The following is a 72,089-nucleotide window of genomic DNA, read 5'->3' as shown; positions in this document are numbered from 1 at the left end:
TCAGATGTCCGCATGATTTTTACGGATGCACTGATAGATGGATCGGATCCGCAAAACGCATCCGGACGTCTGAATGAAGCCTTACACGGGCGTGATCAATGACTGTGGTTATCACCCCATATAGACTCCCTGATCACCCCCCTGTCATTGATCACCCCCCTGTCATTGATCACCCCCCTGTCATTGATCACCCCCCTGTCATTGATCACCCCCCTGTCATTGATCACCCCCCTGTCATTGATCACCCCTCTGTAAGGCTCCATTCAGATATTTTTTTGGCCCAAGTTAGCGGAATTTATTTATTTTTTTCTTACAAAGTCTCATATTCCACTAACTTGTGTCAAAAAATAAAATCTCACATGAACTCACCATACCCCTCACGGAATCCAAATGCGTAAAATTTTTTAGACATTTATATTCCAGACTTCTTCTCACGCTTTAGGGCCCCTAGAATGCCAGGGCAGTATAAATACCCCACATGTGACCCCATTTCGGAAAGAAGACACCCCCAGGTATTCCGTGAGGGGCATATTGAGTCCATGAAAGATTGAAATTTTTGTCCCAAGTTAGCGGAACGGGAGACTTTGTGAGAAAAAAATTAAAAATATCAATTTCCGCTAACTTGTGCCAAAAAAAAAAAAATTCTATGAACTCGCCATGCCCCTCATTGAATACCTTGGGGTGTCTTCTTTCCAAAATGGGGTCACATGTGGGGTATTTATACTGCCCTGGCATTCTAGGGGCCCCAAAGCGTGAGAAGAAGTCTGGTATCCAAATGTCTAAAAATGCCCTCCTAAAAGGAATTTGGGCCCCTTTGCGCATCTAGGCTGCAAAAAAGTGTCACACATCTGGTATCGCTGTACTCAGGAGAAGTTGGGGAATGTGTTTTGGGGTGTCATTTTACATATACCCATGCTGGGTGAGAGAAATATCTTGGTCAAATGCCAACTTTGTATAAAAAAATGGGAAAAGTTGTCTTTTGCCAAGATATTTCTCTCACCCAGCATGGGTATATGTAAAATGACACCCCAAAACACATTCCCCAACTTCTCCTGAATACGGCGATACCACATGTGTGACACTTTTTTGCAGCCTAGGTGGGCAAAGGGGCCCATATTCCAAAGAGCACCTTTAGGATTTCACAGGTCATTTACCTACTTACCACACATTAGGGCCCCTGGAAAATGCCAGGGCAGTATAACTACCCCACAAGTGACCCCATTTTGGAAAGAAGACACCCCAAGGTATTCCGTGAGGGGCATGGCGAGTTCCTAGAATTTTTTATTTTTTGTCACAAGTTAGTGGAAAATGCTTATTTTTTTTTTTTTTTTTTTTTCATACAAAGTCTCATATTCCACTAACTTGTGAAAAAAAATAAAAACTTCCATGAACTCACTATGCCCATCAGCGAATACCTTGGGGTCTCTTCTTTCCAAAATGGGGTCACTTGTGGGGTAGTTATACTGCCCTGGCATTCTAGGGGCCCAAATGTGTGGTAAGGAGTTTGAAATCAAATTCTGTAAAAAATGACCTGTGAAATCCGAAAGGTGCTCTTTTGAATATGGGCCCCTTTGCCCACCTCGGCTGCAAAAAAGTGTCACACATCTGGTATCTCCGTAATCGGGAGAAGTTGGGGAATGTGTTTTGGGGTGTCATTTTACATATACCCATGCTGGGTGAGAGAAATATCTTGGCAAAAGACAACTTTTCCCATTTTTTTATACAAAGTTGGCATTTGACCAAGATATTTATCTCACCCAGCATGGGTATATGTAAAAAGACACCCCAAAACACATTCCTCAACTTCTCCTGAATACAGAGATACCAGATGTGTGACACTTTTTTGCAGCCTAGGTGGGCAAAGGGGCCCACATTCCAAAGAGCACCTTTCGGATTTCACAGGTCATTTACCTACTTACCACACATTTGGGCCCCTAGAATGCCAGGGCAGTATAACTACCCCACAAGTGACCCCATTTTGGAAAGAAGAGACCCCAAGGTATTCGCTGATGGGCATAGTGAGTTCATGGAAGTTTTATTTTTTGTCACAAGTTTGTGGAATATGAGACTTTGTATGAAAAAAAAAAAAAAAATCATCATTTTCCACTAACTTGTGACAAAAAATAAAAAATTCTAGGAACTCGCCATGCCCCTCACGGAATACCTTGGGGTGTCTTCTTTCCAAAATGGGGTCACTTGTGGGGTAGTTATACTGCCCTGGTATTCTAGGGGCCCAAATGTGTGGTAAGGAGTTTGAAATCAAATTCAGGAAAAAATGAGGAGTGAAATTCGAAAGGTGCTCTTTGGAATATGGGCCCCTTTGCCCACCTAGGCTGCAAAAAAGTGTCACACATCTGGTATCCCCGTACTCAGGAGAAGTTGAGGAATGTGTTTTGGGGTGTCTTTTTACATATACCCATGCTGGGTGAGATAAATATCTTGGTCAAATGACAACTTTGTATAAAAAAATGGGAAAAGTTGTCTTTTGCCAAGATATTTCTCTCACCCAGCATGGGTATATATAAAATGACACCCCAAAACACATTCCCCACCTTCTCCTGAGTACGGAGATACCAGATGTGTGACACTTTTTTGCAGCCTAGGTGGGCAAAGGGGCCCATATTCCAAAGAGCACCTTTCGGATTTCACAGGTCATTTTTTACAGAATTTGATTTCAAACTCCTTACCACACATTTGGGCCCCTAGAATGCCAGGGCAGTATAACTACCCCACAAGTGACCCCATTTTGGAAAGAAGAGACCCCAAGGTATTCGCTGATGGGCATAGTGAGTTCATAGAACTTTTTATTTTTTGTCACAAGTTAGTGGAATATGAGACTTTGTAAGAAAAAAAAAAAAAAAAAATCATCATTTTCCGCTAACTTGTGACAAAAAATAAAAAGTTCTATGAACTCACTATGCCCATCAGCGAATACCTTAGGGTGTGTACTTTCAGAAATGGGGTCATTTGTGGGGTGTTTGTACTGTCTGGGCATTGTAGAACCTCAGGAAACATGACAGGTGCTCAGAAAGTCAGAGCTGCTTCAAAAAGCGGAAATTCACATTTTTGTACCATAGTTTGTAAACGCTATAACTTTTACCCAAACCATTTTTTTTTTACCCAAACATTTTTTTTTTATCAAAGACATGTAGAACTATAAATTTAGAGCAAAATTTCTATATGGATGTCGTTTTTTTTGCAAAATTTTACAACTGAAAGTGAAAAATGTCATTTTTTTTCAAAAAAATCGTTAAATTTCGATTAATAACAAAAAAAGTAAAAATGTCAGCAGCAATGAAATACCACCAAATGAAAGCTCTATTAGTGAGAAGAAAAGGAGGTAAAATTCATTTGGGTGGTAAGTTGCATGACCGAGCAATAAACGGTGAAAGTAGTGTAGGTCAGAAGTGTAAAAAGTGGCCTGGTCTTTCAGGGTGTTTAAGCACTGGGGGCTGAGGTGGTTAAATAAAAAAAAAATCCCCTCACTGGAATACTTTCAGTCTTTTGACTGTATGGATTACAGATGGAATGACTGTTATATGTGAGTACCGCTTTCTTTGACAGATTCTAGTATGGGTACATATATGTTTTCCCAACCCCAGCACATTAGTTTGCTAATTCCAGATGTATGAAACGCAGGCCTAACTGTATCTAGTATATTGAACGCCAGATAAACTAACTTGGCCTTTTTTAAATAAAAAAAAAATTCCCTCACTGGAATACTTTCAGTCTTTTGACTGTATGGATTACAGATGGAATGACTGTTATATGTGAGTACCGCTTTCTTTGACAGATTCTAGTATGGGTACATATATGTTTTCCCAACCCCAGCACATTAGTTTGCTAATTCCAGATGTATGAAACGCAGGCCTAACTGTATCTAGTATATTGAACGCCAGATAAACTAACTTGGCCTTTTTTAAATAAAAAAAAAATTCCCTCACTGGAATACTTTCAGTCTTTTGACTGTATGGATTACAGATGGAATGACTGTTATATGTGAGTACCGCTTTCTTTGACAGATTCTAGTATGGGTACATATATGTTTTCCCAACCCCAGCACATTAGTTTGCTAATTCCAGATGTATGAAACGCAGGCCTAACTGTATCTAGTATATTGAACGCCAGATAAACTAACTTGGCCTTTTTTAAATAAAAAAAAAATTCCCTCACTGGAATACTTTCAGTCTTTTGACTGTATGGATTACAGATGGAATGACTGTTATATGTGAGTACCGCTTTCTTTGACAGATTCTAGTATGGGTACATATATGTTTTCCCAACCCCAGCACATTAGTTTGCTAATTCCAGATGTATGAAACGCAGGCCTAACTGTATCTAGTATATTGAACGCCAGATAAACTAACTTGGCCTTTTTTAAATAAAAAAAATTCCCTCACTGGAATACTTTCAGTCTTTTGACTGTATGGATTACAGATGGAATGACTGTTATATGTGAGTACCGCTTTCTTTGACAGATTCTAGTATGGGTACATATATGTTTTCCCAACCCCAGCACATTAGTTTGCTAATTCCAGATGTATGAAACGCAGGCCTAACTGTATCTAGTATATTGAACGCCAGATAAACTAACTTGGCCTTTTTTAAATAAAAAAAAAATTCCCTCACTGGAATACTTTCAGTCTTTTGACTGTATGGATTACAGATGGAATGACTGTTATATGTGAGTACCGCTTTCTTTGACAGATTCTAGTATGGGTACATATATGTTTTCCCAACCCCAGCACATTAGTTTGCTAATTCCAGATGTATGAAACGCAGGCCTAACTGTATCTAGTATATTGAACGCCAGATAAACTAACTTGGCCTTTTTTAAATAAAAAAAAAATTCCCTCACTGGAATACTTTCAGTCTTTTGACTGTATGGATTACAGATGGAATGACTGTTATATGTGAGTACCGCTTTCTTTGACAGATTCTAGTATGGGTACATATATGTTTTCCCAACCCCAGCACATTAGTTTGCTAATTCCAGATGTATGAAACGCAGGCCTAACTGTATCTAGTATATTGAACGCCAGATAAACTAACTTGGCCTTTTTTAAATAAAAAAAAAATTCCCTCACTGGAATACTTTCAGTCTTTTGACTGTATGGATTACAGATGGAATGACTGTTATATGTGAGTACCGCTTTCTTTGACAGATTCTAGTATGGGTACATATATGTTTTCCCAACCCCAGCACATTAGTTTGCTAATTCCAGATGTATGAAACGCAGGCCTAACTGTATCTAGTATATTGAACGCCAGATAAACTAACTTGGCCTTTTTTAAATAAAAAAAATTCCCTCACTGGAATACTTTCAGTCTTTTGACTGTATGGATTACAGATGGAATGACTGTTATATGTGAGTACCGCTTTCTTTGACAGATTCTAGTATGGGTACATATATGTTTTCCCAACCCCAGCACATTAGTTTGCTAATTCCAGATGTATGAAACGCAGGCCTAACTGTATCTAGTATATTGAACGCCAGATAAACTAACTTGGCCTTTTTTAAATAAAAAAAATTCCCTCACTGGAATACTTTCAGTCTTTTGACTGTATGGATTACAGATGGAATGACTGTTATATGTGAGTACCGCTTTCTTTGACAGATTCTAGTATGGGTACATATATGTTTTCCCAACCCCAGCACATTAGTTTGCTAATTCCAGATGTATGAAACGCAGGCCTAACTGTATCTAGTATATTGAACGCCAGATAAACTAACTTGGCCTTTTTTAAATAAAAAAAAAATTCCCTCACTGGAATACTTTATGGCTTTTCACTGTATGGATTACAGGTGGACTGGTATTAGTAGGGGTGACACAAGCACACCCAAGTCCCTGATGTAGGATTTCTATGGCACAGACCACTATTACAAGTGATTAATGGACGTTGGGAGAGATTGTGCTGCAGCACTAGTCCCAAGATGGCCGCCGCCTATCAGCCCAGTAACATGTGCCACAAAATGGTCTGCACAACCTTTAAAAAAAATAGCCTTGGACTGTGCTGCTAAATCGCTATTGGTCTGAATCCCAGGTGTAGATGTCTGACTTGTTTGGAGCTTTGGAATGCACACTGTGGCAGCTTCTGCTGCAGCACTACAAGTCGCAAAATGGCGGCCGGCGGTCAGCCCAGGTACATGTGGATGGAAAAATCACTCTGGTCACTCTAAAAATAGCCAATCCCTATAAAAAAAGCAGCTCAGCTGCAGTTGTTCAGATGAATCACAGGTGGAGGAGAGAAATTTGCTTCCAGTTATTCAATTATCCCTGCCTATTCTCGCCCTAGCATCAGCTGCGTCTATCCCTGTTCTATTCACATCGGGAGTGAGCACGTCCCGACGTGCGCACAAGCTTATAAAGAGGCTGAGTCACATGCTGCACTTGGCCAATCACAGCCTTGCCAATAGTACGCATGGCTGCGATGGCATCTTAGGGCAAGTAGTATGATGCATGTTGATTGGCTGCTTTGCAGCCTTTCAAAATGCGCCAAAATACATGCCGAACGACGAACCCGAACCCGAACTTTTACGAAAAAGTTCGGGTTCGGGTCCGTGTCACGAACACCCCAAAATTCGGTACGGACCCGAACTATGCTCGAACTGTTCGCTCAACACTAGTTGCTAGCAAGCAGGTTCTGGAGGGCTCTGCCACCCCCTCTCCAGCAATGGATTGGTCAGGTCTCTCCAGATAATGCGCTGGAGATGTCCAACCTGGTGGAGAGCTATGAGGCTACCCGGAACTTACAGGGGGGTTCTTTTGGGAGAGGGGCACTCAAATCCCGTGTCCCTCTGCCCCGGACCCGGCGACTGGTGCCTACCAAACCTGTCCAGGATGAGGCCCCTGTGGACCCCGCTCCAATGGTCTGCTAGTGGGGTGAGGAGCCTGGCCATATTCGAGCAGACTGTCCACAGCAGGGGGAACCCATGGACACGAACTATGGCTTCCGTCAATCATTGTATGCCAGGAAACTGTGTTCCGTGGGTGCTCTGGAATCTCTAAACCACCTGTGCCAGGTGGAGGTGGGAGACACTCCAGCGGAGGCTCTGTTGGAGTCTGGTGACCCTGGCAAGGGCTTCCCTGGTACGCTCCGCTGAATATACTAGCCGTAAAGTAGGGGTCATGTGTATACATGGGGACTTAAAAGACTACCCAACTGCTATGGTGTCTCTGTCCACGGTTTCCGGCAGGTGGACCCACAAGGTGGCTGTCGCCACCAACCTTCACTATGAACTTATAATAGGGAGAGGCTTCCCGGGCTTCCCGGCACTGTGGCCGGCTACGAGAATGACTGATACCCATGTGACAGGGGTAACCATAAAAGAGTGGCCCGGGCTCAGGGGGAGACCAGAACCCTGGGAATCTGAGTCCGATGGACCAGGGGTAGGGGTGACCACCACTTTGGTGGAAGAGGGGGAAACATCCCCGCTAAGTGTAGGGAGACATGGAGGACTTGTCGCTGGGGCCTGAGCTGGCGGACCTCAATGTCTCCGGAGATAATTTTGGTACTGCACAACACCAGGATCCAATCTTATCCCGAGCATGGGATATGTACTAATAATAGATGCTGAACCACAACAACCAGAGGCAGAGTCGGTGTTCCCCCGTTTTGTGGTTCATCAGGATATGTTGTATTGGGTAAATCAGCTGCGAGGTGAATCCATTGAACAGTTGGTGGTGCCCCAAGCTTATCGCAAACTCGTGTTACAGTTAGCCCACCAGCATGTTAAGCGCTTCGATCGGATTGAGTTCCTCTAGAGCGCTATACAAGGACTTAGTAACATAACATAACATAACATAACATAACATGTTCTCGGGGGTCATCTGGGAATGCAGAAAACACAGGACCGGATACTACAACGGGTTTACTGGCCCAGTGTGTTTAAAGAGGTAGACGAGTTCTGTAAGTCTTGCCCGACCTGTCAGGCAACTAGCCCCCAGCACCTTTTTCGCAGTCCCTTGGTGCCTCTCCCGATCATCGAGGTACCGTTTGAGCAAATCGCTATGGACCTAGTAGGCCCAGTACCGAAGTCCACTAGGGGACATCAATACATCTTGGTTGTCCTTGATTACGCCACTCGGTACCCGGAGGCAGTGCCACTGCGACATACAGTACAGACCAAAAGTTTGGACACACCTTCTCATTCAAAGAGTTTTCTTTATTTTCATGACTATGAAAATTGTAGATTCACACTGAAGGCATCAAAACTATGAATTAACACATGTGGAATTATATACATAACAAACAAGTGTGAAACAACTGAAAATATGTCATATTCTAGGTTCTTCAAGTAGCCACCTTTTGCATTGATTACTGCTTTGCACACTCTTGGCATTCTCTTGATGAGCTTCAAGAGGTAGTCCTCTGAAATGGTTTTCACTTCACAGGTGTGCCCTGTCAGGTTTAATAAGTGGGATTTCTTGCCTTATAAATGGGGTTGGGACCATCAGTTGCGTTGAGGAGAAGTCAGGTGGATACACAGCTGATAGTCCTACTGAATAGACTGTTAGAATTTGTATTATGGCAAGAAAAAAGCAGCTAAGTAAAGAAAAACGAGTGGCCATCGTTACTTTAAGAAATGAAGGTCAGTCAGTCAGCCGAAAAATTGGGAAAACGTTGAAAGTAAGGGCTATTTGACCATGAAGAAGAGTGATGGGGTGCTGTGCCAGATGACCTGGCCTCCACAGTCATCGGACCTAAACCCAATCGAGATGGTTTGGGGTGAGCTGGACCGCAGAGTGAAGGCAAAAGGGCCAACAAGTGCTAAGCATCTCTGGGAACTCCTTCAAGACTGTTGGAAGACCATTTCAGGTGACTACCTTTTGAAGCTTATCAAGAGAATGCCAAAAGTGTGCAAAGCAGTAATCAAAGCAAAAGGTGACTACTTTGAAGAACCTAGAATATGACATATTTTCAGTTGTTTCACACTTGTTTGTTATGTATATAATTCCACATGTGTTAATTCATAGTTTTGATGCCTTCATAGTCATGAAAAGAAAGAAAACTCTTTGAATGAGAAGGTGTGGCCAAACTTTTGGTCTGTACTGTACATCGACGAGACTTATAGCTAAAGAGCTAATGGAAATGTTCTCCCGAGTGGGGTTACCTAAAGAGGTCCTGACTGACCAGGGGACCCCTTTTATGTCCAAGGTCATGAGGGAACTCTGTAAGTTACTGCGTATTAAACAGTTTCGGAGGTCCGTGTACCATCCACAAACGGACGGACTGGTTGAAAGGTTTAACAAAATTTTAAAAACCATGTTAAAAAGGGTGGTGTCCAAAGATGGAAAGGATTGGGACCTTCTTCTGCCCTATCTCATGTTCGCAGTGCGAGAGGTGCCCCAGGCCTCTACTGGGTTCTCACCCTTCGAATTGCTTTATGGCAGACATCCTCCTAGTTTGTTGGACGTAGCCAAAGAGGCGTGGGAACAGCAACCCACTCCGCATAAAAGCGTCCTTGAATATGTTACCAAGATGCAACAGAGGATAGAGACCGTTTTGCCTCTTGTCAGGGAGAATATGGAGGCTGCTCAGCGAGCCCAGAGTCGGATCTATAATCGGCAGGCCCGGGTCCGGATCTTTAACCATGGTGATCGGGTTTTGGTTCTGGTGCCGACCGTGGACAGTAAGTTCGTAGCCAGGTGGCAGGGGCCCTATGAGGTACTTGAAAAAATTGGAGACATAAATTACAAGGTACACCAGTCGGGGAGGCGAAAGCCGGAGCAGGTTTACCATGTTAATTTACTAAAACCTTGGAAAGATAGGGAAACCTGTACGGAAGACAGCTCGCGACTGGGTTTTCTAGGGGAAGAGGTTCCGGCTCCTCTGTCTGATGCGAGGGCAGCAGTTGCCACATATAGAATTGCTGACAGCCTCTGTTCTAAACAGGCTCAGGAGACCAGGGAGTTTGTTAGTCGGAACACGGATGTGTTCTCGGACCTCGCTGGACGCATTTCCGTAATCCAACATGACATTGTCACTGCGCCTCAGGCCAAAGTCCGGTTAAAGCCATACTGGGTGCCCGAGGCTCAGCAAAAAAACATCTCGGAGGAAGTGCAGCTCATGCTGCGGCTAGACGTCATTGAGGAATCTAAAAGTGAGTGGGCCAGTCCTATAGTCTTGATTCTTAAGCCAGATGGCATATCCCATGCCTCAGGTAGATGAACTAATTGAGAAGTTAGGCCAAGCCAGGTATTTTTCTGTTTTGGACCTCACCAATGGGTACTGGCAGGTACCCTTGACGGAGGCTGCCAAAGAGAAAACTGCCTTCATCACACCAGAGGGGCTGTACCAATATAAGGTATAACCCTTTGGCCTGCATGGCGCCCCCGCCACTTTTCAGCGGTTAATGGATATTGTACTACGTCCACATCGGTGGTACGCCTCGGCTTACCTGGACAATATTATTAGTCACAGTACCGACTAGGAAAGTCGCCTGCCCAAAGTACAGGCCGTAGTGGACTCCATTTGAATGGCGGGACTAACAGCTAACCCAAAGAAATGTACGATAGGGTTAAAGGAGACTAAACACCTTGGGTATGTCATTGGGCGCGGAGTCATCCAACCCCAAGTAAACAAAATAGAGGCGATACGGAATTGTCCCCGACCTGCCACCTCTAGACAAGTAAAGTCGTTCCTGGGAATGGTGGGCTATTATATGAGGTTCGTTCCCCATTTTGCCACTTTAGCGGCTCCGTTGACGGGGCTCTTAAAGGGACGGAAGTCCATGATAGTCCGCTGGAATGACCAGGCGGAAGAGGCTTTCTCCGCTTTGAAGTCGGCCCTGTGTGGGTCCCCGGTTTTGGTGACACCCAACTTTAAGAGGGAATTTGTGGTACAGACCGATGCCTCCGAAGTAGGTCTCGGTGCGGTACTGTCTCAGGAAGTCAACGGGGAGGAGCATCCCATTGTCTTCCTCAGCCGTAAGCTCACTCCAGCAGAGACCCGGTATAGTATATTGGAGAGAGAGTGCCTGGCCTTCAAGTGGACACTCGAGTCTCTCCGCTATTATCTGTTAGGGAGGAAGTTCCGTCTGGTGACCGACCACTCCCCTCTCAAGTGGATGAGCCAGGCCAAAGAGAGGAATGCTCGGGTCACCAGGTGGTTCTTGTCTCTTCAAAACTTTAAGTTTACAGTAGAACACAGGGAAGGCCGGTTACAGGGAAACGCGGATGCCCTGTCCCGAGTACACTGTCTGGCGTGTGTTCTCCCCCTCAGGGTTGAACAAAGGGGGGCGGTATGTAGGAAGGCGCAAGGGTCCGTCATTGACGGAAGGTATGTGTCAAGGAAGTTCCTAGCCTCGGTGAGATAAGAACCGGTAATTTTCTGTGTCAGCGGCAGCTAGTGCTCGCTGACACTGTTTTACTTAGTGTGGCTGTAAAGCCAATACGGGCCGGTTCTTATTGGGAGCAGCCAAAGAGCAGGGTGGGTGGCTGTTCCCCACGTCCAGGTCAGGTTTTGGGCTCAGCTGGGTGTGGATTACCCTGCATTTGAAAGTGGAGCTGTGGAAACTCTGTGTTTGATGCACTGGAATTTCAAGAGGGAGATTTATTGGTTTCATTTGATGTAACCAGCCTCTACACCATGAACTGGGGCTGGAGGCAATTAAATGGGCCCTCGATAGGTCGGACTTTGGTTCTGACATAAAAACCTTTTTAATCTCCCTACTTGAAATTTTACTGTATCATAATTATTTTTTGTTTGAAGATGTGTTTTATGAGCAATGTCGGGGCACCGCGATGGGGTCCAACGTGGCCCCGACATATGCAAACATATACATGTCAAACATGGAGGAGACGTCTATATACCCATCCACCTTCTACAGTCATGTGAGGGGGTGGATGCGGTATATAGACGACATTTTCCTAATATGGAATGGTACGGAAGAAAAACTGCATGAATTTCATGAATATATTAATCAGTTGCATGATCAACTGAAATTCACAAAAGTGTACTCAGCGGAATCTTTACAATTCCTAGATACGTTGGTTTATGTAAGGGAAGGTAAATTAGAAACAGACCTCTTCATTAAGCCAACTGACAGGAACAGTATGTTATGCTTTGATAGTGCACACCCTAGGAGGTCAGTGGAATCCTTGCCTTTTAGTCAGTTTTTACGAGCAAGAAGAATAGTGTCAGAGGAGAATTTGGTTGACGACAGATTGAAAAAAATGGGACAAAGATTCAGGGATAGGAAATACCCCAAAAACCTGATAGATAGGCATTTAGAAAAAGCCAGGAATAGTGATCGACAGCAACTATTAACTGCAACAACGAAGAGGGAAGAACAAAAAATAAGTAGGATCCCATTTGTGTCAACCTATAGTAAAATGAGTAATCGTATCTCGGGCATATTGAGACATAACTGGCATATACTAACAAATTCTTTCCCAAAGGTAATTGAATTTCAATCCCCCCCGCTTATGTCATATAAGAGGCCTAGAAATCTTAAGGATAGCTTGACATCAGCTGATGTAAAAGTTAAGAAAAAAGAGGTTGGTAGAAGGGGGTGTTACCCTTGCTTGGGCTGCTGCAATTGCGGCAGCCTAATCAAGGGTGACTCCTTCTGCCACCCTAGAACTGGGAAGAAATATGACATTAGAGGACACTATACGTGTAACACAGATTTTGTCATTTACAGCTTGCAGTGCCCGTGTGGCCTTCTCTATATTGGAGAGACGACACAGCCCTGTAAAAACAGGATAAATCAGCATCGTTACACTATACGTAAGCTGTTAGCTAAAAAAGAAAAAGGGAATCAGCAAAATCAGGAATGTGAAGATGAAGCTGAGTTACCAGTACCTGAACACTTTTGGAAATATAGACATAATGTCTCTCAATTGAGATATAGGATCATTGATAGTGTTCCAGTCTTGAGGAGGGGTGGAGATAGGGAGAAGCTGTTAAAACAGAAAGAACTAAGATGGATCTATGAGTTGGAGACAATGGAGCCGAAAGGCTTGAACAGGGAATTTAAGGTTGGTTCCCTTTTCTGAACTCTCGATCAGGATGTGCGGAGATATGATTTAAAATCAGGCTTAGTAGCCGTGTTTTATATGTTTACATATATGTATAATATGTAACCCTTATCTTATTTGCATCTCCATTTTTATGATATTATTCTATTTATTTTTCTTTCCCTAGATGGATAACATACGCATGCTGTGGGAGAACCGTCTTTTTGGCCTTCACGATACCTCTATGAGAAAGTTCTATAGCTGATGAGGGAGTAAGGGAACCTGCCATGTGGATTTCCTGATGGAGATGTGAGGCTGTTGAGGTCTGCATCAGATATAATATCATTTTTTATTTTTTGTATAGTGTATAGAGACTGCAGCCGGAAGGGCCTAGTTGCTTGGTTTGTATAACTTGAGAATCTATCTATCTGTAAGGACAATAGAGTGAAATGGTGTTGGAGCTGAATAATGATATAGCAGGATTAATATCATAAAAAATTGTGAGGTTGTGAGAGGTAGATGGAGACCCCTTATTGGTGGGTTACTCCTTATATCTCTATTTCTACCTCCCTGTAGAATGAATGTCAGTATGGGACTGGATGGGCTAGTGGACTGAGGGCTTATCACCCCTGGAACACTTGCTCTATATACCAGCCATTGGATGAATGATTGAAAACCTGCTTGAATAGGCTTAGAATAAACGCCATGTTATTCACTCTGTAGTTTCTCAAGTTGTGATAAAAGCACCCCTAAATAAGGATGCAATGATGGACCCTATGGCTGCAGCTTCTTCACTTAAGTAACTTATGTATTATAATGATTTGATTAATGGTTAAAAATAATAGTTTTTCTTATGGTGTGCACCAGGCAGCCCACATCATCCAATCGAGAGCCTCTGCCTATAGGTTTGCTTAAATATTCAGTATAATTGAGCCCCAGCGCGTAGTGACATGAAGATAGCGATGCACGATCATGTGACATCGCGTCACTGGAGCGACAGGGTCATGTGGTCGGAAAATAGGGCATAGCCTGGCGGAAGTGCGTCTGAAAGGGCGGAAGTGATGTCGCGCCTGCGCAGATTGGATCTAGGGACGCCAAATCCTCATGGAACAGCGGGGGAACATCGCTATGTACCTGAAGCGATGAGGGCTTGACGGAGTCTCCTACAGCATGTCGGTGAGAAAAGTATGTCATCAGGGATTGACAATGGGGTTGGCAATCTGAGAATGTTTTTAGGTAGTAATGAGGGGGTTAATGGGCAGGGCTTAGCAATAGCCAATGTGGGGCTATGGGTTGTATTTAAAGTTCACTTTGTTATCAGTGTATTGGGAGCTTGATAACGACCATTAGGGTGAAACGTTGCTGCACTAGGTGTAATAAAGAAATTGATTGGATCTCTTTGGAGTGCCGTGGCTTATTCTACACATTCTGTGTTTGAGAGCTGCATGAGAGCACATGAGAGCCGTCTGCTGGGAGTCAGGCGCCCTAAAGCCCTGTGGACTGTCAGGTGATTTGTGTGATTCTGGGGACTCTTGCTGTGTGAAATTAACACCAGGACCCTGTGATGCATTTGTTTTTTTTCTGCCTTTTTTGTTTGATTAAACACTGGTTTTTGTTTTTCAACCGTGGTCTTGCCTCTGTATTACATCCGCTAACCCGCCTACTAGAGCAAATCCCTACAATATATATATATATATATATATATATATATATATATATATATATTCATCTTTCAGAGGGCACTATTAGTATTATTATTTTATGAGGGGCACTTGTGTTGCACAGTTTTTTTTAGGTACATTGTGGTATTGATATATGGGACACAGTGAGTGGCACCATTGTATTCACTATTATATGTGGTGGGCGCAATATGTGGTAATATTATTTTTGAGGACCACAGTTTGCAGTCCTATAATATAAAGGAGGCACACTCTGTTCTACTATTATATTTATGGGGCACAATAAATAGTAGTATATAATTTAGGGGGCACCGTCTTTAGTACTATTATATACAGGGGCCACGGTGTGTAGTAGCATAATATTTATGAGGTGCAATGTTTGGTGCTATTACTGTATATTTAAGGGGTATGGTGTTTAGTAGCATAATATTTAGGGGCTATAATGTTTTTTGCTAATCTATTCAGAGAGCATGCTGTGGGACATCATCAAAATTTTATATTAGTATAGAGTAATACAATTGCAAGGAGCGAAAGACATCAGCACCAAACTCTGGAAGATACAAGGAAGAGAAAAAGTCATCGTAATGAAGAAAAGGAAGAAGAATGGGTCCAATTGGAGAACAAGTCATTTGTAAGTCACTTAATGTAATTGACCATTCTAATGCTATGTCACATTAGCACTTGCCTTTTTGCAAGAAAGTAGGCACAATCAGTTATATTATATTTCTATATGCAGTGCATTGTTAATACTTCTATATGCAGTGGCAATGGTAAGATAATGGCAGCAGCAGCCATATGGCACGGAACATGGTAGGCCGGTAGACAACGCCAAAGGCACAATGGCAGCAGCGGCAATGGCAACCAGGCGTGGCACATAAAAAAAATTAACTGCTCCATCATGTTGATGACACTGAACTGGCTGCTGCAGATGGGGATTCTGCTGCTTGTGGCAATGGAGATGTTGCGTGACTCGGCGTTAAGCGAAGAGGGGCCTCTTGGTCACACATGTGGGGGGCAGGCACCTGCTCGCCAAAAGCTGTGGCAAGCGGAATAGACAGTGTATCCTGAGGGTACAGTGAGGTTCTAAAATCATTGCTATCCAATCATGGATGGGACTTTCTGCTTGTGGGTCACCAACAACTACAGGGTGGCCCGCAAGATCCATAAGCTGTTCTTCTTCTGCAGTCCCTTGTTGAATCCGTGTGAGTGTCTGCTCAAAGAATTGCAAGAAGCCTACATTCTCCACCACATGCCATTTCAAAGTAGTGATCGGTTTTTCAGAGAAATAATACTGGCTAGGAATTAAAGCAAAAATACCAACTTGGCCAAGTGAGAGTTAAACTTGGTCACCAGTGAATTTCTGAGTGTGTAGAGTTGTTTTATGGCCACTCATTCAATTATCGATGGCTGACCATGATAGAGTAAGAGGAGGAGACTCAGTAGTTTGAGCGGAATTAGCAGTAAGCGATGATGACAAGGACACTGTACTGCACATGGATGTGACATGGCTGCCACAAAGAATACTAGGAGAAGGAGGCCGCTCTTGTTTTGCTAGCTATTGGCCATATTTACTTTCCCACAGTAACTAGTGATGCCACACCATGTGCTGCAATAGAGCCATGGTGCCTATTATAGATGAGTGAAGTTATCAAAAAATTTATTCGGTTGCTTCACCAAAGTTCATAAAAAAATTTGATTTGTTACGAATTACTTTGTCACGAATTGCATTCAATTGTATGTAGCGGATGCAATGACAGTCAGCGTTGAACCCCTCAGTCGCCGTTGAACCCCTCAGATGCCAAGTTCAACGCTGATCGCAGCATCTATCAGTCACATTGAAGCCTTTAGGGGGATAATCAGAGGTTAAAAACAAAAAATACATCCTCGCCCAATTTATTTGCTTGCTAACAGGCCGTCATGGCCATCTTGATTGAAAAAAATGCGCCAAAGCTCGTGCACGCTGACTGATGACATCCCCACTTCATCACCCTGGCTAGGCGCAGTGACATCATCTAAGTAATTCATAACTAATCGAATTTCAAATATCTCGGTTTTAATGCTGTTTCCGTACAGCATTAAAATGTATTGGCTCCATGGAGTCAAAGTTTGGCTCTCCCCAAAGTTGAACAAGACTTCAATGACTTACTACTGTATTCATATCTGCATATTTAAAAACAATTTATAATAGCAATCCAAAGTGGGCTTTGGTACCGAGGTACCAGCCAGTACCAAACCCCACTTTGGATTGTTATTATAAATTTAAAACAGCATTAAAATCTAAGTATTTGAACAAGTCTATCTTTTTTTTAAATGAGCATCATTTTTTGCAGGCTATTGTAATGCCGAACTATTAAACATAATTCTGAGTGACCAGTCCCTTACTCCCTTTATATGCGTTCCTGATCAAAGTCACTGTATTCTACTAATAGTGTCTCTATCTCTCTGCATTGCTGGCTTTTGTCTGTAACCTCTTTTTGTCAGATACTGCCACAAGACATCCTTTCATGTCATATGCCGAACACAGAATGGTGATTCTTCATTCTCAGCAGAAGAACTTCCCTGCCTACTGTCCCCTGATTGATTGATCAGACTGTCTTTCAGCCTTTGAGTCAATCAGGGCAAGACCTCCCCCTCCACTTCCTCCCACTGTCATCTTCTTCCTCCTCATTGTTTTCCCTGCCAATATTCATATCCAAAGAGAATTGGAAAAACTTCAGATTTCTTTGGCTTTGGCAGACAATTTTTTGTGAAATTCGTAACACATTCAAAATAATTTAGAATCAATTTACACATCTCTATTTTGAAGGTATTCATTTTTTATATAAAAAGACAAACAAAGGAACAAATGTGTTCGTTTCAAATTTTGTGTTTTATGTTAACTGTCTTTGCGTTGGTTGAAGGTACAAAGTAACATTTTCTGCTCTCAATAAGGCTAATAAATCCCAATCAGCAACTTTAATTGAGCTACTCCATTAGGACACTGACCCATTTCAATGCCTGGGAACATCTATTGTGATAATGCTTCACTTTTTGTATATTCTCATATAAAATGGGTTTCATTTAATCAGATGCTCTAAAAAAAGCAGCAAAATAATTATTATTTTGATTTTCCACAATACAATACTAATTATTTCATTGCCTCTTTTGCCTGAGGATGTAATATGGAGAGCTACTGTATAACTTGTTTAAACCACATTCTGAAGTATAATGGAGCCATCATCCTAATGAGGTGACTGTATAATGTGCAATTTGAGTTAAAGTCAGACATGTTTGGCATACATGATAGAAAATAAAAGGTGAAGTGTGTAATGATTAAATGCTATGGGTATTTTTTGAGGCATAATTTATTTTACTGAGATGGCATGTAATTTTGGTGAGACACAAGGATGTCCTTTTCAACAGTTCACTCTCAGAAAGCAACACTGTGCTATCTGAGTGTAAGCTGCAGGAGAAAGTCACCCTCCTTCCCACCCCTGCAGCTGACAGAAGTACATTTTTTAAATTCATTTTTTCAATCCCTGTCGGCTGAGGAGTGGGAGAGGACGTGGCCTAACCAGATCGAGCGTGGCTTAGCGGGACCTAGAAGTTGATTTTAACTTCATTTTTTCAATCTCTGTCGGCTGAGGAGTGGTAGGGGCGTGGCCTAATGGGATTAAGAGGCGTGTCATGTTGAACAGCTCACTCTAAGACAGCAGCACTGTGCTGTCTGAGTGTGAGCTGCAGGGAGAAAGTCATCCTCCCTCCCACCTCTGCAGCTGACAGAAGTTGATTTTTACCTTCATTTATTTCAACCCCTGTCGGCTGAGGAGTGGGAGGGGCGTGGCTTAACAGGACCTGGGGGCGTGGTTTTAAGTTTGTCTTTTGAGGGTGGGCACATTGTGGCAGGGGGCGTGTCTGGACTCCTTCCTGTAAGAATGACGCCCGTCTGGGCACATTACTGGCTCATTTGCATACCAAATAAGCTGGATTTTCAGAGGATAAAAACATCTATTGCTAGAACAAAGGCACATCTTCAAATAAGATACTAAGTGCTATTAGGCCATGGCTTTACTTCAATAGTGATTATCCTAGTGACAGATTTCCTTTAAAGCTCACCTACAGCAGTGAAGAAAAATGGCTGGCTTGTTATGGAAACCTGGAGTAAAACTGTGTATGTGGAGGCTAATGGCCTGTAAGCTTCTATTGGCTGATAAGGGTCATGTGACCAGACTTCTATTGGCTAATGCATTTTTTTGGGAATATCTCAGGAACAGTACGTCCTAGAGAGCTGAGACTTGGTCTAAAACCATCCCGGACACCTGATGTACCTGTGTGCCAAATTTTCTGATTATAAATGTGACGGTGCAGATTCCTTTAGCGGACATACTGTACATACACACATACACTCAGCTTTATATATTAGATTCCTACATTTACTTATTCTTACATCAGCTGTAAATGTAATGCAATACCAATAAAGTGGAAGCCTTTATAATTTCACTGCCAGCATGCCAACCACTACCATCCAGTCTGCACTAGTGTTGCGCAAACCCAAACTGCAAAGTTCGGATCCATACCGAACTTTGCGAGTTCAGGTACCCATACCCAAACCTGAACTTTTAAGCAAAAGTTCGGGTTCGAGTTCGGTGTTTAGGCATTTAATAAAACTTGTTGAAAGGCTGCAGGGCAGCCAATCAACAGGCCTTTAAGCTGTGGGCACTTAAGAAGCCATCACAGCCATGCTTAGTAATGGCATGGATGTGATTGTCCGGTGCATTATGTAACCCAGCCTCTATACAAGCTGGATCACGTGTAGCACCACTCATCAGCTCTGAGTAGTGCAGGGACAAGAAGCAGGCAGCTGAAGTGAGGGAGAGTGTTAGGAATTTAATCTGGCTATTTATTCTGTGGGTGACCTATAGTAATTTTTTGTGGGTGCAATACACCAGCTTTGCACCCCTGACACAGAAATATAATAATTCATCTGGCTGTTAATTCTGTGGGTGACCTATAACGATTTTTTTGTGGGTGCAATGCACCGTCTTTCTACCCCTGGCACAAAAATATAATAGTTAATCTGTCTGTTAGTTTGGTGGGTGACATATGCCCATTTTGGGTGTGAGATACACGTGCACTTTATAGGTGTCAGGAAAATGAATATTGTTAATTGGTCTGTTAGATCGGTGGGTGACAGATACACTTTTTTTGTGTGAGGTACACCTGCACTGCATACATGACAGGGGAAATAATACAGTTAATCCGTTGTTAGTTTGGTGGGTGATATATACCCATTTTTGGTGTGAGGTACACCTATACTGCATACATGACAGGGAAATTAATATAGTTAATCCATCTGTTAGATCGATGGGTGACATATACCCATTTTGGGTGTGAGGTACACCTGCACTGCATCCATGACAGGGAAATTAATATAGTTAAAGGATATGGACACCTTTGGAAAATAAAGAAAATAAAAATTTACACTAATTCATTTATTTTGTGGAGAAAATAATTTCTTCAATTGGTTCTATTTATCTATCTTTTTTCATTTTTGTTTTACAGCCTGCTGTGCTTCCTATGCACAGCAGGCTGCTCTCAGTGAGTTTACAGAGAATCTGTCATCTGATGGATTTTCTGTAACTCCTCCTGTCTCCACACAAGAGCCCGCAGTGTCTCTCCCTAGCAAACAACCACCCGCCCCCCCCTCCTTCCTCCAGGATGGCAGAGTGGTGCAGAGTCTCAGATGTAACATACAGCTGACACTCTGCTTGAAATGCTTGACTGTCACAAGCAAGGTCTGAAAGACTGACTGCACATTAGATATCTGACAGCCTCTTTTGGTTTCACTTTGTCTGTGTGTTGCTGGTATGTCCACACCTCCTGTTCAGGTGTGGATCATGTGACCTTTACCTCTCCCTATTTAGTCTGAATTTACCCATCACTCCTTGCTCTGGATAGCTTCATTTGGTTTTGGAAGAGCTGGAGTGTGGTTTTTGTTGAAGTCCTGTTCGTCCATCATCCTCGGAAGTTAAGTGTTCTGCTTGTGTTTTGTATTTCCCCCTTCCTGGTTGTTTACTAGGCCTCAGTGAGACGCTGGTTCCTTCACCAGGGAAGGAACAGGTGGTCTCTGCCCTGTCATTAGCTTCAGGGCATCCGAAGGTCACCAGTGTTTTCTAGGTTCCTGTGTATGGGCATCTCTACCATCGAGAGGTGCCCATACGGATAGGGGTTAGGGCCAAAAGCAGAGTTTTTAGAGGTAGTGACCCTTTTCCTTCCTTAGCGTTGAGGCCTTTTGTTCTGATCTGTGCAGCTATGGATACTATGTCTGCACTGGTTGAACAGCTGCAGAATCTGACTTTGGACTTCACGGGTTCCGGTAGTGGGTCCCAGGCCTGCCCTGAACCGAAGGTGGCTCTCCTGGACAGGTTTTTCCGGGGTAGTGACAATTTCATCTGGTTCAGGGAGTCATGTAAATTATACTTTAGGCTGCGTCCATACTCTTCTGGGGATGAGTGTCAACGTGTGGGTATGATTATAGTCTTGGGCTTTTTCTCTGCCATCCCTCCGGTCAGTAGATTAATTCTTTAGAGCCTTGGGTCTTATCTACGATGACCCGGATCTCTCAGGCCGAGACCAAGTTACGAGGTTTGCGGAGTACGTTCTGCGGAGACCTATTGCTCTGAATTTAGTAGATGGGATACCGATACACAGTGGAACGATCCTGCTCTCCATAGCCAATTCTGTCAGGGTCTCTCTGAGAGACTGCAGGATGCGTTGGCTTTTCATGAAAATCTTGAGTCATTGGAAGCAACTATGTCCCTTGCTGTACGTCTTGATAGATGCCTGTGGAAGAGATCTAGGGGTCCTCACCTTCAGGACGTACTGTCCTACAAGGTTACTGCTTCCTTTGATACTTATGGTGGAGAGACACTGGTGGTTGCGCCTTGTGATGAGCCTATGCAGTTAGGTGGAGCCACTCCTGGAACTACTAACAAAAGCTTGGGTCATGTGAAAGGAGTCTGCTTTTGTTGTGGCAAGAAGGGACATTTTGTGAATATTTGTCCGTACTTGCAGCATCAAGGTGTAAACAAAAAAAAAAGACGTTTAATCCTCAAATTATTATTGGTGGTGTGGGTGGAGAGCAAGAAAACCTACTTTTGTCTTTTACTGGTAGTACCCATTTTCTCCTGCCTTTCGAGGTGGCGCTAGAGTCCAAAACGGTGAAAATCCAAGCATTTATCGACAGTGGGGCAGGAGTTAACTTGATTGATGGACCGTTTGTTTGCATTCACGGGTTGACTACTAATGCATTCGAGAAAAGTATTTCTGTCTTTGCAATTGACTCAGCACCACTCACCCAAAAATGCCTGTCGCAGGTAGTGAATGACATTCACTTAAGAGTGGGTAAATTTTCATCAGGAATCTATGTTATGTTATGTATTAGAGGGTCTATTCAATCAAATGCAAATGGCAGAGTGTAATTGCTTGCTGACGTCATAAAATCGGAACTCCGTAAGATCGCTTCAATTATCTCGAGATGAGCTGTTATCTTTTCTTTCGTATAATACAGACTCTTTAATCGCGGCTTGAAATTTTTTGACAATTGACATATTAGGTATCGCCGCATCCGTAATAACTTGCTCTATAAAAATATCACATGACTTAACCCCTCAGGTGAATACCGTAAAAAAAAAACTGTTTAAAAAAAGGCATTTTTTGTCACTTTACATCACAAAAAGTGTAATAGCAAGCAATCAAAAAGTCATATGCATCCCAAAATACAGGGAGTGCAGAATTATTAGGCAAGTTGTATTTTTGAGGATTAATTTTATTATTGAACAACAACCATGTTCTCAATGAACCCAAAAAACTCATTAATATCAAAGCTGAATATTTTTGGAAGTAGTTTTTAGTTTGTTTTTAGTTTTAGCTATTTTAGGGGGATATCTGTGTGTGCAGGTGACTATTAATGTGCATAATTATTAGGCAACTTAACAAAAAACAAATATATACCCATTTCAATTATTTATTTTTACCAGTGAAACCAATATAACATCTCAACATTCACAAATATACATTTCTGACATTCAAAAACAAAACAAAAACAAATCAGTGACCAATATAGCCACCTTTCTTTGCAAGGACACTCAAAAGCCTGCCATCCATGGATTCTGTCAGTGTTTTGATCTGTTCACCATCAACATTGCGTGCAGCAGCAACCACAGCCTCCCAGACACTGTTCAGAGAGGTGTACTGTTTTCCCTCCTTGTAAATCTCACATTTGATGATGGACCACAGGTTCTCAATGGGGTTCAGATCAGGTGAACAAGGAGGCCATGTCATTAGATTTTCTTCTTTTATACCCTTTCTTGCCAGCCACGCTGTGGAGTACTTGGACGTGTGTGATGGAGCATTGTCCTGCATGAAAATCATGTTTTTCTTGAAGGATGCAGACTTCTTCCTGTACCACTGCTTGAAGAAGGTGTCTTCCAGAAACTGGCAGTAGGACTGGGAGTTGAGCTTGACTCCATCCTTAACCTGAAAAGGCCCCACAAGCTCATCTTTGATGATACCAGCCCAAACCAGTACTCCACCTCCACCTTGCTGGCGTCTGAGTCGGACTGGAGCTCTCTGCCCTTTACCAATCCAGCCACGGGCCCATCCATCTGGCCCATCAAGACTGACTCTCATTTCATCAGTCCATAAAACCTTAGAAAAATCAGTCTTGAGATATTTCTTGGCCCAGTCTTGACGTTTCAGCTTGTGTGTCTTGTTCAGTGGTGGTCGTCTTTCAGCCTTTCTTACCTTGGCCATGTCTCTGAGTATTGCACACCTTGTGCTTTTGGGCACTCCAGTGATGTTGCAGCTCTGAAATATGGCCAAACTGGTGGCAAGTGGCATCTTGGCAGCTGCACGCTTGACTATTTTCAGTTCATGGGCAGTTATTTAGCGCCTTGGTTTTTCCACACGCTTCTTGCGACCCTGTTGACTATTTTGAATGAAATGCTTGATTGTTCGATGATCACGCTTCAGAAGCTTTGCAATTTTAAGAGTGCTGCATCCCTCTGCAAGATATCTAACTATTTTTGACTTTTCTGAGCCTGTCAAGTCCTTCTTTTGACCCATTTTGCCAAAGGAAAGGAAGTTGCCTAATAATTATGCACACCTAATACAGGGTGTTGATGTCATTAGACCACACCCCTTCTCATTACAGAGATGCACATCACCTAATATGCTTAATTGGTAGTAGGCTTTCGAGCCTATACAACTTGGAGTAAGACAACATGCATAAAGAGGATGATGTGGTCAAAATACTCATTTGCCTAATAATTCTGCATGCAGTGTAGTGCCAATCAAACCGTCATCTCATCCTGCAAAAAATGAGACCCTACCTAAGATAATCGCCCAAAAACTGAAAAAACTATGGCTCTCAGACTATGGAGACACTAAAACATGATTTTTTTTGTTTCAAAAATGAAATCATTGTGAAAAACATACATAAATAAAAAAAATAGTATACATATTAGCTATTACCGCGTCCGGGGCAACCTGGTCCGGGGCAACCTGCTCTATAAAAATACCACATGATCTAACCTGTCAGATGAATGTTGTAAATAACAACAACAAAAAACTGTACAAAAACGGCTATTTCTTGTTACCTTGCTCACAAAAAGTGTAATATAGAGCAACCAAAAATCATATGTACCCTAAACTAGTACCAACAAAACTGCCACCCTATCCTGTAGTTTCTAAAATGGGGTCACTTTTTTGGAGTTTCTACTCTAGGGGTGCATCAGGGAGGCTTCAATTGGGACATGGTGTCAAAAAGCCAGTCCAGCAAAATCTGCCTTCCAAAAGCCGTATGGCATTCCTTTCCTTCTGCGCACTGCCGTGTGCCCGTACAGTGGTTTACGACCACATATGGGGTGTTTCTGTAAACTACAGAATCAGGGCCATAAATATTGAGTTTTGTTTGGCTGTTAACCCTTGCTTTATAACTGGAAAAAAATTATTAAAATGGAAAATCTGCTAAAAAAGTGACATTTTGAAATTGTATCTTTATTTTCCATTAATTCTTGTGGAACACCTAAAGGGTTAACAAAGTTTTTAAAATCAGTTTTGAAGACCTTGAGGGGTGTAGTTTCTAGAATGACCTTTGGGTGATTTCTATTATGTAAGCCTCACAAAAAGACTTCAGACCTAAACTGGTCCTTAAAAAGTTGGTTTATGAAAATTTCTGAGAAATTTCAAGATTTGCTTCTAAACTTCTAAGCCTTGTAACATCCCCCAAAAATAAAATGTCATTCCCAAAATGATCCTAACATGAAGTAGACATATGGGGAATGTAAAGTAATAACTATTTTTGTAGGTATTACTATGTATTATAGAAGTAGAGAAATTGAAACTTAGAAATTTGCAAATTTTTTTAAAATTTTGGCAAATTTTGTATTTTTTATAAATAAAAATGATTTTTTTTTAACTCCATTTTACCAGTGTCATGAAGTACAATATGTGATGAAAAAACTATCTCAGAATGGCCTGGATAAGTAAAAGCGTTTTAAAGTTATCACCACTTAAAGTGACACTGGTCAGATTTGCAAAAAATGGCCTGGTCCTTAAGGTCAAATAAGGCTGTGTCCTTAAGGAGTTAATAAAAAAAAAATTAGGCAGATGTAGCAGAAGCACGAAGCCGGCATGCACGAGATGCGGAAGCTGATGTGCAAACAGATACGGAAGATGGAGACGCTGCACCTTAAACGGATTCAGAAGATGTTGGACCTTCATGACCAACCAAAAAAGTTGCCATAGAGGCATGTTTCCAAATAAATATTTTTTTTCAGTTCTAACATGTGCTTCCGTTTTTTTAATATTGTTTTGTTTTTGTGTAATTTTGAACGATAAGGTTTTTAGTAAGGTCAAACTCATCAGGATAAGGACAAACAGTAGCAGCAGCAAGTAAATGGTAACGGGGTAATGTAAGGCCTACACATAGCTTGGCCAAAATAATCAGGACAAACAGCAGCAGCATATAAATGGTAACGGGGTAGTATAAGGCCTACACATAGCTCGGCCAAACTCATCAGGACAGACAGCAGCAGCATATAATTGGTAATGGGATAGTATAAGGCATACACATAGCTGGGCCAAACTGAGTCAGAACAGACAGGAGCCGGTTCTTTGTTTGTAGCAGGAATATGTTCACAGAAATGGACCCCCGCCATACCAGGGCTACATCAAAAATAAACTTATACACCTCTGACAGCAGCAGGTTCATTGTCTACAGCAGGAAGGTGTTCCCATGCATACAAATTGCAATATATTCTTTTGACAATTTTTATTTAAAAGTATTTTTAAGATTGTAAAGCCCACAAGAAATAAAAAAATAAAAAATTATATATATATATATATATATATATATATATATATAAATCCGGAAGAACGAGCATCACTCCAATGGATAAAAGTAAGTGAACCTTTATTCACCCAGGTGGTGCAATGTTTCGGCTCTACACTTGAGCCTTTTTCAAGCATAAATACAACTCAAGCCACAGCATTATATACAGGTGAATCAATTAGCATATCAAACATGTGATCACACTCCACCCAGTGGGTGTGTTACAAATCGTGACGATAATGTGTTGAAACGATGTAAATATATACTATTGACATATAATGATAAAAGTGCAAATCAAAAGAAAAAGGGGGAGAAGAGACATGAATCATACATGTCATATATATTATGACCCTAGTGAACAAAAGAATGTCGATCAGAAACACAAAACTGATCGATCAGTATGCTAAAACCTATTATAGCTTACAGGGGGGAAGAGCAAAAAGGAGGGGTGATCTTGCAGACATACCTAAGAAACAGGGAGACTCATATCATGCCGTTACTTGGCGTTGTTTACTTCCTATTGCGCAGGCGTGGCGCAGCACCAATCAGGGATATGGATGGAAGGGAAACATCCGGCGTCATCAGACCAGGCCGGCGCTCGGACGTCACTTCAGTGTCATCTTACCCAGCCTAGATGTTTCTCCCCAGGCGCATGCTCAATAAGAAAGACATACTCTCGGCGCCATCTTACTCTCTGGAGGGATACCCTTGTTCCATGCTACTCAGTGTATCGCATCCAACCCACATTAAATCGGATATGCGCAACTCAGAAAGGCAGTGGGCTTCCTTAGAAACAGGGTGTCCACATGCACTACCTAGGCGAAGACCTGTGACAACCACGGTAACTGCGGTTTATGCAGAGATATCACCAAGGTCAATGAGCTGTCATCTCACCCGAGAGGGATCTCCTCTTGTGGGTACACAGATGCCACAGAGTGTATGTAACATATTAAAGAATTATACCACCTAAGCTGTTATACCATAATCAACCAATCCCACGGTGCTCGCCAGACCGGGCCAAATAGAATATATACAAAATTACAGTAAAAAAATCTAAATAGGAAACAAAGCATGTAGAATGACCCTCTCCTGAACGATATGCTGCGACCACTCTATCCAGACTTGCCATTCCTCCTGAAGTTAATTGTGTGTGATCTCTGTGAGATAAAGGAAAAATAAACTTATTCTTGAGGCAAGAAAAATTGAAAAAATTGAGCTGTATAACTCTCTTACTGTGTACATGAAACACTGAGTTACATCCAGCCTAACGCAGGAGGCAAACCACCCTCACAAAACCTAACCAAAATTGTATTCTACATTTAACCCATGGGGTTTTAGGCTATCCAGCTTGTGGATCCAGTTGAGTTCTCTACGTTTGAGTATCCTTGACCTATCCCCACCTCGCCTGGGTTGAGGTATATGGTCTACTATCCAACACCTCAGATCGCATTCCCTGTGTTTAACTTCTGCAAAATGCTTGGATACCGGTAGATCCATTTGTTTTTTCCGGATACTCAAGCGATGGTTATTGAGGCGGGTCTTAAACTCAGTCGTCGTCTCACCTATATATAATAAATTACACGGGCAGGATAATACATAGACGACATAAGTGGAATCACAGGTTAGATGAAATTCATTCATCCAACCTGTGATTCCAGTTATGTCGTCTATGTATTATCCTGCCCGTGTAATTTATTATAGGTAGGTGAGACGACGACTGAGTTTAAGACCCGCCTCAATAACCATCGCTTGAGTATCCGGAGAAAAAGAATGGATCTACCGGTATCCAAGCATTTTGCAGAAGTTAAACACAGGGAATGTGATCTGAGGTGTTGGATAGTAGACCATATACCTCAACCCAGGCGAGGTGGGGATAGGTCAAGGATACTCAAACGTAGAGAACTCAACTGGATCCACAAGCTGGATAGCCTGAAACCCCATGGGTTAAATGTAGAATACAATTTTGGTGAGGTTTTGTGAGGGTGGTTTGCCTCCTGCGTTAGGCTGGATGTAACTCGGTGTTACATGTACACACTAAGAGAGTTATACAGCTCAATTTTTTCAATTTTTCTTGCCTCAATAATAATTTTATTTTTCCTTTTTCTCACAGAGATCACACACAATTAATTTCAGGAGGAATGGCAAGTCTGGATAGAGTGGTCGCAGCATACCGTTCAGGAGAGGGTCATTCTACATGTTTCCTATTTTGATTTTTTTACTGTAATTTTGTATATATTCTATTTGGCCCAGTCTGGCGAGCACCGTGGGATTGGTTGATTATGGTATAACAGCCTAGGTGGTATAATTCTTTAACATGTTACATACACTCTGTGGCATCTGTGTACCCACAAGAGGAGATCCCTCTCGGGTGAGATGACAGCTCATTGACCTTGGTGATATCTCTGCATAAACTGTGGTTACCGTGGTTGTGACAGGTCTTGACCTAGGTAGTGCATGTGGACACCCTCTTTCTAAGGAAGCCCACTGCCTTTCTGAGTTGCGCATATCCGATTTAATGTGGGTTGGATGTGATACACTGAGTAGCATGGAACAAGGGTATCCCTCCAGAGAGTAAGATGGCGCCGAGAGTATGTCTTTCTTATTGAGCATGCGCCTGGGAAGAAACATGTAGGCTGGGTAAGATGACACTGAAGTGACGTCCGAGCGCCGGCCTGGTCTGATGACGCCGGATGTTTCCCTTCCATCCATATCCCTGATTGGTGCTGCGCCACGCCTGCGCAATAGGAAGTAAACAACGCCAAGTAACGGCATGATATGAGTCTCCCTGTTTCTTAGGTATGTCTGCAAGATCACCCCTCCTTTTGCTCTTCCCCCTGTAAGCTATAATAGGTTTTAGTATACTGATCGATCAGTTTTGTGTTTCTGATCGACATTCTCTTGTTCTTTAGGGTCATAATATATATGACATGTATGATTCATGTCTCTTCTCCCCCTTTTTCTTTTGATTTGCACTTTTATCATTATATGTCAATAGTATATATTTACATCATTTCAACACAATATCGTCACGATTTGTAACACACCCATTGGGTGGAGTGTGATCACATGTTTGATATGCTAATTGATTCACCTGTATATAATGCTGTGGCTTGAGTTGTATTTATGCTTGAAAAAGGCTCAAGTGTAGAGCCGAAACGTTGCACCACCTGGGTGAATATAGGTTCACTTACTTTTATATATTGGAGTGCTGCTCGTTTTTCCAGATTTATACATCGGGGTAAGAAGCCTATCCCCCTTGGGACGTGCACCCTATTTTTGTATTCATTAAAACCAGTGCCGCCATTTTTCTTGAACTATATATATATATATATATATATATATATATATATTTGTGGTCAGGGCGACGGCCCCTGGATGTAGGAACAAGCGCCAACCTCTGGCTGGTTAATGCTGGGAGCCTGTAACGAGGATAGGCCTAAAAGGGGGCCTATCCTTAAGGGAGAGCTAAGAAAAGGGGAGGGAGGGGTACCTGGCTGCACGTCCCGTCCCTTGAACTCCGTGGGATTTTATAGCCAAGGGGCGGGGCCTATGCCCCTCCCACAAATACAGGCCGCACGGCAGCCTTACCTACATATATATATATATATATAATCGAATAGAAAGCAGGACTGCACTCCAATATGTGATGAAAAAATCAAAGCAGTTTATTCACCCATGTTATGGCAATGTTGCCATAACATGGGTGAATAAACTGCTTTGATTTTTTCATCACATATTGGAGTGCAGTCCTGCTTTCTATTCGATTATACTATTGGGGATTGCCGTTGCCCCCCTTTTGGACATTGCACCCACTTGCCAGGTTGGTGCTCCCGTTGGACTTTCTTTTTTTTATATATATATATATATATATATATACCGTATTTTCCGGCGTATAAGACGACTGGGCGTATAAGACGACCCCCAACTTTTCCATTTAAAATATAGGCAGGGCCGGCTCTATCATAAGGCAGCCCAAACGGGCAGGCAAACAATTAACTTGCTAACTTACACTTGCCCCGCAGCCCGGCCCTCACTGTCTCAGTCCGAGCGGCACGCAGCTGACAGGCTGTGAGCTACGAGACCCTGGGGTATTTAAAATCTCATTTAGCATGTCTTTCAGAAAAGTTTCTCCTGGGATTCAAACTCACAACCTTTCACGTCAGAGGCAAGGCATTTACCCACACAGCTATAAGAGCTGTATAGCCAGTTACTTAAAAAAAAAAAAAAAAAATATATATATATATATATATATATATATATATATATAATGTAGATTCGCTTGTGTTGACAGAAATCCTTGCACTGGCCCTGAATATAGGGTTTGGGCTATACTCGCCGTATAAGACTACCCCTGAATGCCCAGCCCTCCCTGTCCTTCAAGACGATCTTCTCCAGTTCAGGGAACTGACTGGAATCTGTGGATGGCACTTTTATGGGGAGGGGGATCTGTGGATGGCATTGTTATGGGGAGGAGGATCAGTGGATGACATTGCTATGGGGAAGGGGATCAGGTGATGACACTGCTATGGGGGATCTATGGTTGACACTATATAGCATTTTATGCTATATGTGTCATCCACAGATCCACCCCATGACAGTGTCATCCAAAGATCCCCCTCCCTATAACAGTGTCATCCAAAGATCCCCCTCCCTATAACAGTGCCATCCACAGATCCCCCTCCCATAACAGTGCCATCCACAGATCCCCCCCATGACAGTTCCATCCACAGATCCCCCTCCCCATAACAGTGCCATCCACAGATCCCCCCCTAAACAGTGCCATCTACAGATCCCCCTCCCCATAACAGAGCCATCCACAGATCCCCCCCATGACAGTGCCACCCACAGATCCCCCTCCCATAACAGTGCCATCCACAGATCCCCCTCCCCGACGCTCACAGGAGTATACATTTATAAACTGTAATCCATAACTTTAAATCAGCGCTCATCTCTTTACTAGGGTACCTTACTCTCAGCTCCGGTAACAGGCAGTGTGGGCGGCGCTCACTCACTGACGTCACGCAGCCTGCACTGCCTGTTATCGGAGCTAAGAGTAAGGTACCCTAATAAAGAGATAAGCGCTGATTTAAAGTTAAAGTTACGTATTACAGTTTATAAATGTATACTCCTGTGAGCGGCGGGGCCCTGTATATTCTAACCCCTATACCATCGGATCTGAGTATACCCGGCGTATAAGACAACCCCCGACTTTCGAAATGAATTTCTAGTGTTAGAAAGTCTTCTTATACGCCGGAAAATATGGTATATATATATATATATATATATATATATACAAAAATTAAAATGCAGAGAAGTGGCGCACTGGATTGGTGCTAACAACTGGAGAGGTGCTCTCAGTAAAAAGGAATCACCCTTCCTTTGGTGCAATATAAAAATGTTAAAAAGATACTGGGCACTCTCTTAATACAGGAACCTCACAGTTTATTAATAATACAACACATAAACATTTCATATATTACTACTTAAAACGATAAAACGTACAATCCGGATATTGAAAGGTTCCTCAAACTTTTGGTACCAATAATAACATAAAATACATAAAATATAGCCTCTGGGTATTTGAGGGATGCAACAAGTCTTATAGTGTAATGTCCATCCAAATTGGTTTGGATATAGTATATAGTCTCAGACCACTGAGGAAGAGGTAACAACAGACCCCGAAACGCGTTTGGTGCTAGGACCCCTTGATGGACTTGGACTTTTTGTGCTAAAATACCGCTTGTATCGGAACTATTCCTGTCTTCAACCGCAGACCCGACACGCACTCTCTGAAGCTTGGCTGTATGAGCTTATTACGCTCACCTGCACAGCAAGCCCAGCGCGGAAAAAGGAGGCTGTAAATTTATCCAAGTGCCGGCTCTTAGACTTCACGGAGTGGCGCCGGAAAGACAGACAAGAGATCGTGACCATCACAAGACATCCCCGAATTCAAAGCACCGACACAGCGGCGGAGCACAATTTCACAGCGAAACAGTGAGTAATAGCGGGACGCCGCATCAATAAATCATTAGCTGTATTGCTACTTCGTTCCGTGGAGATTTTTGTGCAAAATATTCCAAAGAACGATATTGGTACCAAAATTTTGAGGAACCTTTTAATATCTGGATTGTACGTTTTATCGTTTTAAGTAGTAATATATGAATTGTTTATATATATATACAGTACAGACCAAAAGTTTGGACACACCTTCTCATTCAAAGAGTTTTCTTTATTTTCATGACTATGAAAATTGTAGATTCACACTGAAGGCATCAAAACTATGAATTAACACATGTGGAATTATATACATAACAAACAAGTGTGAAACAACTGAAAATATGTCATATTCTAGGTTCTTCTAAGTAGCCACCTTTTGCTTTGATTACTGCTTTGCACACTCTTGGCATTCTCTTGATGAGCTTCAAGAGGTAGTCCCCTGAAATGGTTTTCACTTCACAGGTGTGCCCTGTCAGGTTTAATAAGTGGGATTTCTTGCCTTATAAATGGGGTTGGGACCATCAGTTGTGTTGAGGAGAAGTCAGGTGGATACACAGCTGATAGTCCTACTGAATAGACTGTTAGAATTTGTATTATGGCAAGAAAAAAGCAGCTATGTAAAGAAAAACTAGTGGCCATCATTACTTTAAGAAATGAAGGTTAGTCAGTCAGCCGAAAAATTGGGAAAACTTTGAAAGTAAGGGCTATTTGACCATGAAGGAGAGTGATGGGGTGCTGTGCCAGATGACCTGGCCTCCACAGTCACCGGACCTGAACCCAATCGAGATGGTTTGGGGTGAGCTGGACCGCAGAGTGAAGGCAAAAGGGCCAACAAGTGCTAAGCATCTCTGGGAACTCCTTCAAGACTGTTGGAAGACCATTTCAGGTGACTACCTCTTGAAGCTCATCAAGAGAATGCCAAGAGTGTGCAAAGCAGTAATCAAAGCAAAAGGTGGCTACTTTGAAGAACCTAGAATATGACATATTTTCAGTTGTTTCACACTTGTTTGTTATGTATATAATTCCACATGTGTTAATTCATAGTTTTTATGCCTTCATAGTCATGAAAATAAAGAAAACTCTTTGAATGAGAAGGTGTGTCCAAACTTTTGGTCTGTACTGTATATATATATATATATATATATAGACGGAAACGGACAGCACTTCCAGTAGAAAAGTTGTGGTTTATTAGGCCACAGTGGCACAGTGAAGCGACGTTTCGGCTCAAAACACAGAGCCTTTCTCAAGCATCAAACATAAGTGTAACACAAGGTATAAGTAGACATACATGATTCGGGGGTGGAGCATTCAATCAATATGATCATTACAATAAAAAGTGTGTAAAAAATGAATAAATAGTGAATATAATGTGATATAATATGATACAATATATAGCAACAATGGTACAACACATGATTATACATAAATTACCAAAAATTCATAATAATACAGTGCAACCAATACATAAATCCAATAAGTGGCACCAATATAAATCGGCTGCTGTACATTAACATAATTACATTACAATAAAAACAGCAGGGGTGAAGGACAAGATCGGTAACATACCACATAGAACCAACGTACATCCACATGCAGTTAATGGCCAAACTTGGCGTCTATCCCTGAGGAGTGCGCAGGCGCCAGGTTGCGTCTCAACAGCATGACGTCATGCCGTGCCCGAGGCAGACGTCCCGCACATCACCTACCCATTCGGATGCAGCGAGACCGGAAGTGCCTGTCAGCATTCCAACACGCATGCTCACATGAACCCATGTCCAGAAGCGCCATGTTGGATGCTGGCAAGGTAACCCAAAGTTGTATTATTCTTATAATAAACGTCTCACAGGAAGCAAAAAAGGGAAATGGACACCCCTGTTCAAGGGGGTACAATATCCTAATGATGGGCATGCAGTATGAGCCCGATCGGCACTACCGTGTAAATCGTGCATTCAAGCGCCGCCCCATACACTCCTCCTGACACCGCCAAAGACAGGGTTCTCCTGACAACCATGGGATATATTCTACTACTTGTAAAGATATCTGTCGGGGCTCAACCTAGGCCAAAGCACAAATAAAACCATAGCAAGATAATGCTGGACTGGCATGGGATAACGATGTTTATCCATATAGTATGCTAGCATCTTCTCCATATTGTTCCTCTTCTTGTATCAAGAATTCTATAAAAGAGAGAGAATGAGAACATGAGTAAGATCTTATATGAACACTTATGTCTAACAACCATCACCCACTACAGGACTAAAGCAGAACACAAAATACAAACGGACATTATGGGGCAAACCACACCTTACGAATATACCCCTAAGTTATAGTCTATGTTCAGACCATTAGGTCTCAAGGTGTTAAGTGTATGTATCCAAAACAATTCCTTCTTTTTTAGTAGCAAGATTCTATTACCTCCACGTCTAGGCAGGGGAATATGATCAATTAATTGTTTCTCAGAATGGTTCTTCTCTACAAAGTGTTTGGGAATGGGTAGATCCTGGCGTTTTTTCTTAATAGTGGATCGGTGATTGTTTAAAGGGGTTTTGAGATCAGTAGATGTCTCTCCCACATATAACAATCTGCAAGGGCAACTTAAAACATAAATCACAAAGTTAGAATTATATGTGAGGTAAAAAGAGAGGGTACCTCACATCCGTCACTGGATGTATAAAAGTCTTGCCCTTGCAAATATGTTTACAATTTACGCAGCTGAGATATGGGAAGCATCCCATGCTCCGCTGCGTCAATGTACTCTGTACTAATCCAGGACCAGGACCAATGTCCACTCTCACCAGCTGATCCCGCAAGTTCCTGGATCTTTGATAGGAGAATAGAGGGGGAGATCTGAATTCAGGAATTTGATTCATACAGCCTCCCAAAATGCCCCAATGTTTCCTAATAACACGATTGATCTCGCGACTGTGTTCAGTATATCATTTACTAAAAGGAATCCTATTGTGGGGACCCTTTGTCTCCTTTCTTTTCAGTGTATCTCGTCTATCCATGTCTTAGACCTTATCAATTTGGGACTGCAGTAACTTGGGAGCATAACCCCTTTGTTTAAACTTCTCAAGCGTGTCATCCAGAACATCAGGGTTAGAGAGGATCCATTTGGCCCTCAGGAATTGAGAGAAAGGAAGATGCTTCACCATATTGCGTGGATGACCACTCTCAAAATGCAGGAGGGTATTCTTATCAGTCGGTTTGGTAAATAGACAAGTATGCAATTGTCCCTCCTGGTATCTGACAGTGGTGTCCAAGAATTGGATCTCAGTCTCTGAATGTACAAGGTTAAATTGTAACTCCTTGTTAACACTATTAAGGTAAAACTGAAAATCCAACAGTTCGGAGCAGTCACCAGTCCAAATGAGGAAGATGTCGTCGCTGTATCTCCACCACCTCAGTATCTTACTGCGGTGGTGGGACACATGGACGACATCCTCCTCAAAACATCTCATAAATATGTTGGCATAAGTGGGGGCCACATTGGACCCCATAGCCACACCCCTTATTTGCTTATAAAATACATACTGAAAAAGAAAATAATTGTGCCTCAGAATGATATTAAGGAGATCAACAACAAAATCACATGTTTGTGCAGTCAGGGAGGACAAATCTAACATACGTCTAACCGCCCTGACACCAAGGTCATGGTCGATCGAGGTATATAATGATGTCACATCAAAAGATGCTAAAATTATAGAATGTGTGTCAGCAAGGTCAACATTCTCCAATTTACATAAAAAATCAGTGGTATCCTGAATATACGATTCTGCCCCACATGCATAATTCCGTAAGAGTTTATCCCAAAAAATGGAGATATTGCTAAAGATAGACTCAGAGCTCGATACAATTGGATGACCTGGGGGGTCGATCAAAGATTTGTGTACTTTTGGCAGCACATATAATACCGGTGTAACCGGATGATTAAAGTATAACTGTTGTATTTTTTTTTTTTGGGAGTATTGGATTGTGGTGATTAATATCTCCTTGGTGGCCCTATTTCAACTTTTCACTGTGTATTCAATTACCCCTTAATTCCACAGTTTTGTCCCCTGTACTGCCTACTTTTACCTGTGCTTAAAATCAGGTTACTAGGCATGGTCCGTCCTCTGTTGAAGGATGGAGGACGCAGAAGCAGGCTGCATGCAAGGTCAGATTACTGACAGCCAGGGACTGTAAGTAAATGATTAAAGCCAGGTCCTCCCCAGCAGCTTATAACAGTGCCTGGGCTGTGTGCACTTCTCCCTGTCCCTGCAGGGACGCTCCCTCACTCAGCAGAGCTGGAGAAGTAGAGTTGAATTAGCGCAGACCAGGGAAGGGAGATCTGCCGTCTGCTCAGTGTATAAATGAAAGCAACATGTGGTAAGAGGACCCCTTTGTGCTGCAGGAGATTAACCCTTTAGGGGGAGGGCTCTGGTTACTGACACTTTCGGGGGGCTATTGTTACTGGCTAGTGAGGGCAGGCGGGATTAGCCTCTTAGCCTCAGGGTGAGGGCAGTGGCGGCCATCTTAACTGAATAGTGAAATTGCAGTTTTATGCAGACTGGTTGCTAAGGGCTGAATCTTATTAAATATGGGGTAAGTCAGTCTAATAGTAACTGATTCTGGAATATCACGTTATTAGTAACTACATATATGAAAATTGAAATTGGGGTCTAAGTGTGACAGTTATCCATTAACAGTACAAAATTCAACGAGATCATTGTCAATGATGCCAACCAGGACCACATTAGTTAAACATTTGTTGATTAATCTAGCAATATCAAATTTGGGATCGGTCTGGAGTGCTAGATAGACCTCAGTATCATCAAGTTGTCGTCTGATCTCCGCAATGTATTTGGAGGTATCCAAGACGACAATCGCACCCCCCAGTAAGGAGGGAATCATTTCTCAGTTGTTCAATAGCCTCAATCTCCAACCGTGTGAGATTGGGGCTCTTGAGTGCATTGACATCACATAATGTTTTATACTGTGATAGATCGGACCTAACCGTAGTCATATAGGCATCAATGGCAGACTTGTTAAACACAGGAGAGAAATTACTCTTAAGAGACAGACTGAGACTGCCCAATGTGAGCTCACTCAATTGGGCTGTATTAGGCCGTGTCTTATTGTGGAACCAGGCTTTGAGTTTAATCCAGCGGAGTCGATGGACAAAATGTCAACCACCTATTCAAGAGACTTACTTGTAACAGAGTAAGAATCTTAGAGCACAAATTAATAACAGTTATTTCCTCTTTGGCATCTGTGATTTGCCGGTCTGAGCACGGATTTTGTTGTTGCGCAATTTTGGAGGTTCGTCGATGTTTACGGCCACCACGTCTGGTGCGACCTCCTTTTTGTGCTGGTTGTTGATTCTGCTTCCTAAAAAAGAAGAGGACTGTTCTAATCCTTATGTCTGTGCGTTCTTCTTTCTCTTTCTATCCTTCTGATTAGAGGTGCTATTTTCAAACTGCCATGTATAGATGGAGCCCCTTTTATAGTCCTCCAAATCTTGAGTCCATTTTGAGCGTTTAGCGTAAATTCCTCAGGGGACAAGGAAACACATGCCACTGCACAGCCTCCAGAAAATGTGCGTTTATTCACCCCAAAGCGACATTTAGGTCCACACAATAGGACCTTTATCAAGCAGAGACAAAGGTGAATGGTGCCAATTACAAATACAAATACTAACTCAGGTGATTATTTAATGAAAAGTATTTATAAGTGAATTACAATTAATGTGTTTGATTAGTATTGTGTCTAAAAATAAAAAATCCCTTTTTTTTTTTAATTACATTACACTGCATGCAGAATTATTAGGCAAATCAGTATTTTGACCATATCATCCTCTTTATGCATGTTGTCTTACTCCAAGCTGTATAGGCTCGAAAGTCTACTACCAATTAAGCATATTAGGTGATGTGCATCTCTGTAATGAGAAGGGGTGTGGTCTAATGACATCAACACCCTATATTAGGTGTGCATAATTATTAGGCAACTTCCTTTCCTTTGGCAAAATGGGTCAAAAGAAGGACTGGACAGGCTCAGAAAAGTCAAAAATAGTGAGATATCTTGCAGAGGGATGCAGCACTCTTAAAATTGCAAAGCTTCTGAAGCGTGATCATCGAACAATCAAGCGTTTCATTCAAAATAGTCAACAGGGTCGCAAGAAGCGTGTGGAAAAACCAAGGCGCTAAATAACTGACCATGTACTGAGAAAAGTCAAGCGTGCAGCTGCCAAGATGCCACTTGCCACCAGTTTGGCCATATTTCAGAGCTGCAACATCACTGGAGTGCCCAAAAGCACAAGGTGTGCAATACTCAGAGACATGGCCAAAGTAAGAAAGGCTGAAAGACGACCACCACTGAACAAGACACACAAGCTGAAACATCAAGACTGGGCCAAGAAATATCTCAAGACTGATTTTTCTAAGGTTTTATGGACTGATGAAATGAGAGTGAGTCTTGATGGGCCAGATGGATGGGCCCGTGGCTGGATTGGTAAAGGGCAGAGAGCTCCAGTCCGACTCAGACGCCAGCAAGGTGGAGGTGGAGTACTGGTTTGGGCTGGTATCATCAAAGATGAGCTTGTGGGGCCTTTTCGGGTTGAGGATGGAGTCAAGCTCAACTCCCAGTCCTACTGCCAGTTTCTGGAAGACACCTTCTTCAAGCAGTGGTACAGGAAGAAGTCTGCATCCTTCAAGAAAAACATGATTTTCATGCAGGACAATGCTCCATCACACGCGTCCAAGTACTCCACAGCATGGCTGGCAAGAAAGGGTATAAAAAAAGAAAATCTAATGACATGGCCTCCTTGTTCACCTGATCTGAACCCCATTGAGAACCTGTGGTCCATCATCAAATGTGAGATTTACAAGGAGGGAAAACAGTACACCTCTCTGAACAGTGTCTGGGAGGCTGTGGTTGCTGCTGCACGCAATGTTGATGGTGAACAGATCAAAACACTGACAGAATCCATGGATGGCAGGCTCTTGAGTGTCCTTGCAAAGAAAGGTGGCTATATTGGTCACTGATTTGTTTTTGTTTTGTTTTTGAATGTCAGAAATGTATATTTGTGAATGTTGAGATGTTATATTGGTTTAACTAGTAAAAATAAATAATTGAAATGGGTATATATTTGTTTTTTGTTAAGTTGCCTAATAATTATGCACAGTAATAGTCACCTGCACACACAGATATCCCCCTAAAATAGCTAAAACTAAAAACAAACTAAAAACTACTTCCAAAAATATTCAGCTTTGATATTAATGAGTTTTTTGGGTTCATTGAGAACATGGTTGTTGTTCAATAATAAAATTAATCCTTAAAAATACAACTTGCCTAATAATTCTGCACTCCCTGTATATACAGTCCTGATCAAAAGTTTTACTGAAACAGGCTGTTTTTCAGCTGATCAAAAGTTTAGGACCACACCTCCAAAAAAAAACTAAACCCCCCGAAAACAGAACTCCAACTTCCAAACATGAACTCAGTAATGAGTAGCTCCGCCGTTTTTGTTTATCACTTCCAAAATTCGTTTCGGCATGCTTAATGCAAGCGTTTCCATGAGGTGAGTGGGAACATTTCTCCAAGTGGTAAAGACGGCCGCACAAAGGCCATCTACTGTCTGGAACTGTTGTCCATTTTTGTAAACTTCCCTTGCCATCCATCCCCAAAGGTTCTCAATAGGATTTAGATCAGAGGAACACGCAGGATGGGCCAAAAGAGTGATGTAATTCTCCTGGAAGAAGTCCCTTGTCCTGCGGGCATTGTGTACTGTAGCGTTGTCCTGTTGAAAAACCCAGTCGTTACCACACAGACGAGGGCCCTCAGTCATGAGGAATGCTCTCTGCATCTGGACATAGCCAGTGGCCGTTTGACGCCCCTGCACTTCTGAAAGCTCCATTGTTCCACTGAAGGAAAAAGCACCCCAGACCATTATGGCGCCCCCTCCTCTGTGGCGTGTAGAAAACATCTCAGGTGGGATCTGCTTGTCATGCCAGTAACGTTGGAAACCATCAGGACCATCAAGGTTAAATTTTTTCTCATTAGAGAATAAAACTTTCTTCCACCTTTGAATGTCCCATGTTTGGTGCTCTCTTGCAAAGTCCAAACGAGCAGTTCTGTGGCGTTCAAGGAGACGTTTTTTTTTTTTTAAGCCCTTCAGTCTCAGATGCCGTCTGATGGTTATGGGGCTGCAGTCAGCACCAGTAAGGGCCTTAATTTGGGTCAAGGATCGTCCAGTGTCTTGACGGACAGCCAATTGGATCCTCCGGCTCAGTGCTGATGACATTTTTTGGGGTCTTCCACTTGACTTTTTTGTTCCATAACCCTCAGGATCATTTAAGAAATTCCAAATGACTGTCTTACTGCGTCCCACCTCAGCAGCGATGGCGCGCTGTGAGAGACCCTGCTTATGCAGTTCAACAACCCGACCACGTTCAAAAAGGGAGAGTTTTTTTGCCTTTGCCATCATGTGTGACTACCTGACAGAAAATGACAATGAATCCACATCTTTGCACAGATTTGGCCTTTAAAAAGGCATGTGGTCCTAAAATTTTGATCAGCAGAAAAACAGCCTGTTTCAGTTTAATCGTTATTTTCAATTAATTGAATGGTCAAAAAATGTTTTGTCTCACTCTCATTTCTTCTTGTTGCATGTTGAAGCTCTACTTGGAACCTTGTTAAGATCCAACAATGTAAAATATGATTTTTTGCCATTTTTCAAGTGGTCTTAAACTTTTGACCAGGACTGTACAAGTATCCATACTGTGAAGAGATTAATAACTTCTAACTTCTATAAACTATGTGAATTCATAATATGTGCTTAATTCATGAAAATTACATTTTAAAAAAATTATGTCCAAAACCAATTGTGTCATTACATTATCAGGTGTACCGATTAAAAACATAACAGAGGGGGCCAAGAACTAACCAGCATGGATCGGATATAGTGTCCCGTTTGTTTAACAGCGCATGTCGGCGCATTGCTTCCGCGTTACATAAAGAAACATGTGATGCAATCACATGATCACATCGAAGGAGGAACACACACACAGGCCGGGAGTGTCCATAGTGTTCACATGAGAACAGATAACGTTTTCGCACCTGAAATTGAACGCAAAGCTGAGCCACAAATGCATCCTGTCTATGCGGTCTAATGATAGCAACCATGGAAATGAGTAGAATAACTCCCAAAATGGTGAAATGGCTTCAAGAATATAATATATACCACAGTTTATATTGCAAAGTGAAAAGTTTGGATTATATAAAAATCGCATGTGCAAATTATCATTACATACAGTAGTTGTCAAGAAGTCACATAAAATGTAAATGTATATATAGATATATACATGTGGCAATAACGCTCCATTCCCAAAACCGGATTACCACACGGATGAGTATAACACCAGTCACACCCAACCATGTGGAGAGGTCAACATGGAAGTCAGGCATCCTGTTCAGGACGACAGACAACACCATGTTCGAACCTAAATCCTGATTAAAACAAACAAGAAAATAATAAAATAATAAACTATAAATAGGTTTCTCATTCAGTCCTGTACAATGTTAACTGCACAAGTCCTTTTGACAAGGAAAGCCCACAAGCAGTCCCCAACTAGTTTTAGTAAGAACCACACCAGGGCCACCCAAAACCCAAGTAAAGCATGTATCTGTTTTGCCCTAATGCATTCTGAATGGAAAAGGATCCGCTCAGAATGAATCAGTTTGCCTCCGTTCGGTCACTATTCCGCTCTAGAGGCGGACACCAAAACGCTGCAAGCAGGATGGAGCAAGATGGATCCGTCCTGGCACACAATGTAAGTCAATTGGGACGGATCCGTTTTCTCTGACACAATAGAAAACGGATCCGTCCCCCATTGACTTTCATGATCCATCATGGCTATAGAAGACGTAATACAACAGGATCCGTTCATGACAGATCCATGCTGTTGTATTATGGTAACGGAAGCATTTTTGAAGATCCATGACGGATCCGCAAAAACGCTAATGTGAAAGCAGCCTGACATATGTTTGGGTCCTGTCATTTTATCAACCTCCTTTTCGGCTGTAATTTCTTAGTGTCCATAAGTCATGTCCCGACTGGAATGCAAATAAGACCTCACTGGCCTCAAACAAACAGAGATCAATTGAAACAGGACTTTAGCCAAGCTGCCAACCCATCTATTTGAAGTTGCCATGGAAATTGGAACTCACAATGTCTCCAGGTTGTGTGATTTCCATTATTAACCCTATGTGTAGTGAGATTGCAATTGATTTGTAACCTCCAGAGGCACAGCCTTTGTGAGTGTGCTGCTTGTTTTTCTGTCTAAATACTATCCTTGCTTAGCAGGACGCAGCAAAACCTAAAAAACTGTTTCCATGATATCAACTATATAGTAACAATTCATAGAAATGTTGTACTGCACGTCTCCAGTGGGCCCTATGCAAATGCTTATGAATTGCCTTGCCACTAAATATCACACTATCCGCACTAACAGTAAATGTCTACAGCAGGAAATCAGGCCGGCTTACCCTTCCATTGCAAACAATATCATTTAAATGTTGAGTTACCAAGCTCATTGTGTGTTCATTAGATTTTCTGGCAACATAGTTCATAATACTACAGAGAAATACAATAGCTCGCCAACAGCTAGTAAGGGACGCAATTGATTAATAGTTCACAATCAAGTTCTTTTGTGATCATATTGTTTCTAATTTGAAATTTTCTTGAATGTGTAATAGCCTGTCTTTGTATCGGAGAAAAAAACAGGGGGAATGAATATGTATAATTTTATAATTTTACCGCCAGAGTCAAATTCATTCACAGTATTACAAGCAAATCCCAGTCTTGCCGTTTCAAAGCATTTCATTGTGTGGAGAAAACATAGTAATGCCCAAATTTATTCTGTTGGTAATAGAAATGTTTGTGGTATGTGTACAGCGCTATTTTCAGGGGATTAAAGGGGTCACCTGCTTTGGAGAAACTCTTTAGACAAGCTAATCGAAGGGCGTCCCACTGACAGGACCCCGACAATCAGTTGGAGACACCAAGCAACAAGTGTCTAATTTTCATGATTTTTTAAATCTCCATGTTGCATCTGAGTGTTGCAGACATTTTATTGCACCTGTATTTCATATTGTAGATAGTTTAACAGGTTGTCTGACTTATTTAAAAAAGAGGTCAAAGCCATGAAATATGTTAAAATAAAAAAAATAAAAATGTATTTGTTAAGAAAAAAGATGGTTCTTTAAGACCTTGTCTGGATTTCAGGGAGCTGAACTGTATCACAATTCGTGACCCATATCCGCTTCCTCTGATCCCGGACCTGTTTAACCAGATTGTTGGGGCTAAAGTTTTTTCTAAGTTGGACTTAAGAGGGGCATGCAACCTAGTCAGGGTCAGGGAAGGGGATGAATGGAAGACGGCCTTCAATACCCCTGAGGGTCATTTTGAGAATTTGGTTATGCCCTTTGGTTTGATGAATGCTCCGGCCGTCTTCCAACATTTTGTGAACAGCATTTTTTATCATTTAATGGGGAAATTTGTACTGGTGTATCTAGATGACATTTAGATTTTTTCTCCTGATTTCAAAACTCATAGGGACCACCTACGTCAGGTCTTGCTCATTCTGCGGGAGAATAAATTGTACCTGAACTGGAAAAATGTGTGTTTGCGGTTCCGGAGATTCAATTTCTTGGTTTTCTTCTCTCCGCTTCTGGTTTTCGCATGGACCCTGAGAAGGTCCGCGCTGTGCTTGATTGGGAGCTTCCTGAGAATCAGAAGGCGCTGATGCGGTTTTGGGGGTTTGCCAATTATTACAGGAAGTTCATTTTGAATTATTCCTCTGTTGTTAAGCCACTCACTGATATGACTAAAAAGGGGGTAGATTTTTCCTCCTGGTCGGTAGATGCGTTTAGGGCCTTTTCTAGTATCAAAGAGAGTTTTGCTTCCGCTCCCATTTTGGTACAACCTGATGTCTCTCTACCTTTTATTGTTGAGGTGGATGCTTCTGAGGTGGGTGTGGGTGCGGTCTTATCTCAGGGTCCCTCTCCTGCCAAATGGCACCGTGTGCCTTTTTCTCAAGGAAACTCTCCTCCGCAGAGAGAAATTACGATGTGGGAGATAGGGAGTTGTTGGCCATCAAATTAGCTTTTGAGGAATGGCGCCATTGGCTAGAGGGAGCCAGACACCCTATTACCGTGTTTACAGACCATAAGAATCTGGCCTACTTGGAATCAGCCAAGCGTCTGAACCTGAGACAGGCCAGATGGTCTTTATTCTTTTCTAGGTTTAATTTTGTTGTCACGTTCCGCCCTGGGGTTAAAAATGTGAAGGCTGATGCCCTGTCAAGTTGTTTTCCAGGAGGGGGGAACTTTGAAGACCCGGGTCGCATTTTGACTGAAGGGGTGGTCGTCTCTGCCTCCAAATCAGGATAAAGAGCAGAGGTTCAGGCAGCCCAGGCAGAGGCTCCTGATCTTTGTCCTCCTGGGAGGTTGTTTGTGCCTATCGCTTTATGACACAAGGTTTTTAAGGAGCACCACGATACTGTCCTTGCTGGGCACCCGGGGAGTAGAGCCACAGTGGATCTCATTGCTCAGAGATTCTGGTGGCCGGCTCTTCGTAAGACGGTTGAAGGTTTTGTGGCAGCCTGCGAGAACGGCGCTCGTGCCAAGGTCCCTCATTCACGGCCATCGGGTTCTCTTCTCCCGTTACCCATTCCTTCCCGTCCTTGGACGCATGTGTCCATGGACTTCATTACAAACCTCCCTCGTTCCTCGGGGAAGACTGTGATTCTGGTAGTAGTGGACCGTTTTAGCAAAATGGCGCATTTCATTCCCTTTCCTGGGTTACCCAATGCTAAGACGCTGCCACAAGCATTTGTTGATCACATTGTCAAATTGCATGGCATTCCTTCAGACATCGTTTCTAATAGGGGCACGCAATCTGTTTCCAGATTCTGGAAGGCCTTCTGTTCTCGCTTGGGGGTTCGGTTGTCGTTCTCTTCTGCTTTTTACCCGCAGTCGAATGGTCAGACCGAACGCGTCAATCAGAATCTGGAGACATATCTGCGAGTTTTGTGGGAGAGAATCAGGAGGATTGGTGTTCTTTTTTGTCCCTTGCTGAGTTTGCTTTAAATAAACGTCGCCAGGAGTCCTCTGATAAGTCACCATTTTTTGGTGCATATGGGTTTCATCTGCAGTTTGGGACATTCTCTAGAGAGGGGCCTTCTGGTTTACCTGATGAGGAGAGATTTTCCATCGTCTTTGTCATTTATTTAGCAAAAGAATCAGGGTAATCTGAAGAGGATGAGTAAGAGATATAAGCGTGTGGGGAATAAGAGACGTGTGCCTGGTCCGGACCTGAATGTGGGTGATCTGGTGTGGTTGTCTACAAAGAATATCAAACTGAAGGTTCCCTCCTGGAAGTTGGGTCCTAAGTTTATTGGGCCTTACAAGATCTTGTCTGTCATGAATCCCGTTGCCTTCCGTCTTGATCTTCCTCAGACTTGGAAGATCCATAATGTTTTTCACAGGTCCCTATTAAAACCTTATGTCCAACCCACTGTACCCTCCTCTTTGCCTCCTCTGCCGATTGTTGTTGATAGTAATCTTGAATTTCAGGTCTCTAGAATTGTGGATTCTCGCATTATCCGCAGTTCTCTTCAGTACCTCGTTCATTGGGAGGGTTATGGTCCTGAGGAGAGGATATGGGTCCCAGTGGCGGACATTAAGGCCACTCGTCTCATCAGGGCTTTCCATAGGTCCCATCCTGAGAAGGTGGGCTCTGAGTGTCCGGAGTCCACCTGTAGAGGGAGGGGTACTGTCACCGCCAGCTCTCTGAGAGGGTCTGGCAGACGTTCTTCTGTACCTCTTGCATGATGTTCTTTGTTTTGGTTTCACTTTGTCATCTCCTTTCCTTCTCCCAGCTGTCACCTATTTACACTAATTGCCTCCCTTTATATTCCCTCCCATACTGCCTCACTTTGCGGTTTATACTACTTCCTGTATTAAAGTTTGTACTGCTGGAGTCTTCTGCTGCTGCTTGTTCAGATAAGTCCTTTTATGTATTGTGTTTCCTTGCTGGCTTGATTCTAGGTGACCCTGACTCCCTCCGTGTTAAGTGCAGGGAGCCGGTGGTCGTGTCCCCTCACTATTATAGGGTTTTCAGGTGTCACACAGTCTAGGTACGAGGGCATGCAATCGTCTACCTCTGAGACCCTTGTATGTGCTTAGCAGTCAGGGTGAGCTCTTAGGGTTTTATAGGGGTCACCTTTATGCTCCTTAGTTTGGGATCAAGCCAGTCGGATGTTTATCCATAACTTCCAGCTATCTGCAACATCATCCGTGACACTCACACTGTGAGAAACAAGATTCTATTCTCTGATGAAACCAAGATTGAACATTTTGACCTAATATTAAGTGGCATGTTTGCAGGCATTGCCCAATACCATCCCCACAGTGAAGAGTGGTGGTGGCAGCATCATGTTGTGGGGGTGTTTTTCAGTGGCTAGCACAAGGAGACTGGTCAGGTTTGAGGGAAAGCTGAATGAAGCAAAGTACAGAGATATTCTTAATGAAAACCTAATCCAATGTTCTCTGGATCTCAGATTAGGCTGAAGGTTCACCTTCCAACAATAAAATAACCCAAAGCACACAGCCAAGACCGCACAGGAGTGGCTTAGGGACAACTCTGTGAATGTCCTTGAGTGGCCCAGCCAGAGCTCTGACTTGAACCCAAGCAAACATCTCTAGAGAGTCCTGAAAATGACTGTCCACTGAAGGACCCCATCCAATTGGGTATTATGTGCAGAATGACGGGGAGAATTTGGGTTTTTGTATATTTTAGCACAAGACTGCAACATAACAAAATGTGAAAAAAGTGAAATGCAGTATGCATCAATGACTTGCTGAATGCACTTACAATCTGACCACAGCTAATTTCTTACCCCTGTGTACTATGTGCTACATATTCTGTATTACTGTTGGCTCTTATAGAGAACTGAATTATTTGCTTCTCCGATTACATTCATGATCTGAGAACCTACATTGCTACAGCCGCTGATGAAGGGTCATGTGACCTAACATGAAAGCAAAATGTCCACAGTGCCTTGTGCAGTAAGGTGGCTGGTGCTGTTAGCAGCCAATGGCACTGCCAGCCATGTTTGAGATGAGAGCACTGTGCAATCAATAAAACTGTACTAAACAAGGGGGTAGTAGGATACAAATGAGGACATTGGCGCTGGTTTGCAGAATAAGGCCCCTTTCAGACGAGTGAGTGTCAGTGTCACCTAATACATTCCAGAACTGTAAGGGTTACATAGCATCATAAATCAATATAATGCTATGTGACCCTGGAGGTTCAGGCTGGGTGCCTTGTTGCGAGTCTGCAGCGAGACACTCGCTCGTCCGAAAGGGGCCTAAGTGGCTTATGGCGCTATTTCCAGCACATTTAGGAAAATAGTGACCCATCCCTTTAATATGTATTTTTAATTGCCTAATTTTGGATACCCAAGGATACATTTGTACGTTCATTATATCTACTATACTATCAAATTTTTCAAAATTGTCATCTTGTATGGACACATTTTACAGTATTTTATTTATTTCTATGTCCTTAAGGCAAAACTGCTTAAAATGCAATCTCCACATGAACACAAAAATCTTGCAATAATTTTTCAAATGCAACATAAATCTTAAAACAAAATCTCAGTGTATATATAAGAAAATACACTGGCATATATATACTTCGACTCAGCAGGCTAATCACAATGAGTAACCACCTAGGGCGAAAATCTTAAAACTCATTCATAAACTGCATAAGATTCAGAGCCACACGCCAGGGGTATATTTAATTGGTGGTAGGAGAAGAACACCATCTAGCAACCATCTATTACATAAGTCGGGAGGGGAAGGTCCCTTAACCACCTGGGCCTGGAAAATGTCTTTAGAAAAGAATTTAAGGCGATAGGCAGGGATCCCATATAGCAAGGGCAGACTTTCCAAAGAGAGATATAGCCAAGAGATCCGTACACAGGAGCAAAACAATGTATAACTTTTTTTTAAAGTGAGACAATAGAAAAAACCTGAGTCATTGGAGACAACAGAGTGTCATACACACATTTTCAGGCCAGTTGGAACACTTTTTATTATGGTAGAATCTATTCAAGCCCAAATCACATCTATTTAGCAATTTGATTCACTCATCTCTACTCAGCATGATGACCATTACTTCTTCCATTTTGAGTAAGATCACTTCATTTTATTTATTTTTTTTATAATCGGAAAGGTAGACATGCCCATAAATCTACAAAAGGTATTGTTGACTGCCCCATACATATCCACAGTCATTTGGCCGAGAGTGCCAAGGTTTTTTCAATGTGGAGAAGGGAATAAGACACTGCCAAACACTTCTGGAAACAGCTTATCTCCTGTGAGATCAACAGGATTGGATATTAACCCATTCAGGACCGGAGGTTTGTTTTTGTTTTTAGCGTTTTCGTTTTGGGCTCACTGCCTTCCCAGAGCCATAACTTTTTTATTTGTATGTTCACATAGCCATATGAGGGCATGTTTTTTTGCGGGACAAGTTGTACTTTCCAACTCCACCATTTAATATTTTATAGTGGGAAGAGGGAAAAAAAATTCCAAAAGGGGTAAAATTTCATGGGTTTTTTAATTACGACGTTCGATGTATGATAAAACTGACCAGTTACTTTTATTCTACAGGTCAGTACGAATCCGACAGTACCTTATATGTATAGTTTTTCTTGCGTTTTGATAGAGATAAAAAAATAAAAATGTGGGAAAAAATTCAGTTTTATTTTTTGTTGCCATATCTTGACCCCTATAACTTTTTTGTAATTATGTGTATGGAGCTGTGAGGGGACTCATTTTTTGCGATGCAATTTGAACTTTTCATTGATACCATTCTGGGGTGTGTATAACTTTTGATCACTTTTTATTACATTTTTTGTAGAATCGGTCATTTGGACGCTTTTTCCAATTCGCTGTTTGCAGTATGGGGAATATATTTTTATATTTTTATACTATGTATGTTTTCACACATTGCAACACCAATGATGTGTATTTTTTTATTTTTTTAGTTCTTTTATTTTTATTTTGGGAAAAGGCAGGTGTTTTTTTATTTATTTATTTTTTTTAAAACTTTTTTTTTCTTTTACACTTTTTTATACTTCCCATAGGGAATTATAACATGCAATCATCTGATTGATATTATTATCATAGACTCCAATGCTCTTGCATTGAAGTTTATGATGATTTCACTACTTTCCTATGGACTCCTATCACAGGCAAGGGCTCCAAAGGAAATACTATGCAGCAGCCTTGTGTCATTCATAAAGACACGGGCTGCTGCATACACGCTCCGGCTCCTCCGATCGCCACACAGGGGAGTCAGAGCACAACCGAAAGTGCACACTTTCGGTTTCAGCACGCTCAGTTGCCGTGGTCAGGATTGACCACGGCATCTGAGGGGTTAAATGTCGGCGATCGGCATTACTGCCGGTTACGGACATGAGCCACGGGTATCTGCTAAAAGAAGCAGGCGGCGACACACGGCTATGGCGCCCGCAGCTGGCAGGAGCGGGCGCCATCTTTAAACACTCACCCAGTGCCGTACATGTACGGCGCTGGGTGTGAAAGGGTTAAAATTCAACATGCCCTATTCTTGTTTTCTCAACATCATTTATCAAAGGAGAGGTGGACACCCCTATTCACATAACATAGTCGACCAGTCATAGTGCAATTGGCGGGTTTAGTTAACTTTACTCTTATGGGTATAGGCACCCTACAGCTACACAGCTGCCATAACTACTCTGACACATCCAGGTATAACAGGAGACACTCTAATATATAAAGCTGAGTGTATGTGTGTGTATGTATGTCCGCTAAAGGAATCTGCACCGTCACATTTACAATCACAAAATTTGGCACATAGGTACATCAGGTGTCCGGGAAGGTTTTAGACCGGGTCTCAGCTCTCTAGCACGTACCGTTCCTGAGAAATTCCCCAAAAAATTAATTAAACAATAGATGCCTGGTCACATGACCCTTATCAGCGAATAGAAGCTCGCAGGCCCTTAGTCTCCACATACACACAGTTTTACTCCAGGTTTCCATAACAACAGAGCCATTTTTCTTCACTGCTGTAGGTGAGCTTTAAAGGAAATCTGTCACCAGGATAATCGCTATTGAAGTAAAGCCATGGCCTAATAGCACTTAGTACATTATTTCCAGATGTGCCTTTGTTACAGCAATAGATGTTTTTTATCCTCTGAAAATCCAGTTTATTTGGTATGCAAATGAGCCAGTAAGGTGTACATTCTTGCAGGAAGGAGCCCAGGCACGCCCCCTACCACAATGTGTCCACCCACCCCTCTTACATCACATTCAAGCCATAGCTCTGCCCCCCTTATCCCTGCTCCCAGCATGAGGATGGGCTTGGGCACCAGCAGGTGGTGTGCCTGTGCTCCTTCCTGCAAAAGTCATGCCCCCTTGGGCACCTTACTGGCTCATTTTCATACCAAATAAACTGGATTTTCAGAGGATAAAAACATCTATTGCTGAAACAAAGGCACATCTGGAAATAAGGTACTAAGTGCTATTAGGCCATGGCTTTACTTCAATAGCAATTATCCTGGTGACAGATTTCCTTTAAAGGGGCAGTGTGTTGTGGATGATACTGTTAAGGGAGCGGAGTGCTGTGAAGGTCACAGGTCAGGGGGCACCCTCAAAAGACAGACTTAAAAACCCCGCCCCCAGGACGCGCACCCGACTCGGTTAGGCCACGTTCCCTCCCACTCCGCAGCCAACGGGGATAGAAAAAATTAAGGCAAAAATCAACTTCTGTCAGCTGCACGGGTGGGAGGGAGGGTGACTTTCTCCCTGCAGCTCACACTCAGACAGCACAGTGCTGCTGTCTGAGAGTGAGCTGTTCAAAAGGACATCCCTGTGTCCGTCCAGGCCCTGCGCCGGACGGAGGACAGCAAGTCTGAAAGCCAGACTGTCCTGCCTAAAACCGGACCCCTCTACCCACCCTAGAGGCAGGCTGCTGTGGAGATCACAACTAAGGGGGTGGTCCGCTATGGAGGTCAGTGTTAAGGGGTAGATTGCTGTAGAGGCCACTGTTAAGGGGGTTGGGTGTTGTGGAAATCACTGTTAAGGAGACGGGGTACTGTGGTGGTCACTAATAAAGTGTCAGCCTCTGTGGAAGTCACTGTTAAATGGGCAGGTTGCTGTGGAGGTCACTGTTAAGGGGACAGGATGCTGTGGATGTCACTGTTAAAGGGGCAGGGAACGGTGGAGGTCACAGATAAGAGGACAGTTTGCTATGGAGGTCAGTGTAAGGGATGGGGTGCTGTAGAGGTCACTGTTAAGGGGGTGGTGTGTTGTGGAGGTCAAATTTTAAGGGAAAGGAACTCTGTGGAGGTCACTGTTAAGGGGGTGGGTTATTGTGTAAATCACTGTTAAGGGGACGGGGTATTGTGGAGGTCGCTAATAAAGGGGTGGCCGCTGTGGAGGTCTCTGTTAAGGGGGCAGGGAACGGTGGAGGTCACAGATAAGGGGACAGTTTGCTATGGAGGTCAGTGTAAAGGATGGGGTGCTGTAGAGGTCACTGTTAAGGGGGTGGTGTGTTGTGGAGGTCAAATTTTAAGGGAAAGGAGCTCTGTGGAGGTCACTGTTAAGGGGGTGGGTTATTGTGTAAATCACTGTTAAGGGGACGGGGTACTGTGGAGGTCACTAATAAAGGGGTGGCCGCTGTGGAGGTCACTGTTAAAGGAGAGGGAGCTGTTAATGTTACTGTTAAGGGAGGAGGGGACTGTGGAGGCCACTATTAAAGGGGCAGCCAGGTACTGTGAGGTCACTGTTAAGGCAGCTGGGTACTGTGAGGTCACTGTCAAGGGAGCTGGGTACTGTTGCAGTAATTGTTAAAGGGGCAGTCGCTGTGAAGGTCTCTGTTAAGAGGGATGGGAATGGGGGAGGTCACAGTTATGGGGACTGTAACCTTTGGTCAGTGTTAAGGGGCAGGTGCTGTACAGGTCACTGTTAAAGAGGTGGGCACTGTGGAGGTCACTGTTAAGGGAGGAGGGGACTGTGGAGGCCACTATTAAAGGGGCAGCAGGGTACTGTGAGGTCACTGTTAAGGCAGCGGGGTACTGTAAGGTCACTGTTAAGGGAGTGGCAGTCACTCTTAAAGAAGCAGTCACTGTGAAGGTCTCTTTTAAGGGGGCCGGGAATGGTGGAGGTGACTGTTAAGGGGACTATAACCTATGGTCAGTGTTAAGGAGTGGGTGCTGTAGAGGTCACGGTTAAGGGAGCAGTCCCATGCAGAGGTCACGGTCAAGGCGGTGGGGTGCTGTGGAACTCACTGTTAAAAGGACAGGCTGCTGTGGAGGTCAAAGTTAAGGGGGAGGGCTGCTGTGGAGGTTCCATTTTAAGGAGACGTGGCACTGTGGGGGGGTTAGTGTTAAGGGGGGGGGGCTGTGGAGGTCACTGATAAGGGGCAGGGTACTGTAGATGTCACTGTTATAGTGGATACTGTCAATATCTTTTAACGACACACACAAACATTAAATGAAATAGATGAAACATACCTGTGCAAAGTCGGGTCCTTTAGATAATATGGAATAAAGACCATTTCACAGGATTATTTGAGCTATATGTACCAAAACTGACTATACTATAATAGAATAAAATGCATAGACTGGTTAATATAAGCCAGCAGACCACTTTTTCTTTGAAACTGTTTTGATGTGACTCCCTTTATTCCCACGTTTGTTTCCCAAAATTATAATGTCCGTATTAGAGGTGAGAGAATTTCTTAGTAAAATAATCGGTCAGCAGATTCAGTTTGGGTACAAATTAATTCGACCTGAATCTAAAAGGCTCCGTTTGCCATGACACTCTGAGGTCTCCTTTTCCAGTTCTTTAACACCAAGACAGCATTAGTAATGACAAAGTGACAGTGACATACAGTATATGGCTATGGGTCAACGAATGGGAGCGTGTGGTAACAAACAGTCTGGGTAATAAAACACTGCACTGTCAAATTTTATTTTTTAAATCACCTAAATCGCAAAAAAAAAACGCTAAAGCAAAACAAAAAAGTCTGTATTGATATATAGTTTAAGACAAAGGGGTAGAAAAGCACCCATCAGTAGAGGTAAACTGGGCAGAGTGCAGCGGACGTGGCAGAGTGCAGCGGACGTGGTCTACGATGACTGACTGGTTATAGCCCTTTTGCCACTCAGCAACCCCACTAAGATGAATTTAAATTGGTGGCCAGTGTGTGTTGGTAATGCCTATGGAACAAACTGGATATAATCAGCAATGTATGCTACTCACCCTTCCAGTATCAAGGTGTGACCACTACGGTTTTCATAGTCTTATGACAGCTGAAAAACAAGGCAGATTCTGCTCATTTGCATGTCTTTCCCATATGCTCATGTTTATGCAAATGAGATTTTACATGACAAAACTGTATAGAAAGGTTATTGAATATTATGTGAGGATAATCAGAAAACATTTTGTCGCCCTAATGATATTGATCTAGGTGCGCAGGTCCACCCAAGCTATCCAACAGATGCAAAATAATTTTGAGGCTTACTTGCTCTCAGTCAGATGAGAGCTGGTTTGGAATATCTCATAGTGCACAAGGCCGCCATTGTAAGGTATGCTGGCTGTTATCTGTCTCCTGGACCGATTTTTGGCTTGCACATACCTGGCTTTTGGCATATAGCCTTTGTGTGGTTGTCTATTGTATGTCATACATAATAGGAGTCTAAGACGCATCCAGCTTTCCTCTTAATGCTGTTGCCAAACCATTTTGTTGGGGTTTCCATCAATTTCTAACCTTTTTTTATAACCCAGACACCCTCTTCTCTTTCGAGCAGGGGGTGCCTGGGGTGCTCCCATTGACTTCCATTATATTAAATTGTATTCGAGCACCCAAATTATTCGGCCGAGCACTCGGATCTGCCGAGCATAGAGATGCTCGAGCAGAACAGCAGTTCGCCCGAGCATGCTCGCTCAACACTAATCAGCAGGTATGTGGATTTTGTTCTTAGACTCTTTGTCATCGTTCTTCCTTCTTACATCCATGGAGACTATTAAAAAATTCCAAGGTCCCTATGTAGAGGAATATACCTTGTTAGCCAACTTGGACACTGAGGCATTATAAAGCTCTTTACTCCATGAGATCAACTGTGTTAATCTCCGGAGTATTTTCTGCAAGGACATTGCAATCACCTTATATCACACAATGAACTAATACTTCTGCCTTCTGAGATTTATTTTTGAACATAATACATAATACCTTTGCTGTATCTTCTACCAGCTCAGGAGGGTGGCGATGGGGAGCCCCTGTGCCCCATCTTATGCTAACCTCTACCTGGGCTGGTGGGAGAGGGAGGTGGTTTTTAGAGAAGCCATGCAAGAATGTAAGTCTCATATCTCATTGTGGCTACGTTACATTGATGATGTTCTGATTTTCTGGAAGGGGTTCACAAAACTCTGAATTTCAATACTCGGCCTGTTTTTCATATCTGAGATCAATATGACCCAGATCACATTTTTGGACCTTAAAGGTAGTGATGGCAGAATAAGTACCCGCCTTTTTCAAAATAATACTGCAACTAACAATCTTATGCATGAGGACAGCTGTCATCATGTGCCACTTAAGAAGAGTATCCCCAAAGAGCAGTATCTTAGACTGCACCGCAACTGCTCGGCACTCATTGATTTTCATGTGGCGGCAGGGGTTATGAATAATAGGTTCTTGTGACACAGCTACCCCAAGGGATTACTCACAGATGCATGCCAACATTCTCTGGAGTGTAACCACAAGACACTACTCAACCCTAGGACTAGGGAAGAGGGGAGTGAGCAGATCTGCATCATTGCCACCTTTGATGCTACCCACAGAGAAGTTAGGAAGCTACTGTCAAGATATTGGGGGATTCTGCAAACTGACCCGGATGTGGGACATCTAGTGGGCGATAGTCCTATCATCACTTATTGTCGTGTCCGAAATTTAAAGGATAGGTTGGTACACACAGCTCACTAACCATCTATTTGTCTCAGCAGTGAGCTGACAGGCACGTTTCAGTGTGGCAAATGTATTGTCTGTGATTTTATAAAGATAGGTAAGATGTTCATGAGTATGGTCACACAGAAGTCCTTTTTCTTTAGCAAATGAAGAAAGATAGCAACAGCATCTCCAGTGAATCGTTTATTGGACAAACTTTACAGAAAGTGTGCCACAAAATCAAGCAGAAACGTTTCGGCTGTATCCCAGCCTTTGTCAAGCCTAATACAGAGTCATAATCTCTACCATTTTAAAGTGCATGCAGCTCCACCCACAAAAGGGGGGGTCCAATACAATATATAGCAGCCTTTTACAATTAACATCACACTCATCAAATAGTGTCTTATAATCAAACTAAAATGCATACACCCGCAGGTGCATGACATGTGCTCACCTTAAACCGTGGACCGCAGTATTGTCTGTTCATCATGGCCAGCGGGACTCACATCGTGCGTCTCCAGAGGCGCATTGCGCATGTCAGTGTTATTATCCATAAGTGTTCAGGACCTGGGGAGCACACCGGTCATGTGACCCTGGTCCCATGATGGTCATGTGAACATCACATGACCACATAATCTCCTCCCATTGTGGGTGTCTCTGGTCCGCCTCCTCGCCGCTGTTTCTCGCCAGTGGCCAGCGCATGCGTAGTAGCTACTGCGATGCCGTGCCCACAATGGGCATCGCAGTGCCCATGCCCCGGCCAAACAATGGATAGTGCAGGCGCGGGATCTCGCTGCAGAGAAGGTGGATGCAAAGGAAGAGCGGGGCGGGCAGAGGAAGAGGCTGGGGCGGGGATATGACGAAAAGAGGCAGAACAGCCTGGGCTCCAACGAGGTGAACGCCGCCCTGGGCACTTGCGAGACCTAATTTACATATGAATAAAAGTCAGTTTTTGCCTTGGGGGAACTTCACAAGCAAACATCAAAGGTACCATTAGAATCATAGACTGCTATGCTAGAGCGCTATGTAAGCGGTCTATAAGGTCACAATCTGGTGACAGACTCCCTATAAGTATATATGGGATATATGTGAGATCCGGGCGTATAAATGTGAATCTTGATATACCTAGCGAATATTTATATAAACAACCGTATCCCCATGTAACCAGGGGTAAAAATGGATGCGTATAAATACCATATTGATTCGCTGCCCTATCTATTTGAGCACAGTACAATGCATGCTATTACCATATTCTGATACTAATGGAGATTATATAAATTATTGGAGATTGTATAGACCAGTGAAGGGTAAACCGCGGCTCCCCAGTCGCTGCAACACCACAAATCCCACCATGCCCCGCTGCACGCTAATAGCTGTAAGCAGACTGGGCATGCTGTGGGACTGCAGCTCCCAGCTCCCAACTATACGGTAGACTGCTGAGGATCTGCGGTCGTGGCTCGGATGTTGCATTAACCGTGTGGCCATTTATGTCTGTAGGTGCTGCTCTACAAACACTTTTGTCTATTATTGGATCCAAGGAGCGGGCACCGGTGGTTGGATAAATATCCATAATGAAAGTACCACCTGGACTGGGTAAGGCCAAAGAGACGGCGAATGTGAATATGTACCTATATACTGATGAGGATATACGCAGACTGATTAATGTTGAAAAGAGTGATGTCTCTTTTCTTAATACATCATCAATTGACCTGCTTAAAAGAAGATTAACCACTATTGAATTGCACTTGAGTACCCTAAGGGAATACTATAGGTCACAGAGAATCCCTGGAGGACTGAGGTCCCATCTGCGCCATAATCTTTTCCCTAAGAACGAAGATTTTTGTAAAAAATTTGAACTGGTCAATAATAAATACTCTTGAATTTATGCTATTAAACATCGAATATCTGCAAAAGAAGGTGGATGGTATTAACAAATCTCTGTTAGCATTAGATACACAGATACATTGTCTGCTTGGTATAGAAGAACTTGCCATACATAAAGAAAAAATGTTTATACAACGGCATAGGGCATAGGGCCAAAGTGGAAAAAACTAAGCGTGACAAATGTCACAGAGATCTGGAAGACTACCAGACCGGTCATGTTTATAATTGGCAAAAACCAGCGGACTGAGACCAGACCTAGGAGGAGAAAAGGGCGAAGGTTCGATCATGGCCAATTTGGGTTTACCACCTGTGACTTTGACTCAACTGACGAATCTGAGAAATCTGCTTTTTTAGGACAGGCACAAAGCACAAGAGAAGGAAGTGTCAACGGGGCGGCAGGAAACACCACAGGCCCCAGAAGGATTCCACCACCACCTCTGTTCCCTGGTCAGGGGAAGGAGGCTCAGGGCAGAGCAACCAGATGGAACCAGAGGAAATAAAACATCTTGTTTTGAATATATCTTCGGTGGAACTGGACAGTGAGCAGGTTAAAGTATTAAGCTGGGGACTGTCTTTTTGCCCCACGGCTGAGAGTTATTGGTTTGATATTGAACTGGATCTACATCGTTTTTTTAGACGTCTGAGATTAAAAAAAAAATTTCCACGATTGTGGGTGCGGGTAAAACTGATAATAAAGATGTGGCTGAATTAACATTGTCCAAATTGGAACTGAGGAAGAAAAGTAATTTTATACCGCCGCAAAATAACCATGTTATTGAATCCTACATTGAGATAGTGACGAGACAGGTACATAGTTTGAGAGAGTATGGGTTAAAGGCAGCAATAAATAACCTGTCACATCAGGAGAGGAATGCTTTGAGGCAAATAGAAAATTATAGGGACATCACTATCAAATCTGCGGACAAGGGAGGGGCGGTGGTGGTCATGGACACGCCAAATATATGGGGGAGGTGCAGAGGCAGCTGGGTGATGAGGATGTGTATGTCAAATTGAATGGGAACCCTAAATGCGATATCATGAACACAAGTGAGATCATAGATGAAGCATGTCATCAAGGCCTCATTAATAGTGACTTAAGTGATTACCTCAAAGAGCAACATCCCATCACCCCGTTGCTATATATTCTACCCAAGATCCATAAGAGTCTTGAGGATCCTCCTGGCAGACCAATTGTGTCTGGCAGGGGATTAGCTTTTAGTGCAATAGCCATTTTCTTGAATAGATTGTTGAGTGTCCATGCCACCAGTGGCCCTTCCTATATAAGAGATATGAGTCATTTTCTGACTAAGTTGCGAGACATTCAGTTACCTGCCCATTTTTATTTGGTTAGCTTTGATGTGGTGTCCCTATACACATCCATTGAACATGAATTCGGTCTAAGTGTCGTCGATGGGGGTCTAACCGGCACTGGGCTCTCCTCGGATGGGCGCTGGTTTGTCCTCTGCCTTCTGGAGCTGGTCCTGAAGAGGGATTATTTCCTCTTTGGGGACACCTTCTTCCAACAACAGTGGCGATGGGGTCCAATGTGGCCCCAACTTATGCCAACATCTTCATGGCGGAGATGGAGGACAGACTGGTCTATCGTTCTGCACATCTTGGGGGAGTCCTGTGCTGGTGGTGCTACATTGACGACATTTTTATGATTTGGAACGGTACTATGAAAGCGCTAGATGAGTTTCATCAGAATCTGAACGGTGGTATCCCGGGCCTACAATTTACGGTGACATGTTCTCAAAAAGAGTAACAATTTCTAGACGTTAGGGTATATGTAGAGGAAGATAGATTGAGGACAGACCTCTTTCAGAAACCAACGGATAGAAATAATTTGTTAAAATATGACAGCAACCATCCCCGACATATGCTTGATTTGCTCCCTTGGAGCCAGATGCTACGGGTAAGGAGGGTGGTATCAGAGGATTACACATTTGAAGTGAGAACTAAAGAGATGGGTAAGAAATTTGCGGAGAGAAGCTATCCGAGGAAATTATTGCAGAGTACCAGAGTCAGGGTGGGTTTGGTTGACAGAGAGACCACACTTCATTCCACATCTACTATTAAGATTGGTGAATGCATTCCCTTTGTTTCTACATTTGGTACGCATAGTGGGGCTATATCCAACATTCTCAGGAAAGAGTGGCATATACTACAGAGAGGTTTACCTTCAATACGCGAGTTCAATAATCCTCCATTAATGTTGTATAAAAGAAGTACCAGTTTAGGTGATAGACTGGTGAAATCTAATGTGGGTGAAATACGTGGGGATGGACAGCGGTATCTAACACCTAGGAAAATGGGCAACTTTCCATGCTAGGTTGCTGCAACTGTGGTAACCTTATCAAGGGCGATACCTTTTCCCATCCCTACAGTGGGAAGACTTATAAAATAAAACAGTATTATACTTGTAGATCGAGAGATGTTATTTATATGCTACAGTGTCCGAGCAGCTGGATATACGTGGGAGAGACCACGATGGAGATTAGGGAACGTATTAACAAACATAAGAGCACGATCAGAAAACAGACAATGGATAAGCCAGTAGCTAAATACTGTGTGGAATGTGATCACTCTGTCAACCAACTCAGGTTCAGGGTAATAGACTCGGTCGGTGCCCTTAGAAGAGGTGGGGACAGAGGCCGTATCCTCAGGAATAAAGAGTTAAAGTGGATTTTCACGCTGAACTCTATGCAGCCCTATGGACTCAACATTGAGTTCAATGTGAATAACATTGAATAGGTTTAGTGCATTAAGTGGATATAATATGGATTTATGTGATATATCTGCTTCAGTATAGGTGGATGCATTTGTTTTTAATAATTTTTTATTGTGTATATGGACATATTTATGTCACAATAGTAACTTGATATATTTTACACTTCTTCACAGTATTTTATTGAAGCATCTCAGTCTGTCTCCGGATATCGGGACTCCAGTTGCGGTCTCTAGATGTGGTAGGACTTGATACTAGGGCCTTTTTGGCCTATTAAATTGTGCCTTTTTGGCCCTAGTTCGGTGTGGTTCAAATTCCATTAGTCCATACCGGGTATGGGCGGGCTGCGGCTCTCCGGCTGCTGTGGGACTGCAGCTCCCAGCATGCCCAGTCTGCTTACAGCTATTAGCCTGCAGCGGGGCATGGTGGGATTTGTGGTGTTGCAGCGGCTGGGGAGCCGCGGTTTGCCCTTCACTGGTCTATGCAATCTCCAATGATTTATGTAATCTCCACTAGTATCAGAATATGGTAATAGCATGCATTGTACTGTGCTCAAATAGATAGGGCAGTGAATCAATATGGTATTTATACGCATCCATTTTTACCCCTGGTTACATGGGGATACGGTTGTTTATATAAATATTCGCTAGGTATATCAAGATTCACATTTATAAGCCCGGATCTCACATATATCCCATATATATTTAAGTGTGGATGAACAGGAGGAGACTTAGAGGAGATTATGTGGTCATGTGATGTTCACATGACCATCATGGGACCAGGGTCACATGACCGGTGTGCTCCCCAGGTCCTGAACACTTATGGATAATAACAGTGACATGCGCAATGCGCCTCTGGAGACGCACGATGTGAGTCCCGCTGGCCATGATGAACAGACAATACTGCGGTCCACGGTTTAAGGTGAGCACATGTCATGCACCTGCGGGTGTATGCATTTTAGTTTGATTATAAGACACTATTCATTGGGTGTGATGTTAATTGTAAAAGGCTGCTATATATTGTATTGGATCCCCCCTTTTGTGGGTGGAGCTGCATGCACTTTAAAAGGGTAGAGATTATCACTTTGTATTAAGCTTGACAAAGGCTAGCATACAGCCGAATCGTTGCAGCTTGATTTTGTGGCACACTTTCTGTAAAGTCCGTCCAATAAAGGATTCACTGGAGATGCTGCTGTTACCTTTCTTCATTTGCTATACAGTAGACTGCTGAGGATCTGCGGCCGTGGCTCGGCTGTTGCATTTCCGGTGGGGCCATTTATGTCCGTGGGTGCTGCTCTACAAACACGCTTGTCCTTTTTCTTTATGACGTTCATCAGTTGAAAAAGTACCGGGCTGCTATATCTTGCAACTTGCACATGGCGCCTACAATATGTGGGCAAAACTATCCTGGAGTTTAGACGTCAGATAGGAGAGCATTTAAGTGACATCCAGAATGAATCCTAGACTTCCATCACAAGCTACAGTATGTTGCTCAGATCTACCAAAGAAACATAAGGGTCGTTCGCTTTCAGGGCCTAGAGGTGGTCAGACAGACAATCTGGACAAAAAAGTTGTTACAAAAAGGGGCTCAATGGACCGGACCTTCCACCTGCAGACAGTGCGACCCAAGCGCATTAATAAGCATATCTCCTATATATCTTTCATTGGGTGTGTGTGTTTGTCACCTGTGTATGTAGCAGAGTTGTGTTCAAGACTTCGTTGAATAGCTTCAGTAGTTGATTTTTAAAGTGGAAAACCACTTTAAAACTTGGAACCAAACTCGACTGGTACCTCAGAACCGAAGCCAAGTTCGGTTCCAAGTTTTAAAGTGGTTTTCCACATTAAAAATCAACTACCAAAGGTATTCAACAAAGTCTTGCGCGACTTCGCAAATAACTGACTTGAGATAATTGAATCCTGTATATTTTAATGCTGTACGGAGACAGATCTCCGTACAGCATTAATCAGAAGTTTTGAGCGAAGCGACTTTGGATGTAACATAGTAACATTAGTAACATAGTAACAGTACATAAGGCCGAAAAAATACATTTGTCCATCCAGTTCGGCCTGTCATCCTGCAAGTTGATCCAGAGGAAGGCAAAAAAAAACCTGTGAGGTAGAAGCCAATTTTCCCCACTTTAGGGGAATAAAAAATTCCTTCCAGACTCCAATCAGGCAATCAGAATAACTCCCTGGATCAACGACCCCTCTCTAGTAACTATAGCCTGTAATATTATTACGCTCCAGAAATACATCCAGGCCCCTCTTGAATTCCTTTATTGTACTCACCATCACCACCTCCTCAGGCAGAGAGTTCCATAGTCTCACTGCTCTTACCGTAAAGAATCCTTTTCTATGTTTGTGTACAAACCTTCTTTCCTCCAGACGCAGAGGATGTCCCCTCGTCACAGTCACAGTCACAGTCCTGGGGATAAATAGCTGATGGGATAGATCTCTGTACTGACCCCTGATATATTTATACATAGTAATTAGATCTCCCCTCAGTCGTCTTTTTTCTAATGTGAATAACCCTAATTTTGATAATCTTTCAGGGTACTGTAGTTGCCCCATTCCAGTTATTACTTTAGTTGCCCTCCTCTGGACCCTCTCCAGCTCTGCTATGTCTGCCTTGCTCACAGGAGCCCAGAACTGTACACAGTACTCCATGTGTGGTCTGACTAATCATTTGTAAAGTGGTAGGACTATGTTCTCATCACGGGCATCTATGCCCCTTTTGATGCAACCCATTATCTTATTGGCCTTGGCAGCAGCTGCCTGGCACTGGTTTTTGCAGCTTAGTTTGCTGTTTATTAAAATTCCTAGATCCTTTTCCATGTCAGTGTTACCGAGTGTTTTACCATTTAGTATGTACTGGTGACTTGCATTATTCCTTCCCATGTGCATAACTTTACATTTGTCAGTGTTAAACCTCATCTGACACTTATCTGCCCAAGCATCCGAAACTCGCTTCATTCATCACTAATATATACAGTATATATTTTTATTATATATACAGGTACAATTCCTTGATACTACAGTACATGTAGTGGGAGAGAAGTTGGGTACTGATCTATATGTTAAGCCAACTGATTGCAGTAACCTATTGAGGTATGAGAGTTGCCATCCTAGATCTACAATTGATGCCCTACCTTTTAGTCAATTTTGGAGAATTAAACGTATAGTACAAGATCCTCAACAACGACCCTTTACATACCAACAAATGGCACACAAGTTCAAAAAAGAGGTTTTCCCTCTAAGATTATTGATGGATATTTGAGAAATGCAATACAACAACAACAAGGAACAAAATTCCTTTGTCACGTATTCCTTTAATTTCTACCTTTTCTGAACAGAGTAATCACATTAGTAACATCATAAGGAAACACTGGCCCATCTTAAACAGTAACCTTAAACATATTAACCATTACCACCATTACAGAAGAAAAACTCTCCACTCTACTCTCCAGATCACATCTCACCACCTGTGCACTTGACCCAATCCCATCCCACCTCATCCCTAACCTCACCACAGTGTTTATCCCAGCCCAAACTCATCTCTTCAACCTTTGATTAACCTCTGGTGTCTCCCCCTCTTCTTTTAAACATGCTACCATTACACCCATCCTCAAAAAGCCTTCACTTGACCCATCTTCTTTGTCCAGTTATTGCCCCATATCACTTCTTCCGTATGCCTCAAAGCTACTTGAACAACATGTCCATTCGGAACTGTCCTCTCACCTCTCGTCCTGCTCCCTCTTTGACCGGCTACAATCTGGCTTCCTACCCCACCACTCGACTGAGACTGCCCTTACCAAAGTCAGCAATGACCTGCTAACATCCAAAACCAAAAAACATTACTCTGTCCTCCTTCTCCTTGACTTGTCCTCTGCCTTTGACACTGTTGACCACTCCCTTCTGTTGCAAACTCTCTCATCTCTTGGCATCACTGACCTGGCCCTCTCCTGGATCACATCATACCTCACAGACCGGACGTTTAGCGTCTCCCACTCTCGCACCACCTCCTCATCTCATTCCCTCTCTGTTGGTGTCCCACAAGGCTTCGTCCTAGGACCCCTGCTATTCTCTATCTACACTTTTGGCCTGGGACATCTCATAGAGTCCCATGGCTTTCAGTATCACTCTTATGCTGATGACACACAAATCTACCTCTCTGGTCCAGACATCACCACCTTACTATCCAGAATCCCATAATGTCTATCTTCTATATCATCCTTCTTCTCCTTTTGCTTTCTAAATATTTACATGCATAAAACAGAATTCATCATCTTTCCCCCATCTTGCTCAACCCCCCCAGCAGACCTATCTATCACGATCAATGGCTGCACACTCTCCCCGGTCAACCAAGTCCGCTGCCTTGGAGTGACACTGGATTCTGCCCTCTCCTTCCGACCGCACATCCAAGCCCTTTCCACCACCTGCCGCCTCCAACTCAAAAACATCTCCCGCATCCGCGCTTTCATTAACTTTGAATCTACGAAAATGCTTGTACATGCCCTCATCATCTCCCGCCTAGACTACTGCAACATTCTCCTCTGCGGCCTTCCATCTAGCACTCTCGCACCCCTCCAATCTATCCTCAACTCTGCTGCCCGACTAATCCACCTCTCACCCTGTTACTCCTCTGCCTCTCCCCTCAGCCAATCCCTTCACTGGCTCCCCATTGCCCTGTGAATTCACTTCAAAGTACTAACAAATACATACAAGGCCGTCCACAACCTGTCCCCTCCCTACATCTCTGAGATACTTTCCCGATACATCCCCACACGAACTCTCCGATCCTCACAAGACCTCCTTCTCTCCTCTCCTCTTATCACCTCTTCCCACAATCGCCTCCAAGATTTCTCCTGTGCATCCCCCACACTCTGGAACTCGCTATTCCAACATATCAGACTGTCACCTACAGTGGAATCCTTCAAAAGAAACCTGAAAACCCACCTCTTCAGACAAGCCTACAACCAGTGACCCTGCTGCCTCTATACTGCCATGACCAACTTCACCCGCACCTACTGTGTCCTTGTGTACCATGTAGATTGTCTGTATTATGTATGTATACCCCTTTTCATATGTACAGCGCTATGGAATTAATGGCGCTTTAATAATTATTAATAATAATAATAATAATAATAATATTAATGAGTTGGCAGTTCCTCCACTTTTGTCATACTGGCATCCTCCGAATTTACGTGATAAACTTGTAAATGCTGATGTACTTGTGAAAAAAATGGTTCAGACATATTTTGGTTCCAAAAAATTGGGTTGTTATCCCTGTCTGAGTTGTTCATATATGCTCAAGGGTGATAGTTTTACTCATCCCACTTTCAGTACACATCATGATATTCGTCATTTTCTTACTTGTGACAGTACCTTTGTGGTGTATATCCTTTGATGCCCCTGTGGCCTGCTCTATGTTGGAGAGACCTCCTGGGACTTGAAGATGAGATTAAACCAACACAGATATAATATTCGTCAGAAGAGGAAAGACCTACCGGTTCCTAAACATTTTGTTGAAGTTGGACACAGAGAGAAGGATTTGAAGTTCAGAATCCTTGATCATGTTCCACCTTTGAGAAGAGATGGAGATAGGGAATTAATTCTCAAACAGAGAGAACTCAAATGGATTCACCGACTGCAGACTCTCAGACCAAAGGGTTTAAATACAGAGTTCAAGTGGGGCCTCTTTGAGTTGAAGGGTATAACATAGTTTACTGTAGTTGAATTCTCTCATCGTGATTATCTGTGGGTCATTACTAATGATGTAATCATTACCTTTACTGTATTTGAATTATCTCTATTATACAGTAAACTTACACCTTTTTTCTTTTTTAAATTTTAGATTGATATCATCTTTGTCACCTCATCACCACTACAACTTGATGGTTCCGTTTTGTGATTCAATTCATAATATCCACATTTCTACTGGTTTGGCCTACCAGGGATTATTCTAGGATGTGTTTCATCATTCTTGTCATATATTCTTTATATATAATTTTTTAAGATATTTGGTTCGATTTTGTACAAAGATTTGACGTTGAAGAATCAGTGTAGTTTCATTTGGGGTTTTTGGGATGAGAATTTGGTCTCGTGTTGACTGACATGAATTTGTGCCCTTCTCCATGGGAACAAAATCACAGAAATATAGTGGCAAATATGGGGGAACTGCTCAAACCCCAAACACTGTAGCGTGTTTCTCATTGGGGGAGCAGTCCCACCGCATGTGGACCACAGCAAACGGCCATCCCCAGCAAAAAATGCGTACAATGGAGGATGCCGGCGCGGTCCACATGGACCACAAAGGCATCCTACACAAAACGGAGCATTGTGCGGATGAAAATATAATTATATAAATCACAGAAAAAAATGCACCAAACGGATATGCCACTGACTATACTAGCTGGTCATACAAGCAGATATTAAAAGCTGAGACTTTTGCCAATATATTCCTGTCAGGAACACATCGGAGCCCCTCATGCACCACGTCACGGTCTCTCAGCATGGTACGGGTCCTACCACTACGCTAACTATGGTGTGAACACGGTCTGAAGGTGATGAAATCCAGCTCACAGCCAAGCCTCCACACAACCGCATAGCAGGACAACTAATGCAATGTGAATAAAGCAAGACTGTAAGCAACACCCATATCAGACCGTGTGATGGAAGTTACCAGGTGCAAAAGAATGTTTAAATGCCAGGTAAAGGCACATTCAATACATATGGAACAAAATCACAGAAATATAGTGGCAAATATGGGGGAACTGCTCAAACCTCAAACCTTCTCCATGGGACCATAACTGGTGCTAATAATTCAGCCATTGATGTGGTGAATTCTCACATCCAATCCTGGTATCTCCAATTTATTCCACTAGTGGGAGTAGTCTGGCCATGAATAATGGTCGATTTCTCCCTCTTTCCATTCTTTATAGTTCCCCCCTTTTGGAACCCTTATGTTTATACATCCAATAAGTCTAATTTCATTATAAGATTCATCCATTCAATATCCGTATGTTGGCTACGATGAATAACTTTCCTACATTTTTCTTATGCCACACCATACCGCACTCCCCGATCATGTGACTGGGCTGGTCAGGTGATCCTGTGTGGGTCTCTTTCCTCCCTCCCCCGGATGCGTCCACGTTACCTTGGGAGCGCTCACGTGATTCACGTGATGACACGTGTCACCGCGAGTGTTGGATTGAGCCAACACGGATGCTTGGACATGCGCAGTAGTGGTTCGGGGACACTATAACTCAGACTGGAACCACCAACAATGTAGTAGGTGTTTGTCCTTTATTTTAATTATTACAGCTGTTGCTGTTTCTTATATTGCACTATAATCACTCTGCCCAGGAGGTGTAAATTTACAATCAATGCACTTTGCACTTTCTTTCATGAATTGAATTACTGTACACATCAGAGATCATCTGGATTGAAATGTGTGATAAATAAATGATGGTGTTACACTTTAGAAATATTCTTATGAATTTAGAATCATGTTTGGTATGGATTTATACTTTAATTGGAGCACTAATATCAATTATCTAATCAATTTCTGTTGTTTAAACCTTGATTATGTATTTCTGCTTGATTGTGTATTTTCCTGCTTTCTTGTTTTGATCACCCATACAGTATATTATAAATCCAGCAAAAATCACTTAAACTGTCCTTGTTAGTTCTTTTATTTATTTGTTCATTATTTCTAATAAATCGACATTGGTTTGCTCTCTTGTTCATTCAATCATTAGATTTTTCATTGACCTTTCATTCAGTAAGTCATTTATTTGTTAATTTGTTTATTGACTTGTTATTCGTTCATTTATTCGTTCAGTGAAGACTTATCTGCTTTTCTGGCATTTCAGTTTCATTAAATGACAATTGTGTGACTTCTTTTCTTATAACTCTGATTTGTGCTTTGCAGTTTTGTTTTTGTTTTAGCAAAAGCTAGAAATAGATCCAGTATCCAGTTCTTTATTCCCTCTTCTAGCTTTGGTTCCAAAAACCGCATCAAAAACTACCACAAAAAGCTGTGTTTGACACCACCCTTGAAAAGGGAGTTTTGAGAAGAGATCTCTAGTACTGTTATGACATAGGGACAGAGGTGGACGGGGAATTTAAAGTGGCCCTGGAAAAAACCTAGATAAGGCCCCATGTTGTAGGTGGGTCCAAATTGACGGGGTGGTTCAAAATTTTCAAGTAGGTGAGGAGGACAACACAAGGTGGGGACAACACAAGTAGATGGGACCAGCGATACTGTGGTGCCGAACAAAATACTGACCCAGCAGAACCAAACACCACAGCACAGCACAAAATACTGCCGCTTCCACTGCAGAATTTAATGGTATCACAGTCCTAAAGATGGAGATACAGCTGAATTCAGGAGTGCACAGACCAAGTGCATTAATTATTGTTCGGAGCATGAGATCATTATGTATCCAGCTGGTGGTCCCAAGTCGCCCCCTGTGCATCGTCCCCACAGGAAACTTCCCTGTAGGGTCTAAAGCTTGTCCGCCCCTATGATAGGGAATGCAAATATTTGCTAAAAACAGACAGGAGAGGACAGGTCAGGTCTCCTTTAAATTGATATATGTTTATTCTTGTGTCCTTTTGTTTTGTCGTCATTTATTGTTCTTTTGTTCATCATTCACATATTTGATTGTTAACCCTATCTGAACATGGCAAATTTTGCCGAAGATGTTATCTTCCTGTTGATGTAGGCATATGAAGGGCGGAAGCAGAAAAAAAGTGCTATTCCGTCATTGTTGTTTGGGCTTCATTTTCATGCCATTAACTATGCAGTAATATGACATGACAACATTATTTTGTGGGTCAGTATGATTACAGCAGTGCCAAATTTTTACTGTTTTATCACAGAGCAACCAATAAAAAAATGGGGTAAATTGGGTAAGATGCAACTTTTTGATCTTTTTATTCCACTGGGGAAGCAAGGTGAATAAAAAGTAACATGATATTTTAGTAATTTGAGCAAAGTGATAATAATTATAGTTATTTTTATTATTTTTCATTTTAATATGATTAAAGGGGAAATTTTTCTAGTATTTTTACATTTTGGTTTTTCTAGTGTTTTTTATTTTTAAATATTTTTTATACATTTTTCTTTTACTCTCCCTATGGGAGGTGAACATACAGTCAGTATATAGTGACTTTTCTGGCATCCTATTACACCCTGCAAAAGAAAAAGTGTAATAGGTGTCTTAAAGGGAATGTGTAATCAGAAAATAACCTATTATTTGAATCAAGTTTTTATGTTTAGCATATTTTTAAATAATTTTTGAATATGTTATTTTTAATTTTCCATGTCAATATCTATATTTAGGGATGAGCGAACCCGAACTGTATAGTTCGGGTTAGTACCGAATTTTGGGGTGTCCGTGACACGGACCCGAACCCGAACATTTTCGTAAAAGTCCGGGTTCGGTGTTCGGCGCTTTCTTGGCGCTTTTTGAAAGGCTGCAAAGCAGCCAATCAACAAGCGTCATACTACTTGGCCCAAGAGGCCATCACAGCCATGCCTACTAATGGCATGGCTGTGATTGGCCAGTGCACCATGTGACCGAGCCTCTATTTAAGCTGGAGTCACGTAGCGCCGCACGTCACTCTGCTATGATCAGTATAGGGAGAGGTTGCAGCTGCGACGTTAGGGCGAGATTAGGCAGATTAACTCCTCCAAAAGACTTCATTCTGTCATCGATCTGCAGCTGTGGATCATTGAAGTGCTATTATTGACTTGCTCACTTTTTTGAGGCTGCCCAGAGCGTTTTTAGATCACTTTTTTTCTGGGGTGATCGGCAGCCATTTTGTGACTTGTGGTGCGCCAGCACGAGCTATCACCAAGTGTATTTAACCATCGATAGTGTGGTTATTTTGTGCTATATCCTACATCAGCTGCAGGCTGAGCCTGTGTCACCGAAGTGCATTTAACCATCAACAGTCTGGTTATTTTTTGGCCATATACTACATCAGCTGCAGGCTGAGCCTGTGTCACCCAAGTGTATTTAACCATCGATAGTGTGGTTATTTTGTGCTATATCCTACATCAGCTGCAGGCTGAGCCTGTGTCACCCAAGTGCATTTAACCATCAACAGTCTGATTATTTTTTGGCCATATACTACATCTGGTGCAGGCTGAGCCTGTGTCACCCAAGTGCATTTAACCATCAACAGTCTGATTATTTTTTGGCCATATACTACATCTGGTGCAGGCTGAGCCTGTGTCACCCAAGTGCATTTAACCATCAACAGTGTGGTTATTTTTTGGCCATATATTACATCAGGGGCAAGTTGAGCCTGTCATTCAGCGCCTAAAAAATAGACCTGACATCTCTATTCAACCAAATCTGCACTGTTTTAGCTGGTCAAGTTATTTGTAGTGACCATAAAAGCAGACTTTTTGTTCTGGGTTGAAAAAGCATTCCCAAATTTGCCATTCTCAAAATAACTAGTTTCTGGTATTTGAGGCCTACTTGAAATCTATCCCAAAAAGAAAATCTTACATTGAAGGTATTGATAGTGTCAATCAAAAAAACCTAAGACACACGCTAGCGTGCTGATAGAAGTGTGATTCTGTGATTAAACCTATACCTGTCACACAGCGCAAAAAAAAACAGGTCTCACATCTCTATTCAACCAAATCTGCACTGTTTTAGCTGGTCAAGTTATTTGTAGTGACCGTAAAAGCAGACTTTTTGTTCTGGGTTGAAAAAGCATTCCCAAATTTGCCATTCTCAAAATAACTAGTTTCTGGTATTTGAGGCCTACTTGAAATCTATCCCAAAAAGAAAATCTTACATTGAAGGTATTGATAGTGTCATTCAGAAAAACCTAAGACACACGCTAGCGTGCTGATAGAAGTGTGATTCTGTGATTAAACCTATACCTGTCACACAGCGCAAAAAAAAACAGGTCTCACATCTCTATTCAACCAAATCTGCACTGTTTTAGCTGGTCAAGTTATTTGTAGTGACCGTAAAAGCAGACTTTTTGTTCTGGGTTGAAAAAGCATTCCCAAATTTGCCATTCTCAAAATAATTAGTTTCTGGTATTTGAGGCCTACTTGAAATCTATCCCAAAAAGAAAATCTTACATTGAAGGTATTGATAGTGTCATTCAGAAAAACCTAAGACACACGCTAGCGTGCTGATAGAAGTGTGATTCTGTGATTAAACCTATACCTGTCACACAGCGCAAAAAAAAAAGGTCTCACATCTCTATTCAACCAAATCTGCACTGTTTTAGCTGGTCAAGTTATTTGTAGTGACCGTAAAAGCAGACTTTTTGTTCTGGGTTGAAAAAGCATTCCCAAATTTGCCATTCTGAAAATAACTAGTTTGTGGTATTTGAGGCCTACTTGAAATCTATCCCAAAAAGAAAATCTTACATTGAAGGTATTGATAGTGTCATTCAGAAAAACCTAAGACACACGCTAGCGTGCTAATAGAAGTGTGATTCTGTGATTAAACCTATACCTGAAAAAGCATTCCCAAATTTGCCATTCTCAAAATTGTGGTGAACGGGAACAATGAGGAAAACATCTAATAAGGGACGCTGACGTGGACATGGTCGTGGTGGTGTTAGTGGACCCTCTGGTGCTGGGAGAGGACGTGGCCGTTCTGCCACAGCCACACGTCCTAGTAAACCAACTACCTCAGGTCCCTGTAGCCATCAGAATTTACAGCGATATTCGGTGGGGCCCAATGCCGTTCTAAGGATGGTAAGGCCTGAGCAGGTACAGGCATTAGTCAATTGGGTGGCCGACAGTGCATCCAGCACGTTCACATTATCTCCCACCCAGTCTTCTGCAGAAAGTGCACAGATGGCGCATGAAAACCAAGCCCATCGGTCTGTCACATCACCCCCATGCATATCAGGGAAACTGTCTGAGCCTCAAGTTATGCAGCAGTCTCTTATGCTGTTTGAAGACTCTGCTGCCAGGGTTTCCCAAGGGCATCCACCTAGCCCTTCCCCAGGGGTGGAAGAGATAGAATGCACTAACGCACAACCACTTATTTTTCCTGATGATGAGGACATGGGAATACCACCTCAGCACGTCTCTGATGATGACGAAACACAGGTGCCAACTGCTGCGTCTTTCTGCAGTGTGCAGACTGAACAGGAGGTCAGGGATCAAGACTGGGTGGAAGACGATGCAGGGGACGATGAGGTCCTAGACCCCACATGGAATGAAGGTCGTGCCACTGACTTTCACAGTTCGGAGGAAGAGGCAGTGGTGAGACCGAGCCAACAGCGTAGCAAAAGAGGGAGCAGTGGGCAAAATCAGAACACTCGCCGCCAAGAGACTCCGCCTGCTACTGACCGCCGCCATCTGGGACCGAGCACCCCAAAGGCAGCTTCAAGGAGTTCCCTGGCATGGCACTTCTTCAAACAATGTGCT

Source organism: Bufo bufo, chromosome 1 (assembly GCF_905171765.1).
Source record: "Bufo bufo chromosome 1, aBufBuf1.1, whole genome shotgun sequence".
In the NCBI taxonomy this organism is placed as follows: Eukaryota; Metazoa; Chordata; class Amphibia; order Anura; family Bufonidae; genus Bufo; species Bufo bufo.
This window is presented reverse-complemented; position numbering follows the sequence as displayed.